The following is a 72,089-nucleotide window of genomic DNA, read 5'->3' on the forward strand; positions in this document are numbered from 1 at the left end:
CCCAAGTCTTGAGAAGTCACTTGTCCCAAGTCTTGAGAAGTCACTCGTCCCAAGTCTTGAGAAGTCACTCGTCCCAAGTCTTGAGAAGTTCTTGTCCCAAGTCTTGAGAAGTCACTTGTCCCAAGTCTTGAGAAGTTCTTGTCCCAAGTCTTGAGAAGTCACTCGTCCCAAGTCTTGAGAAGTTCTTGTCCCAAGTCTTGAGAAGTTCTTGTCCCAAGTCTTGAGAAGTCACTTGTCCCAAGTCTTGAGAAGGTCTTGTCCCAAGTCTTGAGAAGACACTCGTCCCAAGTTTTGAGAAGTTCTTGTCCCAAGTCTTGAGAAGTTCTTTTCCCAAGTCTTGAGAAGTTCTTGTCCCAAGTCTTGACAAGTCACTCGTCCCAAGTCTTGAGAAGTTATTGTCCCAAGTCTTGTCTGCTTGTTTAGGGCTGTGCCTCACCTGTCTTAGCTGAATTCAAATTTTTTCGAAAATTCTTAGTTTTCTTCGCGTTTCACGCCATTTACAGTCGTTTTTAAATTTCGAAAATTTTTGAAAATTCTCAAATTTGAGAAATTTCAATTTTTTCGAAAAATCGAAAAACGTGGCAAATCGTCCAAAAAGCGCACAAAACTAAGAATTTTTGAAAACTTTCAACTTTTAATTTTTTTCCGAATTTTCCGAAAATTTTTGGTTTTGTGCGCATTTCAGAAGGTTTGCAGCGTTTTTTGATTTTTCGAAAAATTTCAAAAAATTTTCCTTCTAAATTTGACCTGTCCCATCCCTATCAAGACTAGACTCCCAAGTCTTGAGAAGTCACTCGTCCCAAGTCTTGAGAAGTTCTTGTCCCAAGTCTTGAGAAGTCACTTGTCCCAAGTCTTGAGAAGTCACTCGTTCCAAGTCTTGAGAAGTCACTCGTCCCAAGTCTTGAGAAGTTCTTGTCCCAAGTCTTGAGAAGGCACCTGTCCCAAGTCTTGAGAAGTTCTTGTCCCAAGTCTTGAGAAATCACTTGTCCTAAGTCTTGAGAAGTCACTCGTCCCAAGTCTTGAGAAGTTATTGTCCCAAGTCTTGTCTGCTTGTTTAGGGCTTTGCCTCACCTGTCTTAGCTGAAATCAATTTTTTTCGAAAATTCTTAGCTTTCTTCGCGTTTCACGCCATTTGCAGTCGTTTTTAATTTTTTTAAAATTTCGAAAATTTTTGAAAATTCTCAAAAAATTTTCAACTTTTAATTTTTTTCCGAATTTTCCGGAAATTTTTGTTTTTGTGCGCATTTCAGAAGGTTTGCAGCGTTTTTTGATTTTTCGAAAAATTTGAAAATTTTTCCTTCTAAATTTGACTTGTCCCATCCCTATCAGGACTAGACTCCCAAGTCTTGAGAAGTCCCAAGTCTTCAGAAGTCCTTGTCCCAAGTGTTGAGAAGTTCTTGTCCCAAGTCTTGAGAAGTCACTTGTCCCAAGTCTTGAGAAGTCACTCGTCCCAAGTCTTGAGAAGTTATTTTCCCAAGACTTGTCTGCTTGTTTAGGGCTGTGCCTCACCTGTCTTAGCTGAATTCAATTTTTTCGAAAATTCTTAGTTTTCTTCGCGTTTCACGCCATTTGCAGTCGTTTTTAATTTTTTTTAAATTTCGAAAAATTTTGAAAATTCTCAAATTTGAGAAATTTCAATTTTTTCGAAAAATTTCGAAAAACGTGGCAAATCGTCCAAAAAGCGCACAAAACTAAGAATTTTTGAAAATTTTCAACTTTTAATTTTTTTCCGAATTTTCCGAAAATTTTTGGTTTTGTGTGCATTTCAGAAGGTTTGCAGCGTTTTTTGATTTTTTGAAGAATTTCAAAAAATTTTCCTTCTAAATTTGACCTGTCCCATCCCTATCAGGACTAGACTCCCAAGTCTTGAGAAGTCACTCGTCCCAAGTCTTGAGAAGTTCTTGTCCCAAGTCTTGAGAAGTCACTTGTCCCAAGTCTTGAGAATTTCTTGTCCCAAGTCTTGAGAAGTCACTTGTCCCAAGTCTTGAGAAGGTCTTGTCCCAAGTCTTGAGATGTCAGTCGTCCCAAGTCTTGAGAAGTCCTTGTCTCAAGTCTTGAGAAGTTCTTGTCCCAATTCTTGAGAAGTCACTTGTCCCAAGTCTTGAGAAGTTCTTGTCCCAAGTCTTGAGAAGCTGACGACAAAACAGCTTGCCATTCCATTATCATCGGACTAGCCCGCAAGGCGCAGGTGTTTGGGAGGTTGCCTACATGTCAGATTTGACTTCTATGAGAACTTGTTATCAGCACGAAGGGAATAACGAGTCACAAACCAAATGTAAATCCAAATTTGAATAGAAATGCTACGTTTACGGAAATATTCTTCGCCAACAACCACTAGGGTCATGAAGTTTGACGTGGATGCTGGAATAAATGTGTGAACTTCTATAAAACATCATTCTGAACTTCGATGTCAAGATTTTGTATTTTAAGTGAGCTGCGGGGCAATAACCCCTGGTATAGGGTGCCACAAAAGACAAGACAAACAGTATGAGCACAAGTGAAATTTATGAATTTAAGATGTGCTGGGAATGTGGGGAAGAACAGAAAGTGAAGAATGCATATAGAATTTTGGTTGGGAAAATATTTAAACGGTGGGGAAACATATCCTAATCACATATAATTAATTACGTTTCAATTTGGAAAATCTCTCGAGTTATAAAAATACAACATGAATATACAATCTGTATAATTACCTCTTTCTGCAGTAATATACAGAAGACTGACGGACAGACAGACAGACAGACATACATAGCGAGACCAACAGAAACACTTCTTCTACTTCGCAAATTAATTTCCATGATTTTTAGTAAATTAAATTAAAATGCGAATGAACCACAAAAGAAGTTTGTCTGCGTTATCAGGGCATCGAGAATTACGAAATGAGAATCTGCTTCCAACCTCAAAGAGAACACGACGCGCCACCATAGGAAACTGTTGGTTAATGAACTGTTTCACCAGATCATGACCGATGTTTCGGATGTTATTACTGCCTCCATCATCAGGGCAATCGCCTCTGAAATATCAGTCAATATCTATCAGACTATATAGTTATCTTCATAAAACTTAAATTGATTATTTATCTCAAGTGCCTAATTCTTATCGTCCATAAAACAGTGCAGCAGCCACTATTCCGTAATGGACCCGATATTGGATCTCACTCAGATGACGTAACATCATTTGTAAACGAGCGAACAAGATGATTGGTTGTTCTGTTGAACATCCTACATTGCTGTAATTGGGAAGCAAATAATTTCGACATCCATGGCATTATTTAAATGCTATGGGGCATATTTCAGGGTAAATGAAGAACCAAACCCATGGGTAAAAGTCGATCCAGTGGGGTAAGTGAGGGCGTGACGGCTGATAAGATTTTTCAAGGTCATTCTAATATTTCGAAACAGAACTCGCGTATCACAAAATAATGTTTCTCATAACAGATTACGAGCATAATTAAATAAAATATTGGGCTATTTTGTATCGTGTCACTAAAAACAGGTAAAAACTGCTTCTAGAACATGAAAACTAAAACGAGTTCTATAGTTATATAAATAAAAGGATACAAAAATTATTAAATCAAAACAATGTTAACTCAGAATCACATTATCAAACCAATTTTGTCACAGAGGTAAAACCTCATTTGTCCAAACCATAAACCAACATGAAGATGGCCGTCTTTTTGGCTGCTACGCCGTGTATTGTGGCAGACACTGGCCGACGTTTCAGATGCGACTGCCTTGAAACAGCTCCGAAATTTCGGTAAACCATCAGAACCTGAAATATCAACAAATAACAACAACAAGAAATTTTGTAGTTAGCTAAACTATATATGTCCTTCGCCCCGAGTTCTTCTTAAAATAATCTGTACTGAAATCATTAAATTACTCCATCGTTCAATATACTAAAACTAGACACCACGTTTCAGTAGCTGGATCTGCTCACATCTTCAGGTAAAAATACATATTTTCTTGGGTCGGGCAGAGGAGCCTAATTTCACTCCCTGGTCCAGGAATTGTAATGACATAATATTCGTTAATCGACCTTAGTACTTCTTAAAACGTAAGCGATTAAAAAATATATCAATTTCAGCTGCTAGTGTTCCATGACATGAGAAGAACCAAAATACTGTAAATCAATCCCAGAAAAAAAATTGTCTGTGGACATCTCTTTGAAGTGTCGATCGATATAGAAGTATTACATATCCCTGAAAGTTAAAGTTATGGTCGGTAAAATCCCGTCCTATTTGGAGTCTTTGAACAATTCCCCTTTCATCAGTGCAAGAAATTCCCTGTCTCATAGAAATCGAATGCTCAAAAATATCACGACAAAAGTTCACACCAGATCAAACCTAATATCATTGAAGTCTCCTTAACCTTATAATCAAAAATATAATTTAAGAATTCAGTCCGTACCGCGAAGAAAACACAACACTTGACCATTCCAAAGGCCAACTGGTTAACGATGTTCAAAGAAATAATTGCTGTTAACGGAGAGATTCATACAAAAACCCATAAATACAAGATCCAACTTTGCTGATTGTTAAAACAAATTACTTACCAGTCTTCAAGGTCAACATTCATGTCAAACATCACAACAAACACAATCTTGGCATCTAATTTTCCCAACAAACTTCTGTATTCCTTAAAAGTAAAAAGTTAGTTTAATAAACAAACTTAAAAATATAAATTATACCAGGGCAAATTACATTTTTCATGTAATTCCATTACGCAAACCTTCATTACAATGTATGAAGATCCTAATTACGTAATTTAATCTTCACAAGAATTTGTCAATTTAACATATAAATAAATATTTTACTCTGGTAATATTTACTATATATTTCCCGATCAGAATCCCTCTTGAGTAGCTAAGAGTCGCTCAGCTGGTGAAACCCCCCCCCGGTCTTTTACATAAACCCGAACGTCCATTACCATGTTCTCAGGAAACCACCACTGGATACTACACTGAGCTAATTTAAATCTTCTGAAATTTTTAACGACATAATCATAGTACTACGTGGGTGAATCATAATTTGCATGAAAATGTAATAATGCCAAGTTATTTGTGAACTGCAGCCCCCTTACGTAAAACGTTCTCCTTAAAATTCAACTGCCAATAAAAAAAAGAATAAGATCGAATACATTTCAGTCTATGTTCCCTTAACTTACAAAGATTACAGCACGTCCAGGATGAAATTTTAAAGAGACAGCTTTATTGTACACTAAATAACCAGCGCAGTCGATTAAACTTAGTTAAATATACAATCAATCAACGACAGTCGTTCCAAACAGGTAGCAATGATAGTACCTTTTTAAAAAAACAGGGTACGACAACTTGGAAATAAATCATTCATAAATAACCTTATCCATAATGCAGTTGATAAAGCGTCGCTAAAAAACGAAAATCAATAAACGAGTCAAGAATATTTAACTAAAATCACGCTCACAGCCACACGCCACTGGAGCGGCCGAACGCCACTTAACTTACAAAGATTACAGCACGTCCAGGATGAAATTTTAAAGAGACAGCTTTATTGTACACTAAATAACCAGCGCAGTCGATTAAACTTAGTTAAATATACAATCAATCAACGACAGTCGTTCCAAACAGGTAGCAATGATAGTACCTTTTTAAAAAAACAGGGTACGACAACTTGGAAATAAATCATTCATAAATAACCTTATCCATAATGCAGTTGATAAAGCGTCGCTAAAAAACGAAAATCAATAAACGAGTCAAGAATATTTAACTAAAATCACGCTCACAGCCACACGCCACTGGAGCGGCCGAACGCCACTGCACTATTAAGGTTCTAGGTTAGCTGGTAAAACAGCTTCCTTCGAAAATTTGATTTATGATATCTCTTATCAAGACGATGCCTTGTGATCAATATGTGAAGCAAAATTGTGGAAAACAGTTAGTAGGCGAGGATTAGTCTAATGAAACAGCTGCTACTACTATCGACTGAAAAAATGCTAATTACTAATTACACAACTCATCCTTAAAACTTCATGTCACGTTCATAAAAAGCAAATGCTAGATTCATTCACAAATAATTTACAATTTAAAGAATAAAACAAAGTCTAACTAACCAACAATTCTGCTTCCTTCAAAGGACTTGGGTTCAATTCTCGACAAAATCTGGCATCCTTTTCTCGTCATCACAGCTTTCAGAACAGCCCTGAAACCGCATGGAGCCATACCCACCATACGTCTTCATATCGCGATATATACTGACAAAACAGCTTTTGTTTTTCATCTGTTGCATATGAAGTTGTCCGGGGAGACCGTATGTCACTTCGTCGAGATTATTTTCCAATTCAGAGGAGAAACAGCTTTAATATTCAGCCCCAAACCTATTTTTCACAAATTTCATACACGTGCTCCTGAAACCTATAAATATTCGATTGCACAAAACGTTATCCTTACAATTCTACATACATAATCAAATAACAATCACACATAACTTACAAGAATTCCAGATAAAGTTCTAGCTATCTTCAATGCTTTCTTGTAAACGTGACTATTTCTATGTTCCTGCAATCCACACTGAACAATATCTGTATGTTGGTACTCTTGTAAATCTAAGCCACATGAATGTATAAACTTGTAGAACCGATGCGAGATGTTCATCCTCGAAAGATAACATCTTTTTATCTATTAAACTTGTTACCAGTTTTTCCCAGCTACCAAATATGACACTACGTCTCATTCAGTTCTTTGATTGGTAACTTAAAATACAAATGAAAAGGGAAACTGACATGCTTTAATTATCCAAGTTCCTCCAATAGTAATACAAGAGCCGAGAGGGTTTACGATGATCCGAGCTGTGCAATAAACAATCATACTGTCGTCTATACAGGGATTTTAATGCTGTTATTATAATCATCACTTTCCAATTTACATTTATTAAAACATCAAATTAAATACAATCGCAGTGCCAACTGTAAATGATGATAGGCTGAGACATCAGGATGAGGTGTGTTGCTTTCCTATTTCCATTAAGGAGTGTGACAACTTAATATATTTCACTAAAATAATTAACACTTAAAGTAATCATGATATGCTTCCATGATAAGAGAAATAATTCAATAAAAATAGCCAAGTGGCTGAGGTAGAGAAATGGTGCTTCGCAGCGGCAAAGATAAGCATGACAGAATGGCTTCAGGTGGCAATAAGAAAACTATACAGACTTTTAGACTTAAATCATTGAAGATTTTGTATCTACAAATGATCCAGTGATCAGGTATTTGGATAAGGAACAGACATCTAAAATCAAGTACACAACTGAAATAATAATAATAATATCAACTGCTTACATGGATATGAAATACATTTTAGTGCAAAACAAATTATGTCCCTTCAATTTATATTTCACAGAATTTATTACAAACTTTTCTTAACTTACTGCAAGCAGGCAACAATTTTTTTAATAGTGGCCAGGCTCATCACTGTGTAATATCAGTCGGACTACATTTTTCAGTCCCAAACTTTAGGGACAAACATAAGCAACCTTAGATTACCCACAAATGCTCAGGTAGAATAGAAGAAATTTAATGAACAAATTAAAGTTATTGTTCTCTGGCCAGAATACATTTGTAATTAATTACTTTTATGGAAATATTATCTAAAATTATACTGCTTCAACTGATTTAATTACTGATTGCTGAATAAGTTATGAAAATAATTATCAATAGTAAAAAGAAAAATTGGAGAAAAAGCATGAAAGTCCATGTTTAAATACGCAACTTCTATTTTTGTATTATTATCATTCTTATGTCCCACTACACACCATGTAGGCACTTGGTGTTAACCTCGACACTAGATAGGGGCAGGTAGTCAGCCCTCAGGAAAAGACAGGAGGAGGAAAAACCCTTTGTCTATGTTGGGGACCAAACCCCCGGCTGTCAAGTCTATAATCACTCACTATACTGACTCAGCTACCCCAGATCCCCTTTCTATCAATGAAGATTATTAATTATAAAAAAGTCTGTAGTGTATCATCCCAGTGAATTATGTTGATTCTGTGTGTGAAAGTGATGGGTAGGAATAAACAACGTCACAGGTAAGGGAACTAAAAAAATGTAGGTACCATAATTTCTTCCTAGCGAGTCTCATTTTACATATGATGGAAGAACAGACACTGAGGGGAGGGGGTACAGTTACTCAAGAATAGTTGTCTCTGGTGTTTTTCACTCTATACATGTGGCAACATTTTCATGCTATCATGAAGAGTAACAAGTTTCCTATGCTCATAACCGGAACGCCTGCAAGTTTCACACAATTAACCAAAGGGGAGTGATGATGCCATTTGTGTAGGCATTGGAAAATGTGCCTGGAATTATAGGGTAGCATGCAGAATTTAAATCCAGTTATATTTTTTTCCTTAAAATCCATCTGCTACGTGTGGAGCTGAATCCTACCTTCAATGTGTCTATTCCTCATATTCACGGCTATTCAGTTCGAACAGCGATTCAAATTCAGAGATTTAAGAATACGCATGTAAAAGTGCCAGTGTAATTACAAACCTTCTTTTTCTTCATCGGACAGCTCACGTTTTAGGTAGTACAAAAGTAAGTCATGGATCCCATACACATAACTATTCAACAAGTCATTCCACTTGGACACTGCAAGCGATTTCTTAATAAACTCACTCGTCATATTTATTTCGTGACCAAAGAGTTCCCAGCACCTGCAATAATTAAATTTATAAAATGAACAAACATAATTAAATCCACATTTACGGATCACTAATTTGTGTCTGTAAGTGTATACTGTATTCAAATCAACCAAAATTCAAATTGATTTAATTATTATAATGCAATTTAAATTGTAGTTAATAAATAAACTACAATACTGTAACAAGAGGCAGCAGCAATTATTCATATATATATTTTAACTCTTAATGACAAGAAATGCAGTAGAACATAGTAAGAAAATCTTATGATCTGTCACACCTGATATACTTAAATATAAAACAGCTTTAAATCAAGTTCAAAATTCAGTCCTGCAAGCAAAGTCTGAAAATTACATGTTAATGACAATAAACAAAATGTATATAAATTAAAGAATAATGACTTAACCTCAATTTTGATATTCACATCCTCAACAAAGAGAGCAAAGTCCTGATATAGTAGCATTTCATTTCATCTGGCAAGTTCTCTATACAAAGTCCAATTGCACCTGCTATGCCATTCTCTTGAGAAATACTACTTTCATTTAAATTTCTGGAACATGAAAATTTGAAATTGTCCCATACATGGGCACCTCTAGTGACAGGATACATATTCAAATGTCTGCTAAATACTACATATCTGTTCCTTCATTTCAGTAAATGCTGATGACAACTGTGAAATTCTAGTCACATTTCTTGGAATACCCCCAAAAGAAGTATAACAGGGTAAGCCTGAGAGACTTCAGAGACCAAGGACTAGTCCTGCTTGCCTAACCCACCCTTCTGGAGTAACAAAGGAACTGACGCCAATGGCACATGGCAGAAGGGTAGAGATCTGACTTGTTGAAACCTCATTCCCTGCAGAATGTCCTGAAGAAGCTGTTGCCACAACCAGATAATAGTAATATAATTTGCTTCAACAAAGAACAGATAACCTTCCTTAATCTGCTTTGAGTACAACTCCTTAATCCTTAGTAGAGTTATTTAGATGGTGAATCCTTTCAAATTTCATTCTGTATCATCTTCAAACAACTACCAGAAATAACACATCATATTTTCTTGTGGAGTAACGTTCTGTAACTTCGATATAATTGTCAATGGTGAAACAAATGAAATATATTGTAACAAATGTATACTTTCACTGGTCTTATTAAAAGAAAAATGGTTTTCAGAGCATGTCATACAGTATTTATAAGGAACATATTCAATTCATAGCATAAAAATGTAAACAAACTGATATTAAAGTAATAATTAGATATGTGCACAGGTCCAATTTGTTTTAACTCAAACCCAAATACTTAAGTAAGATGACAAACTTAAAATTCGTCAATCAAAATAAGAATCAGGCTTGTTTCGTATAACAGGTGTAACACGCACATTACTTTGTGATTATAAAACATATAAGCAAGTGTGACAATTATGATGCTGAAGAGCTCTGTTGACATATAAGATATACAATTTGTGGAAGTAAGGAGAACCTAAGATACTCAGGATAATAATGCAGCTGTTAATATGAAAACAATTTTTTTTGTTGCGAAGTGTTTGGAAAGAAAATCACCCATCTACAATATTTATTTTTTCATAATTACAAAACCAAAACTAATGCAACGTGCATTTGTTTTGAACTCACCTTCAATTAAGTGCATTTTTTCCTCTTCTGTGGCCCTTTCCTCAGAAAGGAGCACTTCCTCTGAAACACAGACCACAATCTTGCATTTTGGAAAACAAAAAGAATTTTCAAAGTAGAAATTAAGATGAGATTGACCGACGTTATTGCCATGACAGTAAATTTCTCTCCAGAGATATCACAACACAACCTATGCCACCATAAATGAGAAACATTTTGATTTACTTTCTTATTTATAGTAAATCTTTCAACTGATTTTTCCTAGCCCTGGTATTAGATCTGAAGATAACAAATTTGCCTCCTGTATGTACGTTAAATGAATTATTTGAAATAAGAGCACTAAGATGTGCAGAGGTGAGATGTACAATAGTTTTACTGGTTATTAATATCTGTTACATGACGTGTATATATGAAATTGTTTTCTTATTGTCATTCAGATTGTTCCATCAGTGGAAGTAAATTTAGAAATCCTTCAGGCATTTCTGTTGCTCAAAGAAACGAACAGAGTCGAACAACAAGGGAATCACTAAATTGGGTAGGAGAAATAACAGACCTGCATATTTTATTGTTTTCTTTTGATGCCAGAATGATAAATGAGAGACAAAATGACACAAGATTATGTTATAGACAGTGCAGGAGCATTTTCACAGTCAGTGTAAATGAAAAATATGTAAGATGTGGTTTTATTCTGCTCTTTTATTCCATTCCATTAAAAGCATGACAAAGTTTAAATATTTGGGAGCAACAATAATAAATCGAAATGATACTCATGAGGAAATGCTTGACAATTTTCAGTTCGAAATATTTTGACTTCCCGTCTGATTTCTGAGAAACTAAAGATCAATATGTACAAAACAATAATTTTGCCTCTTGCTTTGTACGGGTGCAAAACATGGTCTCTCTCTCTCTGAGGGAGGAACATAGATTGCAGGTGTCTGAGAAATTGTAATTATGAAACTAATATAGTGCAAGTCATTTTTGAAAGAAGTCCTATTCTTTTACTTGTGGGACCATATCCATCAAACATTTGCTCCATGGCAGTTCACATTTTACGGTAATGTTTCATGCAGTAATCAAAACCCAGAAACTATTGCCCCCACCAAAGCATTCAATCATGTGAACACTGTGACAAAGAGTGAGAAATGCTTCTTATGCACAACTATGTGAATGTAACACAAACAGCTTTCCTTTAGTTTTATTTTTGGCGATTCTGTTAAATACCTCGTCCATCTACCGGTATCTCTGCATCATTATGTTGTTTCTACATTGTTCATAGATGGCAGGATGAGCACTTCGCAATTGATATACGATCTGTTGTTGGTAATCCGTCTTCTATCGTCAATCATTGACCGGTGTTTGCTATAATCTGCAAAGAAGTTTTAGACGAGAGCGCCTGGCATAAATGTACGTAAGGTAAGTAATTTGTGTTTAGATGCCCTCCTCAATTGGCCTGATTCTTTTAACCTTCCTTGTTTTAGTTCATATGTGCTACAATTAATTGCTTTAAGTAAGGTTATTATAGGTTATAATTTAATTTGAATTTCTACTGCAATTTCTTGTTCATCTGATAAAGATAATTTGGCGAAGTTTGTTTGTTACTGATCGATACGTTTCTTCGGTGCATGTGGATGCCCTCTCCAATTAAACTCTGATTAATCAGAGCCAATTTATAGCAGTTATGTTGGTGCAACTTGGAATCAGAAGACTCAAAATACAAATTGCAGTATTTAACAGTGCTTTAAAAATTTTCACGTTTTTATCTGTGACGATACAAAGGGGAATTCAACCCAACATTCCTGTCCTCAGATTACATTTCAAAGTATCTGTGATAATTATGAAACATGTTCAAATTTTTAAAAACTGGGCTGGCATTTTAAAGCTTTGCTTGTGTCTGTAGAAACTTCTTTTTACTAAATGCTGCTTTATGATGAAGCAAAGGAAATACTCTTAAATCTCCCTTGAGTAAAAATTATGTCTGATAATTACATCTATAACTATAAATAAAAATCATTATACTATATCTGGGTTCAAAATAATCTGTTTAAAAAATATACTGGAAACATATTTGTGCTGAGTCAACTTCATAGCGTTTTGAAAGTCAGCTATATATTACAAATTATATTAAAACATAGTGAAACTATTATAATATGTGTGGTAAACTTATTTAAGTACGCACCTTAAATTCTGAATAAATCAAATGGGGGTGTACATACTCGTATTAATATTGTTTATACTTTTTCAGGTATCTTTTAAATTTATCTTAATATTTAATCTTACATGGTGGTGGCCTGCGTACAATTGCATCAGAAGATGAGATAGTAATCGAGTCTTCTGTTGTTTCAACACGTCGTGGTACTAACTTCGTCTAGCATTAAGCAGCTCAAATTATTGCTATGAATGAAATAAAGTGAGATGGGGCGCAAACCACGTCTCACTATAAAAATTAGCGAGTCACAAAACGTTAAAAAGAACTCAATGAGGATATGGAACAGCACTAATGTGTCTGTTCTTATCTGCACTTTTCATCACAAGAAAGGAAACTGCTCTGAGTTGAGATTTTATGTTCTCATAATACGTACATGAGTTTGCTACCTTCATCATCAGTGTAATAAGTATGTCATCACCCTGATAATGAAGGCAGCATGCTCCTCTGAAACACTGGTCAATATCTACCAGTCTACACATTCGCAACATCTCCAAAGACGGTCAGCCATCTTCTTGCTCTGAATTATTATGGTACTTGAATTAATGTCCCCCCTCGCTTCTCTATGAATTTCAACAAACACACTAAGTGTCCTGGATAATTATGTCCATAATAATATAGATCTGCTCGTGCTCTGTATCACAATTTTCTGTTTTCATACCGTGCAACGCTTAAGTTGTCCTTCAATCCCTTCTGGATCATCAGAAGCAAGTTCTAACAGGCAAGTTGCCTCCTCCACGACTCTCAGTTCTTTCAAAGCCCTTGCAAGCCGGGGCTCTAAGTTCGATGGGGATCGGAATCTCTGGAACTCGAGCTGGACTTCTGCAAAACATAATAATGCATGCCATTATAACAACCTATCAGGGTTCTCAAATTTGTAAACATGGTTATCCTCTCCTCGTGCAGAGAAGTGGCAAAATCTCTTAGGAGCTCTGGTGAAGGGTCTGGCTAAAACAGGTATCTCGAACCTGACCATCAAGAAGAATAATCAGGCTGGCTTGCATTATAAGAGGGGCAGAAAGAGGAAAGGTTTCCTCAAGAAGGTTGACTGAAAAACTCTGTTGCTGACTCAGCCTGGGACCAATGATGGGGGCTCTGCTGTTCAAGTCAGTAAATTGCAGAGGGAAGCCGGAGATATCCAGCTGTCAGCAGCCATGGATCCACCAGCTATGCTCAGGTATGGTGGTCATCAGGACATGGGCGTCACTGTGGAAGTTCAAGGTCAACGGTGTAGAGTGCGGAGATAGAAACTGATGTGTTTCCTGAAGAGAAAGGCATGACACCTACCTATCTTGAGCAGCAGCAGCTAAGGAATGGCTCTGAGGCGTAATTTCACGGATAAATCACTGGGAGAGAGTCAGACTGAGAGTTGTGAAGACTGGATCAATTCCAGAACTCAGAAAAATTTGTGGCATGGATCCCTGGGAAACCAGTGCAGATGGCTACCATGTTTATGAGATTACAACAGCAGAATTCAAGTCTGAGGATTAGGCATATGGTGAGTCTGCAGCCACAGACAAATTCCCCAAAAGGGGGTCCACTCACCTAGCTTTGAGAGTGTACGATGATGGTATTTATGCTGTTCAGACCTGACCTGACCTGACTCAACACCAATCCCAGTGAAGAACAGAGCCAATGGCAAGGGTGTTCTGCATACTTGCTCTGTGACTCAATCAAACTGCTGCTGTCTATGTTGGCAGACATAATTAACTACTGTAGGGAAAGGCAAATGGACTTATTCTAGGATGTAATGGTAAATCACAACAAGTAACATAGAGAAGTTTGGTCACCAATCCTAGAGCACTACTGGAATACCCAGAATCCAAAAATTTACAAATATTAAATCAAGGAGAAAGGTTCACCTTCCTCAGCAATAGAATGCAAGAAATAATAGATTTTAATCCATGTTCTAGGAAACTGCTGAGTGAGATAAATGGATGTTGTCTCAGAACCATCTTTATCATGTCATATGCATATCATCTTTAATCTCAAGGGAGAGCACAACTACAGAAATTCACAGACCACCTGATGGGCCTCCTATTGGGAGGAACTACAGTCGGTTTCTTGGTCACTCTGGTATTCTGGAGGGTACTGCAATAGCTGTGGAGTTTCTTCAGGAAGCCATTCTCTCTTCATATGAAAATAACCATCCCTTATCAGACCACCAAAAGGCAAGACAAAGGTTTCCTGTTGCAGAGGTCTATTTGGCACTAAAAACAAAAGATCTTCTGTTGTGGTATCAATGACACTCCACAAAATGCTCACTAAGCAACGCAGAGACACGTATGGACCTTCTTTGCTTCCTTCCAGTGAAATGCTGGAGACTGATTTCCCTGTCTCTGAAGTGTTAAATGAGGAAAAGACTGCATGGTAATAACATTCCACATGCACAATAAAAGTAAAGCCATCCCATTATGCGCCATGTAGGTCACTTGGGGGGGAGAGGAGGTATAGCTCCTAATTCTTGACCTCAGCACTAGATGAGGGTGAGTGGTCAGCATCACGACCCAGTCACACCACACTCCGAGGAAGGGACCCCAGTACCCATTGGATACGAGTCTGGATGCAGAGGCTAGAGGACAAAATTTCAGTTGTCCAGCCCGTAACTAGTCACAGCTCATTCCATATGAACAATGACAAAGAAAAAGCTATTTAAGGCAATGCCAATTGTGATCTTCTGGGTTGTGATCCCATACAGCAAGTTCTTACCAACATTTTGGAAATGTTCATATAGTCTCCATGATCAGGGTTGATACAAAACTAGTTGTTTGACTCTGCATAGTGTTGCCTAACTGTAGAGGTTAACAATATCAACTTTCAGGTTATATTTAAGACAAGATGCAGCATACCAATTTACTATTAATCTGAATCAAAGCACTGCTCTGAGATATATTAAGTAATTTCTTAGTAGGATTTGAGGTTCTAATGGCAGTGTGAACGAAGATAGTTATCTTCTGGGTTGTAGCACTGTGTAATCAGGTAGACATTTACCAACGTTTCAGAGGTCATACTCCATTCACGGTCCAGCTCCTATAAACAGCACCACTCACCCAACTGGCACATTCATCGCCCTGATGACGGAGGCAGTATGACCTCTGAAACGTTGGTTAACATCGACCAGACTACACAGCGTAACAACCCAGAAGACAGAAATCTTCAGACTCATCGCCCTGATGATGGAGGCAGTATGACCTCTGAAACGTTGGTTAACATCGACCAGACCAATATTTACGGATTAACAACAACGGCTTCATGAATTCATATTTAACAACTTAAACAAATGTTTAACGAGCTAAGAAATGTATGCACAGCGTAACAGTGATGGTCCAATGTCTGTGATGTCAGTTGTCTGGAATCAGTAACAATTGACCCATAACCACTGTGCCCCTGCCAGCAGCTTCCAAAGTCTGATTTCTCACTCAAATGAAAGTAGCATTTTTTAAAAAATGTGCATTTGTCATTTAATAGTACCACAACACCAAAGGAGTTGCACAGAAGTGGCACTTAATCATTGATTGCAAATGACACCGAGTTTATTACTTTCACTTACATCAAAACTTGACGTAGCAACTTCCAGTACAAAATTTACAAGATTTAACAAAATGTAAGCAAGCACGATAAATATGAAGTTGATGCAATGTTGCAATGTGTAGTCTGGTTGAAACTCGCCTACATCGCAGAGGCGCTTAATGCCTCCGAAACGTTGGTAAAATTTCTACCATAACCTAGAGGACAAGTCACCTGATTTCTTGCTGCTTGCACATTACAATCTGCACAAATAGAAAACATTCAAATACAATCTTATTCTTCTTCAGTTGGTGGACCCTGGCTTCCTTACATACAATACAAAATTTCCCTGCCTTCTTTTACTTCCCCTGAGTATTACAATTTTTAATAGTAAATGAGTAGTAATTTTTCTGGAATAAACACAGCATAAAACAAACAACCATTGCAGCAGTGTAGTTACCATGTGCTTTATACACAGGAGGTCCCTGGTTCAAATTTCAGCCTGGAGACCTATTATCCTGAGACTTCCCTCAGTCCCTCCAGGCACATCCTGGGTCAGTACCTTAAATTCCCATCCATTATATATCATCTAATGCCATAAAGTCTTAACTAGTAGCTAATGACAGTGGCGAAAAATAAACCACAAACAAATAAAAATATAATTTTCAAAGCAAGCGACTTCCACAAAATCCGTCGCCAACGGCGTATTTCCCGAAAGGATAAACATAAAGTGGGGATGAAGTTCGAGTTTCTCACAGAGAACAGGTAAGTATCAAAGTCATGGAAGAACATATTTCCTCCAGTATGTTCCTCCAAGACAAAGGTACCCACATGGCATTACAACTAGCAAGATCAACATCGACAGAAAATTGGGATCTCAAGCCAAGTTAATTGTAAGTTTGTCTGAATAAAATAAAACTGGTACTGCTGTTCAGTCTGATATGCATTCACTACAGCGCAGATGCAAATAAGTGCATTACACAATTTAATCAATTTAAAGAGAAAATGACAGCCATCTGAATTGTAAAAAAGGTTGTAACATAAAACTCATTCTATTGTAAACATTAATCAACATTTGAACAGAATAACAACCTCTTTCTTAGAGTTTAAAATGGTAGCGACCTTTCGTTTATGTGACATCGACTCTGCACATGTCCTACCTTCCTTGCTTCCATAAAGAATTTGTACTTCTGAGAACTGCTACTGTTTAGGAATTCCCGGACATCTTCCCGATTCAGAATTGTTACGGGATTGTCAATTTGTATGTTGAATGCTGAAACAATTTTGTCCAGTTCTTCTTTTTTCCTGGAAATTACTTCACCTGCAACAGGAAACAAGTGAGAAATGATATACACAGTAATGTAACCCACTGACCCAAATGTGATCAACTGCTACTCCAAACAAACTATTTCATTGAGACGGTCGGGACCTGGTGCCAATTTAACGTAGATGAAAGGATAGGCAACGTGCCACTTACAGAAATCTTCAATATTTAAAAGCTGTAAATTTTGTAATATAGTAGAGTCAATCAAGACTATTAGTTTGAATGGAGTACAGTACATAAATTTTGTAAATCAACCTTCACCCAAGTTATTAATTCAATACATCAAGTAACGTGAGTTGAAATAAACTGAAACTTCCTATATAATACTGTATATGGAGGAAGACCAACAGGACTCTCAGAAAAGAAGAAGCCTGATATGACACTTTTACGCAATTTCAGTAAAATGGGCCTGAAATCTGCGCATCTTTTTAAACAGCCAAAAATAGAACATATTTGAAACAAATATGACGAAACAGACATTTACACATAATCAGTGTGCATGGTAAAATGCCCTCTTAAAACACATATACAATCAGGAAGGGGACAAGTCATATTTTATTTATAAAAAACTAATTGTTTAAAGATAACAAATTTCTTGTTGAGAGCATCCAATATCTGAGATGAAGGAAAAGCAGAGGGAAAGAAAGCCCAGTACCTTCTTCTGACTTTATTTCGTATGTGCCGCGACCAGTTGCATCGAAGCGTCTCCTTACAATTATATGGTCACCATATTGTTCTCTCTCGTAATTAAGGTGACCAGTATTCTTCAATGTCACTTCGATGGTAGCAGTGACTTTACCCTTCTTTATAAATTCTGGAAGAAACAGGAACAATTCTAAAATTCTGATACACACACTTAATCTTCCTTCCAATATCATATGAAATAAAATTAAAGTTTCGGACCAAATCCACTGTTCATTCAGTATTAGGTTAACTGAGAGGATCCTTCGCAATTCTCATGTTCTCTAATTCAGTCATTTGGGCTTGATGATATTAAACATCACGATCTTACAAAATTTACTTAATGGGTTGGCAATAAATACCATGGTATAATTTTTTTCATCAGTGCAGGAATGGTAAGTCATGGTAGGAGAATATCCAGCGCACAATATGCTGGATCTTCTCTGCCCCCTGAGTTACCAAGCTCACACATGTACACACTATGAATTATTTTATATAATCAGATTAAAGAAATTTAAAAACATAAATAATATGTACTGGGAAATTAGTTTTAAGGGAAGATAAGAGATGACAAATTTCAGTTCATTACCTGTGTAGACTGTACACTCAGACTTTTCAGACTGGACTAAATTCAAGCTAGATAAGCAAAGACTAAACCTATGACCTTAGCAACTTGTTACAATATGTTACCTTTCAAAGAGGTTCCTCTCTTAATAGCTCTTGGGTTACCTCCCAAACCAAGTACAAGAGCATAAACTATTGCATTCTTGCCACTGCCATTCTTCCCAAAAACAAAATTACCTCTTCCGTTCAGACGAACCTCCAAGGATGAGTGGCACATGAAATTTGTTATGTATATTTTTTCAATGATCCCAGATTTTGGTTCCTGTAATGTCAATATTCTTTTAAAATAAAATTGCAGTAAACTCTACAAATGAGGCAAACTTGTCCCTGAGCACCAGAACCATGCTAGTTCAGTTGCAACACATCAATCACATCTATAATAATCAATCTTCAGGGGCTCCTATAATGTACAAAGTTCCACACTTTTCTGTCAATTCATGACACACAAAACTTCAATCTGCAGTACAACAAAAGTGGAACTCCAAGATCCAAATTCTTAAAATGTTCACACATGAATACATGACTTAGAAGAAACCCAGGCACCAAAACAAATATTTAGTAACATGGCAACCTGGTACATATTATAATTTATGCTCTGCGTGTGTAATCATGTGCCTATAAATAAGGACTCATATACAGTATATATTCACGCATGTACGCGCGCACACACCAGTTACATAGAACTCACATTTGAGGGGTGTCCACTAGAACTGGATTCGTCTCCGTCATCATCTCTTCGGAATTTAGAGGTGCTCGGTGCATCGTCTGATTCTCGAACTCGCTCATCTCGACTGCCAGAGTTCTTTTGTTCAAGTGAAGCTCCTTTCACATTCATTTTTAAAGATGACCTACAGAATCAGAAACATGTGAGAACTACATCTTTACTTCTTAGATAATTTCATAAAAATGTAACAAACTTAATTTCACAGACTTCAACACAACTTACATGCATAATACCTGTGTCATATAAACCGTACTTCTTGAATGAATTATCCTAGGAATAAGATAGAACTTTCTTTCTGCTGTTACGTCCTCCCTTACATCCACACTAAGTAACCACATCTAAACAATTACTCACAAAACACACAAAATATGTAGCTTAAACTCAAATTTTAAATATTTCACGATACTGTATCACATCACTACTCGCTTACACAGGCCCACCTGACTCAATTCTCATTCAGCTAGACACTAGATGTACGTAATTTTTAATAGGTCTTATTTCATAAGGAATTCAAGAATAAACAAATATGCAATTTCCACATTTACTTCTAGTCAATCAACAAAATCTGGACATGTGAAGGCCAGAGTGAGCGAGCAATTTCACATGAGATACGGGTCAAATTCCATTTTTAGATCAATGAAATCTAAAATCCTACAATGAGCTGGGTTTATGGCTTGAAATAGAAATCTAAGGAATTCACACTGAATTTCTTGGTAAACATCAATTTGGAAGGCACGTACTTGGAGGAGCTGGTAATTATATAATTCCCCGTGTTACATGAAAACCGAAAGTTTACTGGTGTTCACTCGACTCGCCACCACAGTCAATTTCCATTTATGCCTGTGTCCTGCCAGTGGTCTCCTTACTTCAAACATGAGGTACACATTTCATATACCTCCAATGCGCGCTACATGTCTCCTCCATCAAGCCCTCCTAGATTTTATTATCGTAACAATATTTTTGAATACACTGGATACTACGTGCAGAACGTAAAGCCTTTGTGTTTGCATTTCTGTACAAAAAGTTCTCAAAATCGTTTATATCGAGGGGAAAGTATGGAATTTGACATAAACCGACCAGTCCAAAAAAGGAATATTAATTAACAAGAAACAGAACAAGGGGAAACAAATTACAAAATATTCTATCAACTGGTTTCAAGGCACACATTTCTTTCTACTCGGATCCCAAATACATCCATCCACACTCAATTCGACTCGAATGTAGAGAAGTTTACACAGCCCTGTTTTAGTTGCAAAGAATAACAACATACTAGGTCTCTCTTCACACATGAACATGTTTTGGTCATTTAAAATTACGTAACTTCAGTATCGCAAACCAGACAGCGTCGAATGACAGAATAATTAGTTAATAATTAACCGGAAAGTATTCAGGATGGACGGCCAGTGGCGTAGTTTAAGGTACCATCCAGGCATCTTCCTGGAGATACTGAGGAAAATCATGAAATACCTCCATCAGAAAGCACGGTCTTTGGGCTGAGAACAGAGCCTCACAAATACGAAACCCGAACTGTAATTATGTGACTGCGATGATGTTCTTTGTCACTGAACAAGTAGACCTATTTTCTATACGTGTTTGAGGATTCTTACGTTAGTTAGGGAAAATTGACTGCATAAAAACGTAACAAATGGCTGCTCAGTCAATATGTTCTTGAAGAAAGGTACATTTATCATTAATTATATTACAAAAATAACGTTATATAAATCAATAATGGACTGAATCGTTTCCTTGGCTTTATAAACTCGTCATTAAAGAAAAACTAAGATGATTTTGGTAAGATCTGAGTTCTCCACAGCGACGAGTATGATGATGGGGGCACAAGGATCTGAAACGGTGGTCAATATCTACCAAACTATAAACGGCTTCCGTACAGACTAAACTTTTAGACGACTAATAGTGCCTTCCACTGACGTTAAATTGTTTCGACGGGTAAGATCGAGCGAGTTCACCCGGTGACTGCCACGACTGCACACTGGCCGGCAGAAAAGCAGCTCATTCATTACAATTGCAGTGCCTAATTGGGCACCTCCAAATACAAATTAGAGAAAAATCCGGGACAGCCTTGTGACATATTCTGGCCTCCTGACGATAACTGACAGATACAATGACCTGAATGTTAACGCCATCCGCAAGTTAAATATGAACTCGGACACGCTGTCAAAAATGTATCCCCTTTTAAACCGTTGCTCTAACACTTTTAAGTTTTTCATTCGGGCTACTACGGCAACCGCTGCTCGTTGTTGTCCCCATTTTAAAGAAGAACAATTAGGATTCTCTTAGCTCGAATGTGACTCCGATGCAGTTCGAAGAGCCTCACACAACAGTTAAATGGAGTATTCTAATTGTGACTGCGCGTGGTACGTGCAGCGCGTCCTTCGTTCGCGGATGAAAACGGCACCTGATGTGGAGGGCAGCTGCTAATACTTTAAAGGTTGCTGTGTATGCGAGTGGAAATGTATATGGATTCTGAAAGACTAAATATAATTAATTCATCAACACAAATTACAGGACAGAATTTAGCAATTAGTAAAACTCTTACTGGTGAATACCATAACATAAGTGTAAAAGTTTCAACCTGTAGTTTAATATCACCTTAGCTGTACACACAGCCACGTTGTTCACGATATCGCAGTTTAACAGCTTTCAGTAGAGGGACAAAAATGTTTGGTACTGGTGAACAGTTGTAATTACAACTAATACTTTTGCTGCAATGTCACTGACAATTAAAAAAACTGGCACAAGAACAAATACAAATAAAAGCTTTCTTACTCAGACTAGTGACAGAGTCCTCAAGCAATACGGTACGATCCCTAACTCACAAAGCAAGATGCAATCAAGCCATGGCCAGTGCATGCCTTTCAAATTCCAATGCAATGCCAAATGTAGAATGACTTTCAATAAAAGATAATCATCACAAGGCACAGAAAGTATGATCCCAAAATCCTAACAAGCTGTCTTTTTATACTAAAACACATAAGCTCCATTAGGCCCTCATGCTATTGTCATTAAAGAAAAAAGTAACCATATTTATTCCTCTGTTACTTTAATAATGCTTTGTCATTTCCGAGGAACACTTATCATAAACTGGCAGGAACATTGTAAATTATAAATTGTACAGAATACAGCAATACCCAGAGGAACTGAGGAAAATAATGAAAACTGAAAAGTTAGGGTATCAGATTTGAATCCTGAGACTATGGTGAACTGGAAAGAGAGTAAAACAAAGCAGCTGTGGCATATTTCGTTGGAATGATGAGAAAACCTCAGTCTTGACACCTGTAACCAATTTCAGGATGTAAGCCACATACAGCGGTATAAATTTTTCCTATTAATTATAGTTAATACATTCATTCCTCAATTTTTAAAGGCAGATATTCCCTTTTTTATTGCTACATATATAAAAATTAATTTCATACTCATTTAGAGAAAAATTATTATCGATATGGTAACGTGATACATTCACATACTAAATAAAACCTACAAGTAAATATGTAATACATACACATTTAATAAAATGAACACTGCTAATTTGATACTAATTAAAACAAATTATATAAACAACAAAATTATTATTCTTTAACCCACTGCTCCTCAGACTGTACAAGAAGAAAAACACAGTGAAATGTCACCTGTAATTTTAAACTGGGTTTAAGGCACTACAATCTACTGTTTAAAATGTTTTAAAAATAAATTTAAATGGTGGCATTTGACATCAATATATGACGATTCACTTGTGGGTACAAGTCGATTGCTGAGGTACCAACTGAGAAGCTACAGAATTAAATATGCTATCTTGTTATTTGTTTCATAGAGATCCTTGAAACAGCAAAGAGCATTCTCAGATTTTTTTGTTCAATATTTGGACCAAATACGTATGCTGCAGGACCCTTGTAAGGGGGGGAGACATTTAGACAGGGGTAGGGGTGATTTGACTGAAGAGTATCAATGGGATTAGCAGAGCAAGGTATTGTATCACCTGCCTGGAAAGAGTAGTAAACTATAGCACATCCCACAGTACTGCAGTATGATACAGCTTGCTTTTATGATATATAAAGAGTTCAATTTCTTCCCAATAAAAAATGACAATCTCATAAACTCGTGGGTATTTTAAGTAGAGCTGAAGTCTGAACTTCATTCCCTCAAATATATACACAGTCATAATGATATAAACAGGGGCATTTTAAACTGCCTTTAGACTGTTTAGTCCGATTTTGACATTCTGCAGGAAAACAAAATTCCTTTTAATTATTCCAAATTGTTTGAAAATTTCAAGTGAATCTTAGTTAGAGAATCCTTTCCTTAAAGTGGATGATTAGGTTAAAAATTAATCTTTGACGTACTGTTAAGCCTTAGAAGCATTTTGGACATACACAGTGCTATTTGTCTGAATATATAGACATTATAACAATATCACGACACAACAGGACCATATAGTCCTATTCAACCAACCACACACACACAAATTAATGGGACACTCAACCCTTAAAGCTTAGGAACATTTGTTCACACAGATCAACGCTTATATCGTCCAGTAACCGAGACCTTCAACAAAATGATGGACACCAAGAGAATTCAATGGATGTCATGGTATTGGCCAAATTTTATTTTAGATTTTAATTGAATTATTCTTATTACCAGATGCCATACTGCCACAACAAGCTGGTTCAATTTCACTGTCAAATGAGATTACTTCATCAGAGACACTCTTCAAAATTAGATGTTCTCTATTTCGTTCCTCAAGTTTCAACTAAACGTAACTTCAATACATATGTCAGTTTCTGTAAACATACGACGTAGGTCATTTACAGTATTCAAACTTCCAAAACAACAAAAATCACGCAACTACAAACAATGAATGAAGTATTATTTGTTGTGGCAACATTGCGTGTTTCATCTAGCTTACATTCAGATGTCACTGACAAGACATCATCCCCATGTGATCTTTTGGTAAAAATAACTTTCATAGGGTTGGTAATCTTAATTTCAATTTCGGAGTTGTGTGTGTGTTTGCTTACAGTTCAAAAAAATATATTCTAATTCATATGAAATTTGAAGTGCTTCTTCCTGGAAACCAAGAAGATATTTTAGAAAAGTCAAAAACTCAGTCCTGAATTTGAGTGCTGGTGATGGTGCTTCCTGTTGCTTGGAAACTAGACATGAAAGGACAGTGCCATGACCGAAATTGCTTTTTTCAATAAGCAGACCACAGTAAAAATGGCTGCAACTCCAAAAACAGAGATACGGGTGAGAAATGGCCAATGAATTTTGCTTACAAAACATCTTGTTCCTGCTCATAAGGTTCTTTTACATGCCCTAAAACTATGACATGAGACCGCCGGCTTTACTTCCCCTCTGAAGAAAGTTTTATCATCCTTAAAAGTCCACCGACCTTGGCTGGGTTTGAACCCGTGAACCTTGGGTCCAGTGGCGAAAACGCTAACCACAAGTCCACTGAGGGCAACTTAAAAGTACAATAGTCAAAACAAACAGGTAAGCAGATTAATACGGAGCAATCACATTATTACACATTATCAGACTTTCATCTCATCATGCTGACTTAAGAAGCAAGTAATGAATTCCCTATTTCTACCTGCTGACTCAGACGACTCCACCTTGATGTAGTAGCCTCCACATCTGATTTCACTGTCTGTGACATGATGCCATCATCCACAAAATGACGTCCAATATCCTGGATCTTGGCCAGGCGAGCTTCTGGATGATTTCGAATGTAGTTTTCAAGGTCCTTCAAAAGAATTGCTAAGTCATTTACTTTCACAAAACATAAAAGTAGCTATAGTGACTTCGAAAGCGATCCAGGAATGACACTTTTTAGGATATAAGCCAAAAGACCGATCATTTGCAGGAATTCCATAATCTTCAAACACAACTCCATATAAATTGTTTGTTCTTTAATGTGTTTACTCATCAAGGAGATGTGCAGAAGACTGAAATAAGAATTATAACCTTGCAAGCTACCCTGAAAGACCATTTCCTCAGAACTCACTCTGATCCATAAATTTCAACAAGAGATGTGAAAATGAATATAAGCCAGTTCAGAATGTAACTGCTACATAGCCTGCAGATATGGAGTCTTCTCAAAGGTTTCAAACTCAGTTATTCTGACCGAGGTTTTTTGTGGGTCTCCTTAGTATTTTCACATAAATGCAAGAAAACTGCCCTAAAGTAGACTCTCCCCTCAAAACTACCCTACTCCTATTCATTCAGTTACGAGGGAAAAAATGTGTTAATGCCTGCACTCATCAACTTCACAGTAAATAGTCTACATGCATTATCCTCAGAAGATAAATTTCAGATTCACTGAATATGTAACATTTGAGGTTTCCACAGTGACAAATCCAAAGACAATGATCACTGGTAAACTTATACCAGACCACAGAAGACAGCCATCTTATGTCTGGTCATCTGACTAAGTGATTTCCCTAATCGCTTCTCTAGTTTGTCCAACCAATCCATTTCTTGGGCAAACAAAGCTGATTACGGAAAATTCTCATATTTTATTCAATTACAGAAATTTCAAAAAAACAAAAACAGATGATAGCTGAAAATAAACTATAAACTCTTGCCTGACTTACAACATAACGTAAAGTCACCTGGTAATTAAACAATATCTTACTATTAAATAACACACGTAACATTTATGCACACTGAGCGGAAACACAGTGAGTATGCATATACTGAAAAATGTGAAATGATTCAGCATCTGTGCATCAGTCACCAAGATCCACTTATCATCTGACTTACTCATCACCCAGATGATGGAGGCTGCAAGCATCTCAGCAATATTATGGTAAAATTAGGATGAGCGAAGAAACATAACCAGACTTTTTGGTAAGTTTGTTGAAGGAATCTGACTGATGAAGAAATGTGTGTCTTCCAAAACAATTCATTGAAGATGTCAATGGAAGCCCAGTGACTCAGAAACAAAAAGATCACAACATCAAAATGCTGATACGTTTTTCTAATTTCAACAGAAACATCCATTATAAAACTGTTAATATAAAAGTACACATATATAAACAGTTCCGTCAGTACAAAGTTCCTCTGTTACGGATGATGGCACAGTACAATCTGTTAAATCATTCTCCATAAATTCAAAATCGCAGGTTGTATCATTTAGAGGTTATGAATCTCGATGTAAGGTCATGTGTCGTACTCGCGATTTACATTTCTTAAAAACTTGCAGAACATAAATCAAGTTCTGTATGAAATAAGCAATATTGCTATAGACATCTGCAACATTTCAGAAATATCTTTGACAGAAGAAACAATTAGCAGACCTCAAATAGGTAAGTGGTTTCAAAAGTTCAAAAAAATAAAATGACTTTCATCGAAGATACTGAAATTTTACAGAAACCATCCGACAGTAAAGCAGATAAAAAGTTATACAAATTAGGGAACTTGTTTACAAATAAATCAGACATCTCACCAAATGTAAGTTAATAAGGATGGATCGTCATTCTGATACAAAATCTTAAGAACCGACATACTGCTGCAAAATTTGTGTCTCATCTGCTGACTTACAAGCAGAAGTAGAGTCAAGTCGATATGTCGAAACTCCTGGAAAACTTCAGAAAGAACCTTATTTCCTTTCCAGTGATAAAACAATGGTTCATGGGAACACCAAAACAAATCTTCAAAATTAATCATAAAAAAAGGCCAGACGAGTTCGCTCAAATGCAAGGAGCACGTAGAATGTCCTCCTCTTTTGATGTAAACAGAAATCTGTATTGGGAGTTTATTTCATTTATAAGTTTTTCTAAATAAAATGTTGTGATTGCTTTCTTCACTCTGTTGTTTGTGCAGAAATTTCTGACAACCATTCCGGCTGTTGTGCATTTCTTAACATATTCCTCCGCATCTAGTATTGTGCGACTTTTTGTTCTTCCAAAAACTCAATTTAGAATTCAAAGCGAAAAGGTTCGATGACATCAATGAAATAAAGGGGACAATCAAAGACTAACTAACCAACCAGATGGCTTACCGAACCCGAAGGTTCATCACCGAATTAACCAAAGCCCTCCACCGGACCCTGTCCTGGGCCAACAAAATCCAGTTTCCTTCAACTCCTATCTCCCATAGATCCTGCCTGACATTATCCTCCCATCTACGTCTAGGTCTCCCCAGCGGTCTCTTCCTTTCAGGTTTCCCAACCAGTACCCGGTGCACACCTCTTGTCCCATCCATGCGCGCTACGTGTCCCGCCCATCTCATTCTTCTCGACTTAATCACCCTCACAATACTGGGGGAGCAGTACAGATTTTTAAGCTCGTCATTATGCAGTTTTCTCCACGCCCCATCGTCTTCCCTCTTAGGCCCAAATATCCTCCTCAACACCCGATTCTCAAACGCCTGCAATCTGTGTTCCTCCCTCTGAGTGAGAGACCATGTTTCGCACCCATACAAAACAACAGGCAAGATTATTGTTTTGTATACTTTAATTTTCAGGTTCTTAGAAATCAGACGGGAAGACAAAATATTTTGGACTGAGAAGTAGCAAGCATTTCCGGAATTTAATCCCCTCCTAACTTCCTCACGAGTATCATTTTCATTTGTTATTGTTGTTCCCAAATATTTGAACTCAAAGACTAGGTTTTCAAAATTCCACAGCAGCTTATGAAATTACAGAAGCTCGGTACTTGCTGTAACAGGTTTGAAAGGGTACTTCCAGACAGAACAGCATCGAATAGCCAATAAGTACCGAGATAAAATTTCAGTATGGAAATTTAACTTGTCACATCTCGTGACACTGGCTATTAATGAAACAATAGGAATGTGATTCCTCACAGAAACTGCAGGATACAGAATGCTGGATCTTAAATGTAACAAAGATAATAAATAATAAATATGAGGACAACATGAAAATAAATGGTTACAACATTTAGGAAGAATGCACGAGAACAGAATTCCAAAGCCACTTTATCAACATAAATCGAAGAGTACAACAATCCAGGAATGCCTGAAAAAAAATACAGAATAACTTTAATCCCTGTATATGGGGCAGGCCAAAACTTAATCCATAATGTTGACGTTGATCACGATGAGACGAAACACCTTCGAAAACCAAAGATGATAAATTCAAGTTTTAGATCCTTTACAGCAACACATTCATAAAAACAGGCGAAATCTTTGGCAAGACGAGAGGACAGTGTTACTTTTGACAACTTATTCCAGTCCGAAAAAACAAATAACAGTGTTCAAACATTTACCACAAGAAAAAATCTTAAAGAAATTTCATTTTCAATCATCTGGAATAAATTCAGAGCCATGTGATTATAATAGAATTTGTCAGAATATGTAAAGTCATAAGGGGCGTAATTTAAAGCTGACCAATTCATTAAAGCTTTGTGAAAATAATATTTTTTTTTCAGCCTACTTCCCTTTCTCATCTATCTAAATGCTGCTCTACAAACACAGAAATATGGACAACTGTCCCTCCCCTAAACTCGATCGGAGGTTAATTTTTCAATTGCCCTCGTAAAATGATTTCAGTTTCCAGAGTCAGCATCAGAAGCAGGGGATTTTGAATACAATTGATTTTACTGTTCAAAAATGTGTAGGTGAGAGCCATCTGCAAATAACTGCACGGCTACATAAATAAAACAGAAAAGTAGGCTTTATGAGATGGTTCTTTATAATGAAAATCAAAGGTTCCTCAACAGCTTACTATGCTAATCATTCCACTACCAAAGGGCACAAGTGACTACTTTATTCCAGCAGAGTTATTAGGATGTCTTCCAACGACCCCTCCACACATGTGCAAATGCACAGAGGTTATATCAGTTATGGTTTCAGGTGGAGACAAACACATACGAAAAGTTAGTCGTTTGATAAACAATAGATAAGTACAAGATTTTCATTTGAAAACCAAACACAAGAACACAGGAATACTTAGGAGGAAAGTACTGAAACGTTAGGTGAGAAGTAATTTTTCTGTAGCTTTCAGGTTGCCCATAATGTTACAGATATTGCAACACATCTACATTTCAAAATTTGGAACCTTCAACTATTTCCAATACTGAAAAAAAATTTGAAGAAGTCTTCATACTTCCTGCTGTGAGAACCTCAAATCTTACAGAAAAAAATATGTAACTAAAATCTGGCACAGAAACAAGAAGCATGTTATTTTTATTTCCAATAATTTCTTAAAAACAATGAATAACAGTTCTAAATCAAACTATTTCAGTAAACAAAATGACCACATTAACTTAGATTGTAAGAAACAGCTGATTCCCTCACGCACTGAGTTAGCGATGCACAATCACTTACAACAGCAATTTCTACACTTACCTCTAAATTCACCATATTCTTGTGAAGCTTCTTTAAGGATCTTAAACTTATTGCAGCTTCCATCTGTTACATCACTCCATTTGGCATTTAGATGTGTGAACTTCCTTGCAACATTCTGAACGCAGTTGCCTTCACTGCTCTGCAAAACAGATCACTTCCTGTGAAACACAAAATTAAGGAGAAACAAAAAAGCTGTACATATAACAGAATTATGATGCCAGTTCAATAAGTTCCAATAATAAAGTTACTGCAGCAATCGTGGGCACTGAAATGAGAAACTAGTAATTTCTTATATGAAGAAGCATCACTGGGAAACATGTAATGTGCTGCATATGACACATGCTTCACAAGTATGTCCGCTAGACAGTGCCGAAGTATAACGTGGTTAATTTTTATGTCAGTCGGGAATTTTTGTAGTCAGCTGTCAAAATGTCAACATCAGAACTTACGTAAATAAAGAACAACAAACAGTTGTCTTTATTCAAATGCTTAGCCCTCACACAAACGCTGGTTCTTAATTGTAGTGAAAATAATGTTCATAAATTGAAAAATTGGTATAAATTTACACAGTTCATTGTGTGATACATTCCTAAGAAACATGAATGTTTTGTTATAAAGATTTATAAACTTAATGACATGACTGGCTACACATGTGACAGTGAAAAATCTCACTAGGAGAGTAGCAATAAACTTTAAGAGGAAAATCGTTTCTCTTCTATGGACTTATGAGGTATCAACTGTCAGTCAGAATAATACGATAATGACAGGGGAACTTTGGTAATTAGACACTAAAACTGAAATGGAGGTGTCTCAACAGCAGTGATATCGAAAGGCTAGCAAGATGTGAGCATACTAATCCAAGTACATGAAAACAAATTAATATGTTTTGTTAATGGAAATACATCGCAAACAGCCTGTAGAAAATTTACATAGACTCCACTGTATTTTCTGTTTTTGTCTTATTATTCAGTTATAAAATTCACAGCTACAATAATTAATTTATAAGGGTCTTGGATAGAAATCACCAAAATTCTTCTCTCTGTAATACAGCCTCTTCCTTCAGAAACAGAAACTTGTTCAGCTGATCATAAATTTGATTATTCTTATGAGAGTTGAATACTCATCACTGTGATCACAAAATCCTGTTATTTATTCTGAGTCACTTCAAAGCAGAAGTCATGTATAATGTATGAAGTCCTGAAGATTATATAAATTGTATGAAATGACACGTTCGAAATTGTTCTTACTTTACGTCCTCCACACAAGGGAAAGATGACACACATAAATTCAACACACGCTCAAATAACAAAATATTAACTTGCACGCCGTCGCAATATATGACAGAAAAGATACACAACAGTTACGCCATTATCTCTTACGCAGGGATGGCAACATCTGAAAAGCAGCGAACACATCCCGCCATCGCGGGGAATGAGGGATATTCAATTATCATTCTTTGCGTACTGTAACAGACTCTGCTGCCATCTACCGACCACGGATCTGAAGTAGATCTACGTTGAAGCACAGTCCATTGACCTGCTGTTTGAAATGCTGCCTGCAATACCTCACATATTGTAATATAGCTGTGTGTTGGTTGTCTTAATAACCTTCCACATTAGCCATTAACCCCCAATATTATGATGCTCAAACCTTATTACACAAGTCTTATAGCATCAAATATTCATGGCAAATGGCTAATAACTTACAAAACACAGAAATACACACAGTAAGAAAACAAATTCAATAAGTCAAAAAATCAAAAAATGCTTGAAATTGTCAAAAAAGCGCACAAAACCAAAAAAATCGAAAAAATTCACTTTAAAATTTTTTTCCCTAATTTTCAAATTTTTTTGGTTTTTACGCTTTTCAGACAATTTCCAGCATTTTTTTATTTTTTTTTTAAAAAAATCAAAATTTTCAAAAAATCAAGAAATGTTGGAAATTTTGAAAGAAGCGCACAAAATCAAAAAAAAAAGTTTTTACGCTTTTCAGACAATTTCCAGCATTTTTTGATTTTTTAAAAAAATAAAAAAATCAAGAAATGCTGGAAATTTTGAAAGAAGCGCACAATATCAAAAAAACGTTTTGGTTTTTACGCTTTTCAGACAATTTCCAGCATTTTTTGATTTTTTAAAAAAATCAAAATTTTCAAAAAAACAAGAAATGCTGGAAATTTTTAAAGAAGCGCACAAAATCAAAAAAATTTGGTTTTTACGCTTTTCAGACAATTCCCAGCATTTTTTGATTTTTTTAAAAAAATCAAAATTTTCAAAAAAACAAGAAATGCTGGAAATTTTTAAAGAAGCGCACAAAATCAAAAAAAAATTGGTTTTTACGCTTTTCAGACAATTTCCAGCATTTTTTTAAAAAAATTTAAAATTTCAAAACTAAAGTTGGTACCTTCCTAATTTGACACAGGGATGATTAAAAAATCTACTGTGTGTTCAGTTACAGACAAAAGCAAGAAACCGCTAGGACTCTGTGGACCACAGTTGGTGAATGGGAAAATTATGAAAAAACAACTATGCTGGCAGTTTTAACGAGACAGTAGTAGAGATGAGCAGTGATAAAGGCGGGTTTTCACACTGGTAAGTAAAGCACCTTTCTTTCTGTTTCTTATGCTCAAATGTCCATATGAAGAGGGCTTAAAATGGTAAAATTAATATTTTATGTTGTTAAATTATCTCTGTTTACAACTGATCTATCTTCTGCCTGTGAAAGACTAAACAAATAACTGCTAAACTCTGAGACTACACTGGAAAATTTCCAATTGCAGGCACGTAACAGAGGAAAAGTATGTCGTATCTTTCTACACACGGTTGTGACTGTTTAAGCGGAAGGGAACTTAGCTGCCTTGATACAGTTGAAGCAGCTTCTCTGATCTTATTGACCCTCGTTACAAATTCTGCTGCGCGATCTCCTCCAACATCCTAACAAACGAAACAAAATTCATATTAGGCAATTGCTTGAGATCCCTAACTATCTCTAGATTGCAAAATAAAATAATGAAGATAAATATTTAACCAAGTGGATCGAGAAGATGGCAGTCACTCAACAGGTCAATAAATTATACGCCTTTTACGAGTTCAATCCAATCCAATACAACCTATTGTCTGTGATCCATTTCAAGTAACATCCCATCTATACCTGTTCTCCTAAAAGGGTTCTTCCTTCATGTTTCATGACTAAAATTTGGGTGCTTTCCCTATCTTCCTCATTTGTGCTACATGTCCTAATAAGCTGGTGCTCAAAATTTTAAGTTTGGATTTATTTCATAGTACCCTTGAACCGTGCTCCAAGCCAGTCCATGGGTCCATATTCAACATATTCGGACTAGAGTTGACGAAAAGCCAGAAGATATGGCTTGAAACCCAGGAGTCTTTCATCAACATCAGTCGCCATGAAAGTCTCACTTTATACATATTTGGACTACCCCACCACACCTGGTGGAATACTATGGAACTATGTATATCCTATACAGCAGAATGCTTAAACCTTTCTGATCATTCAATCTATTTTTCCAAAAGACTAAGAGTCGATGAATGTCAGAAACAATCACTTATTCAACAGCTGTAAAAACATGCGTTACACTACCCTCTAAGATGAATCTTAAGAATAATATTTGGAGTCGAAACTGGACAAAAACAGATAATAGAGTATTTAATTATGAGATGCTACACACAGACATTCAGATAAATAAAAAAAAATCTCCAACAGAATTTGCACAATTAGACACTTTGCCGTCATGAACAATCTTCTCCTTAGAGTCTTTCTGGAAATGTTGAAACTGTCCACATACATCGTTCCATTTCTCGTTTATTTTTCTAACTGTACGCTCAGTATCACCACAACCAATTTTCAATCTCTGAAGTTCTGTACATTTCTCATTCAGTCTTGCAATCTCTTTTCCCTTTCTTTTAAAACTCCTCCTGGAAAGCCTACAAAATGGCATACATTGAAGAACGGTGTCATATGTTGAACTCGGCAAACGATTACAGTGCTATAAAGAATAGGTACTACCTTCATCTGAACCTCCTCATTATTTGCTTGTTCCAACCTTCTTTTGGCATCCTTTAACCACATCTGTAATTCAGCCACTAACTTCTTCTACTCTTTTGATTCATTCTCACATTGCCGAGCCCCACTTTCCTTGCCTACAGACAAAAATAAAGAAAAATTAAAGAAAAATTTCATTCTAGCATACAAACAGTTTATAATGTAGGGGACTGATGATTCCTGTCTTTGCCCAATGTTCTCCTACTGATTCACTCCTACAAAAAACACGCCCTGAGATCAAACGTAATGGGTCCGTGTGCATGCGTGTGATTAAGTATGTATGTATATATTTATTTATGTACATACAGTACACAGAGTGTCTCACCTAACTTTGAAACTTCAAATATTTATCTAATTTTAACACGTACAGGAAAAAGTTTCAACTAAAATGTACACAGTGTCTAATGGGGGTATACATTAAGCAATAAAATATTAATTATGGAAGTGCTCTTAAGATGTTATTAAGGTTACATTCCTTTCCTTTAAATAGAAACCTTTTAATTTTTAAGCCAGAATTACAGCCAGATTTGAGATGAATTCATGTTTGATGATGTCACCACTCAAAGTATGAGACAAAGGCATCAATACATGCCTACATTGAAAGTTGGAATGTTCATACAAAAATTTACAGTAATAACTATTCAAAATTGTAACTATTGTTATAAATACACTTTCAGATGCATTAAATTAAAGAGGAATTCACAGACAGCTGAGGTTAGAGGCACATCACACAATACAACTATTTAGAGAGTTACAACTTTAATAAAAGTTTATCAATTATAAAGTTAAAACAATGAAATTCCTAAATTTTTCGATACAAAATAACGACATCCTTTTCAAGAGTCCATGTGGCAGGAGAAGAGGGCAATCACCCTGATTATGTACACAGCAAGGACCAATCAAACAATGGTAAACTTCTACCAGACTACACAGTGCTACAGCCCAGAACACGGACATCTTAATTATTTTGCATCTGTTTGACTGTACTTTAAAATGAGCTCAATTTTTTTTACTTTTTATAGAGCCACAAACTACCTACGTCTGCAACAAATTAATCTTGTTTGGAAGGAAAAATCAATTTCATGCATTCACATTTGTCAGTGCAAGTGAGAGATGAAGAAAACTTTTTCGAAACCTCAAATAGGTTAATAAGATGCTGTACTTCCGAACAATTTATGTATCATATTATTGCAGGTACTGACTTCAACACCAAATCATCAATAAATTAAATTTAAATATGGGTGGAAGAGGACAAAGGAATTTGAGTGGGCATCAAATAAATATCGTATTCAGATTAGTAAAATGCGATTACAGAGAACACATCTGTAATTCCTTTCTAATGCTGCCACTCCTCTTTTTATATTTGACTGTAACTCCTGCTATTAATCAACATGATATAACAACTCATGTTTACTGCAAGGAACATTCTGATTTTGCCAGAACTACTTTTCACAAATGTATCAAAAAAGTAAGTCAGTTTACTACATTTTTCAATGGATATTTCAAAATGGATGGTCCAGAAGCAAGTAAGAGGGAGCCAGGATTCAGTTTGTGCATAATGTGTTTTATATTACTAAGAATATTTTATATTAACAAAAATTAAGCAAATAAAGTATTTTTACCTTTGGCATTTACTTCACAGGACCAAATTAATAAGAACCTGAGTTTTTTCTGTGAGTTTCATAATGATTGAGTCTGAGATGTCCGTATCATTACGATATTTAAAGTAGTAATGAAACTTAGAATCCGACATCAAAGTGAGTCCCAATCACTGCCTTACCTTACGTGTAGGTCCTCGACCAAGTGGCGGCTCTCCTGTACCAGCCTGGTGAATACAACACACCATGATCTCTATGAGACTGGTTTCCTGTCAGCCATCCAATGCTTCTTCTGACGGTCCTGGTTCCTCTAGCAGCAAGTCCGTCATACACTCCCAATCCTTCATCATCTCATTTGATTTCAATGAGGGAATCCACCAGATATGCACCATGCTCATGCAGCTGTGGAAAAATTGGTTACAAAACTTATTATAACAAAGATCACTGACTTCAGAAAAATGTTCATTAGTGTGAATTTGCACTAATAAGAAAAACTGAGAACATCAATACAATAAAAGCAGCGCTCTATCAAAATTCTGTGTATTAAAATGACATTAAAGTCTTTAAAAACCAACCAAATACATCCACTTTCATTTAAAAGAAAGAAAAAACAACATAAAAACAGATTCTTGGTACACATATATGACAAGTAATAAATATCCAAGACCTTGAATCATATAACAAACCAATAAATAGCCACGTAATTAATTTGTTGTTAATGGAGGTCTTCAAGGTTATGATTTTATGAGGATTTGTAGGTGGGAACCAATGAGTCATAGGAACATCCTGTCATCACCATCAGCCTTCGAAGATGGGGGCAGTAGGTTGTTCCAAAACATGGTACTCACCTACAAGTCCACACGGCATCACAAAGACCACCCAGGACATGTTTAATATCATAAGAACCCCAATATTATTCTGTTATTTAACGATTCTTTGAGATGCATCTCGCAAGGTCCCAGTATTTTGTTTTGTCTTATCCAGAATGGTCTTGGAACTGAAACGAAAATGAAAGAAACCTATGGGCAGGCTGAGGACATCATAAATGAACCACATGGATGGAACCAGCTTAATCATGCTGAAACAAATATCAAATAAAATTATTACTTCAGGTGTGATAACTCATGCACGTAACTATGGAAAGAATATTTTTTTCTCTACGTGTCAAAGACTAACAATTCCTTATAGCATTTAAGTGAGTCCCTTGTCACCACTCCATAGTGCAGTCTTTGGTTCGAAATAAAGATGGCCTCTAAATATGAAGACTAGTTGTAAATATGTTGAATAAACAGTCATGGACAGTTAAAAATGTCTGGTCCTCCAGTCTTCAAATAAAAGGCCTGCTGTACTAGTCGGAGCATCAATGACAGTATCTACACAGATAACCTAACCTTAAACCTCTCCAAGATCATACCTGTGGCGAGATAAGACTGAGCGAAAGAAGTAAAACTACAATGAACACATTCGCACGCCTTTCCTCTTACATTACACACAAAAAACTATATTAATGTATACATATGTGAACATGTGTGGAGCAAAACAATGAAATACAGTAGGTTAGACTATTCAGCTTACTTCAAATACGACACCCACCAATGTCTTTCGTACATTGTCATATTTTACAACTAATATATGCACACACCACGCACATCTCTTTTAATTTGTATTATAAAAAGCATATGCACAAGATATTAAATAAAATATAAAACAACCCAATATGTGCACTATTTCTCTTTCACTGTCGGCAGACGCACAGAGCAACAGCGCCAACTGGCGGAAAAGATTTAAGTGAGTAGAACTATATCGATGAACATGGTGCTGCCTTCTAGAAGTGATACGGTAAACTTTTTGTTTATAAATGGTAACGGGAAACTAGCAGCATGCTTTCATCAAATAGAATTAGTATTTGTACGGAAAAAACATTATATTTAGGGTATTTTAATATTTTTCAGAACCCACATGTATTTTATTCTGTTGATAAATTTCTATAGTTTATTGTACTTGTATAGTCCACTATATACTAATGTATTTAGTGTAACCTTTTAATATTTTAATGCTAAACATTTATCTTTTGTTTAAAATGAGCCGTTCTTTAAGCTGTACTCACCCGTGTGAGTACAGCTTAAAGAACGTGCAGTCTCTGAAAAGCCCAGGTGCGGCAGACACCGCGTAAGGGAGAGACCGAGACGCGGTCTTACAGAGACCAGAGTCCTGCAGAAGCCGGTTGGTGCAGAACACCGAGGCAGTCAGCAACCGGGCGATATAGAGGCCGAGTCCGTCAGAGACAGGATGTGGCATTCACCGAGGCTGGCATGCATCTCTTGGGGAGAGTTTTGAAAAAAGTTGAAAATTTTCGAAAAATCAAAAAATGCTGGAAAATGTCTGAAAAAGCTCAAAAAACCAAATTTTTTTGAAAAATTTGAAAACATTTTGAAAGTGGAATTTTTCAAAAATTGTATGGTTTGTGCGCGTTTTGGTTAATTTCCTGCATATTTTGATTTTACTAAAATTTTCAAAATTTTGAATTTTTTTTCTTCAAAATTATCCCCACCTGATGCCTTGCAGAACCGGACTCTGTCGGTCTGCTTCTTATGTACTGTGTCTCTGACGAACGCGGTCGTTCCTTCACACGGCCCCTGACGTGCACTCTCTGAAAAGCCCTGGTGCGGCAATTTATCGTCATTTAGTGTAAAAAACAAAAGACTCCCAGTAACCGAAGGTCCTCGCACGTCTTTGTCCTAAAGAGTTGGGTAGATGTCATGAAATGGAAGTATTCATCCCAGTATTACACTCCAAACACCACAAAAAGTTGAAATTTTGAAACGAATACTTAAAAGAAATTCAGATCAATAAAGTAGTAAATCACCTCAGCAGAAGATGTAATTTGGACCGTTACACTGATGGGGGGGGATATTGGGCATCACATAGTTAGAATGTTCCCAGGCAATGCCCGCTAGATCTTCTGGTAAGGATTAAAGCAAGGGTGAAGACGTTAGGGCGATAATTAGTGACAGTTTGGTAGCAGAAACGACGGAAATTTTGAATTTCTTATTACAAAACACTGAAGATATAATTTGGAAAGTTTAGTAATTAATTTGGTCGCATCGGTTGGAGGGAGAGCAAATTTAGATAAATTAAGATAAATGAGAACCATGCAGTGTACGAAGCCGAAGATCGTCTACATAATATTTAAAAACCCAGTCCGTACCGCGAAGAAAACACTACACTTCACCATTACGAAGATCAACTGGTTAACGCTGTTTAAGGAAATAATCGCTGTTTAATCTGATAATTAATTAACCCTTCGAAGCCGAAGCTCGTCTAAATAGCATTTACGAATCCAGTCCGTACCGCGAAGAAAACACAACTCTTCACCATTACGAAAATCAAGTGGTTAACGCGGGTTAAGAGAATAATCGCTGTTTACTCTAAGAATCATAAATAATGTCGAGACTTCAGGTTATCACGGAGGCGAGAGTGAAGATGTGTGTCTTCTGGGATGTTGTGCGTACATTAAACACCTGTAAAACATCGGTCTTTTCCTACGAGTGCCAGGCTACATGACGCAACATCCCACATGACATGTTAGTGATTTACGGTCATCTGAAGTGCGTCTTCGTATGTAAGGAGCGATCGCTATTCAAATTACTTTGTCACTCTATTAATCACTGCCAGCCTGAGTGTGTGACTTTACATTTGTTTGAATTGTACGATTTCATGTGGACGCCTAGCCGGGAGGTGAAAAAATCTACTTACATAAAAGACTTTATCTGTGACTGCAGAACGAGTACAAATTGTGAAATAGCCGTCTAATCCCAGTACCAGTAACTCCGCGAAATAAATGTAAACTTGAAAATTTGTCAAGAAATTCCCCAATATTTAAGGAACTAGAATGTTCATTACAGTGTCCTCAAAAGCCAACCACCGGCCATAACCTGAAACATATAAATTTGCTCCAAGTCCTAATCCTCTTCGATATACTTTAATATTATCCTCTAATATACTGTTCTGTAATACAAGCTGTTTCTTCCATTACCGCCTTCTACCTAAAATTCTGCATACATTTATCACGAGCAGAATTGCGTGCTGCATGTATTGTTTATCTTGTTCTTCTTAACCAGAACTAATAAAAGTTATAATATTTCCAGTCTCTTCATCCAACTTAGGTCCGAATATTCTCAAAAACCTTCAGTCTGTGCCTTTCCTTCACAGACAGACAAAACAACGGATAAAGTTGCAGTTTAAACTTAAATCTTCACATTTCTGGCTAGAAGGTGATGCAGATTCACTCTTAAGTGGCACTGGGACATATCCCAGTTTTATATCCGTCGTTAAAATCCAAGTTCTTCCACCCGCTGTACCTTTATCTCCTGAGCTTTCTTTTACCAGTGTTAACGTGTTTTTAAAGCAAATATAATTTGGTTTAAACCGCCAGTTAAAACAACTGCGTGCACATCCAACCCTCTACACCCCCTCCCCCACCCCCAACGCGGTCACCAAGACACTCAACGACTGTGGTCTGCATTATGTTGCAAGTCACAGGAGTCTTCATAGACCCTGGTTCGTATCCATGTTGATGTTGACTCTATCCTGTCTTCAGAAATGAATTTGACCTTACAATTTCGATCAATTTTCTTTTGACGTGAAAACGTCTTTAAAATCAATGCCCAAATGAGCGACAGTTTCTGTCGAAGTAATTTCAAACTTCATTAACTCGGCTGAAAATAGACATAGCGCCGCCATCTTAGTCTCGCTTTAAAGAGGAAGGATGAAGGTGTGTGCCAGTACCGCTCCGACATTCGTGGCGGCCGGACATCGCGAACTGCGCACGCGCAAAATGAACCCACGATTTTCGACTTTCCGGATTCGACACGTGTCCATAAACGGGATCATATCTCAGACACTAATTATCCGATCCGAGTGAACCAAGTGTTGTTTGAAGAGGGGTGTATATGTTACAACTCATCCCGGGCTCCAAGTGTGTATCTCAAAAACGCACAAAGATACGAGGCTGTGATTTTGAAAAAGTTTGAAAATTTCCCGATTTTCTTAAAATGTCGCGATATATGAGGGTAAAGTACAACCAGAATTACAAAACTCGGTCACGAATGCGTAGAGCACAAAATTCTAAAGAGAATGACACGGAAAATGTCGGGCCCGGACCCCAAACCAACGCGCAGTACTGCCGCGAATATAGGCAACGTAAGCGCGCTCGGACAACTCAGGCGGCATCTGACGAGCCTGGGTCAAGTATGGATGTGGATTTCGTTGCTGATGAGATGGAGAGTGCAGACCGATCGGACCCACTTGGGGCCCAAAATTGGACTTGTACCGGGGCCGACAACTACTTTAAATTTTGTTTAATTTCAATATACTATACACGATTGACGTTTTCACGAAAATAACTGCGGCAGTGTCCGACACTGCCTATCAATTTTTTTCGTTTTCAATTTAAAATGAGAGCTGAATAAGCTGGAGATTTCCAGTTGCATAACAAACGTTGTGAAGGAAAATAATCAATTAGGTTAGTAGAATCATAACATTTTAGTTTAACAACCTGAGTATGGTTATGATAATAAATAATTTAATCTTTGTTCTTCCAGTGCACTGGCTTTAAAATGCCAATTGAGCACATAATTCATGAAGTTTATTATGCAGAAGATATATCTAATAATATACAAGCAATTAATTGGTTTATTAAATCTGCGTGCTAATATTTTATTATTTTTTTTTATTATTATTATTTATTTGACTGCAAATGGGTTTTTACCCGGTGGCAGTGGTCCTACAATAAGACACAACAAAACATAAGACAACAAAAACAATAAGAAACAACAGAACAATGAGACAGAACAAAACAATAAGACACAAAAAAACATAAGACAACAAAAACAATAACAACAGAACAATGAAACAGAACAAAACAATAATACAAAAAACATAAGACAACACAAACAATAACAATAAGAAACAACAGAACAATGAGACACAACAAAACAGTAAGACAAAAAGACATAAGACACAACAAAAACAATAAGACAACAAAACAATGAGACACAAAAAACATAAGGCACAACAAGAACAATAAGACACAACAAAGCAATGAGACACAACAATACAGTAAGACAAAAAGACATGACACAACAAAAACAATGAGACACAAAAAACATAAGGCACAACAAGAACAATAAGACACAACAAAACAACACACCACACTCAAAATAAAACAACTCATAATATTACAAAACCGTATAACCTAAAGTACATAACTTAAAAATTAATACCAACTAGACATAAGTCAGTAACAGTAATGAATCACACGTTTCATCAGGACCTTCTCTTCACTTCACTACACTTATGAAGCCTTCCCATCCTCACCCCAATTTACCCCCCTTCACTGCACCCACCCATCTATTCCCTTTACTTCACCTCATTTATCACTTTCCTAACCTTCTTCCTAAACGTACTTGGTTTACAGGAGAGAGTCCCTAAAACCTCAGCAGGTAGCTGGTTCCAGAGTTGGATGGTCCTATTTACAAAGGAATATTTTCCGATATCTGTTCTTTGTTTTCTGCTCCTAACTTTCCGAATATGATCGACTCTGCTCAGGTAGTATGGCCTTTGCAATCTGTCACCTATAGCTTTCCATGCCCGATCTCCCGTGTACGCCTTGAAGAGAGCACATATTCGTGCTATCTTTCTACGCTGTGCCAGGGTTTCCCAGTTCGAATCGCTCCTGTGATATGCAAATTTACATGCTTTCCTTTGCACCCGTTCTAACGCATTTATCTGCCCCTCCCTGTAAGGATCCCAGCACGCCGCCCCATATTCCAGAATCGGACGCACTAGTGATGTGTAGGCTAGACTTTTAGTGTTACTATTCCCCTTTTTGAGAACACGCATTGTAAAATGAAGTGCCTTCCAGGCTTTCTTCACCGTATAATTTACTTGATCAGCCCAGCTTAAATCGCTGCTTAAGAGAATTCCCAAGTATTTACAACTGCTCACTTCCGGAATTATTTGGTCCCGTAACAAATAGTTTGGTGGTTCCTTCACCCGACTTCTCGTGAAACTAACTGCCTTACTTTTACTTGGGTTAATTTTCATAGCATTTTCAACCGCCCACTCCCCCAGACTGTTCAGACCCATCTGCATCTTTTCTATGTCTTTACTATTTATAATTTTCCTATATATTATACAGTCATCTGCAAAAAGTCTAATAGTCGATTCAATGTTCCTCCAAATATCATTTACGTACGCGAGGAATAGAAGTGGACCCAATACACTCCCTTGCGGTACTCCTGATGTTACTCTGACTTCCTCTGATAATTGCCCTCCTACTCTAACTCTCTGCGTTCGGCCTAAAAGAAATTCTCTTATCCATGCGACTATCCTCGAGTCCACGCCCGATGCCGCGATTTTCATAAGCAGCCGATCGTGAGGAACTAAATCGAAGGCCTTCGAAAAATCGATTATAATCGCGTCTAACCTTCCTCCGTTATCCAGTGTGTCTGCAATGTCCTGACAAACCGTGATTACTTGACTTTCGCATGAATATCCCGGCCTGAACCCATGTTGACCCTCGAATAACCAATTCTTTTCCTCCCAGTTTTTCCTCAGGTAAGATGCTATAACGTGTTCCATTTGTTTGCAGACCACCGATGTTAAACTGACCGGTCTGTAATTTGTGACCAATGATCGATCACCTCCTTTGTAAATAGGAACCACTATGGCTTTTTTCCAGTCCCTTGGTATAGTGGCATTATTAATTGTTACGTCCAATAATCGCGCCAGGTATGGAATCATGGCTTCCCCACCCAGTTTTAGAATTTCCCCAGAAATGCTGTCAGGCCCTATTGATTTGCTTTTTTCCATCCCTGCTAGCCTTTTTCTAATGATTTTAGTACTAATGGCGAAGGGTTCGCCTGAGTTAGCGCATTGTATCTGCGGGATGCTACGCTCGCAGCTTGTTCGTCCTACTAAAAAAATACGCAAAAGATTTTCATAAAAATGTGTGAGTGTGTGTGAGGGGGGGAGGGGGGGGCTAAGCGAGTTTTATTTTGGCTTTCCTACTTTCGTATTGGTCAAATACGACAACTCTGCATGAAGCTTAAATCGAACTTAATCGATTTTCTCCTAAACCGGTCGTCGATTGGTAACTTATAAACCCTTAAAAAAGTTTCATATCAAAGTCTGCAAATTCCACACAAAAAGATTTGTTCTGTGGTGAGCCGGCAGATTTAACAAAAACCAAAAGAAAATTTCGCATCGATATGCGTGAGAGAAAGGCCGATGGTCGCATCAGCGCGTTTTAAAACAGCAAACAAGCACTGAGGGCCTTCAGAATTCGTAAGTAACATTTGAAATTATGGGTTTATATTCGTATGAAGAGAATGTATTAAGTTACGAGGAAAATACAGTTATTATCATTGATTAATTGGAAATAATTAATTACAATGCATAAAATTGTGTCCGTCTTTTCACATTTGCTGGATCATGGAATTGACTGCAGAAAGCGACTAGCGTCGGAAAGCAAGAGCTCGAGACACTTGTTAGGTCAACGACGTGACCCCGAGGATTGTGTCACAAGAAAGGAATGACGAAGTTACGCAACGATCTCGTAACTGCCCAGCGCTCATGGCCAAAGCGGACATGCGGGGGGGGGGGGGGGGGGGGGGGGGGGGCAAACTGAGCGCTAAATAATTCGCTACAATGAATTCGTAATCTGATCTTCATTTGTCCGCATTTGGCTTTCCTCTTCCGTCCGTTAATTGAAATTATTTATCCCACGTGCATAAAACACAAGTACAGGTTTACGTCGGGGATGCGTTCCTGGACGAATCGGTGTAAATTGGAACGATTTTATAATGTAAATCAATGGGAAGTCAATGACACGCGTTCCCAGCACCAAAACATTGACGAGTAAAATAATGGCATTGCATTTAAAGCTCTGAAATAACGTAAATAAAATAAAGGTAATTTAAAAAATATGGCGTGATGAAGGGGCGTGAGTTCTCTGACGAAGTCCCTGGTTCAGGATCGTCATGTTTTTTTAAAAAAGGCGTGTAGTGTGGACTGTCGTGATTTCTTCTTTCATTCTTTCTTTCTTTCTTTCTTTCTTTCTTTCAAAATTTCATGGATGCCACAACACTCCTCTTCGCCCTAGCACAAGAGAAAAAGTTTGCATTTCACAAACAACTTTTACCGATTCATCGATCTCATTGGAGCAAATTCGCGTTAACGAAACTTACGTAAATGCATTTTTTTTATTCAAAATCAGCGATATAAGAATTACGAGATATATTGTAAAACGTTATAAATAATAGTAAAATATATTCTTTTCACTTTTTAGCTTTCTGGTTTCAAAACCGGCGTTATTCTGAATCGGCGCAAATCGAGGGCTACGTGTACGTCCGCCTAATTTGAAGAGAAACGTGACTTTTCCCAAGTCCGTTTGAAACTCGTACAGACACCGCGAAACGCACTTTGTCATAATCCAAAGAATTTATCTGGATTCCCGTTTGCATCCAAAGCACTTTCTGTTAGCGAACATTATCACCGCACTAGTGGCGATGCCGGAAGGGGCGAGGGGGGGGAGACAACAGGATTTTTGTCGCATTCCGTAAAACATTGTTAATCGCCAATCTGACTGCAGCCAACCTGTTTTACTTCCAGAAAGGCCGACTTTAGAAGCTCCAGTTACGTTTCCCAAGACTCAAGTACGATGCCTGGAGTCACTCAGAATCACGTCGTAAACGATGCGTCGCCACGCCAAGCGATGAAAGTCCAGACAGCGCGAAGTTCGTGAAGACCAATTTTATGTCAACGTAAAAACTTTGAAGCCGAAACTACAAGCCAAAATGTATTTCACCTGACCACTCTTAATGTAGGCTCCAATACCAAATTTAGTCTATATCAGTTATGCGGTTTGGGAAATGAAAAACGTGTGGGCCAGATCTAAACCTTACTTTGTGTTTGCGTATTTGGATGGACCCTGCAACATCGGCTATCCTTACTGAAAGATCTCCACGATCAAGAATGCATGGCACCGATCTACACGACATTCATTTTAACCGTGGCCTACTCTGCGCACGGCGTTCTTTGTGCAGTTACTTTATACCTCGACGTATGATTTTGGTCGAGACTGCAAAATTAAGCCATATTAAATTCTGTGTTCAAGGAAAGAAACTGTTAACACTTCCATGTAATTCTACACAACTAGAAAACAGACGCTCGCAGTTTTCGCAATTGAGCAAGGACAAACGATGGTTTAAACTGTACATGTTCTTCGTTACACTCTTTAATAAAATTATTCCCAAATGATGTGTTCGGTTTTCTCGTCATTCTGCACGGACAATTTTCTAGTCCTGATTAAATCCGCGATCGCTTCGAGTTCATTTCAAATAAACATCAATTCATTTGATTCGCCGCTTCATAATCTAGCAGTTGGTACAGCGACGTTAGTTTTTCCGGTCACTTGAATTTCCTGAAAACGCCGAGGAAATTTTGGACAGGCTTTGGCCGGATTCCAATCGTTCAAAGGCTTCTGTCCTGACCTCAAAATCCCGGATGTGGCGGAAGAGAATTCGATACCCACATGAAGTGGGCGAGACCCATTGGAGCGTGTTTCGGCTTCAGCGTCAAATTTCGCTTCAGTGGGCTTCCTTGCCGGCAAAGTGGAAATGGATGCGGGGTGCATGTCGTCTAGTCCAAGCCCAGTTCTCAGTTGTCCTTGAGAGTAATAAAACCGAAACTGTGTGTCGTTAAAAGGTCAACGAAGGTCACGGAACATAAAAATGTTTTCCAGCACAATTTGAGGCTGAGGCCTGCATCACTCACGTGCACTCTGACGTCGAAGGAATCAAACGTTGCGAGAAACAAGCAAGGAGACATGAAACATTCAGTGTTGCCACGCTCTGCGCGACAAACTTTGGTTTCCAGTGAATGCTAATTGTTTTTTTTTAACATGTATTTCCATGCAAACAATCCGAGGACTCGTGAAATGCCGTCATTTGCAGACTTCGCTGTCCGTACAAATCCAAACCTTCCTTGAACACCAGAAAAGGTTACCAGGTGCGAAGTTGCAACAACGTAGTTTCGGCCTCTAAACGGGTGTTTTTCAGGAGACCTCCTTTGCGCTGATTGGTCCACTCACAAAGAGCGATATATGCCCGTATTGCCCGTGCACATGTCCAACGCTTTGTTTCTCTCGCCTTCACAAAGAATTGCGATCAGTCGTATTCTGGGACTCTCTTTCAAAATGCCTACCCCCGATAACGGAGACCTTCAGCCAGAATTATCCAGATGGATCTCCTTTGTCCTGACCCTCAGCCAAACAAAAATCCCGTTTTTACGCACAAATTTCGCGAGCCTTCCTGACGCCACGTTCCAAAGAAACACGACGCCTGAATTTCTACATACTCGCGAACTTTGTCATTTTAAGAGCTGAGAAACGCGAGAATTTTCCAGCAAGGAAATGGAGATCAGAGATTGAGGGCGTCGTTTATTCTAGACGCCTAGGCATTGGTAAATGATCTGTGTCGTCATAAAGGATCGAATTCGCGCAGTCATTACTGTTTTGATGTCCATTACCTCGAACGCGCATGCGCACATCCAGCACATATCTCGTGTTCGTAACAACACCAGAATATTGAGTGCGAACGTGCCGCAAATTAACCCTGATAAATCCCCGTGATATCGGAACCACAGCAGTGATTTACCTGCCAGAGGGGAACAATTTATCAGAGAGATGTCAGGCGGAGACTGGAGGGTCACAGATTGGCAAAGTAGAGAGCGAATTCACTTCTGCGTTCGCTAACGCAGTTCATCAACGACTTAAGTAGCGCTATTTGAAACCACGAATTTTCTCAGACACGTCTGTTCAGAACACAAAATTACGCGTACACAAAATCTGTACTGCATAATGAGATTAACGGCTTCATTCGGAAAAACTTCCGGTCTCCGTTACATTAATCAACAAGTCAGGAAATTCAGGAGGTATATTAACAGCAAAGTTGCATTATCTGAATCTCGCGTTCGATCTCCAACTGAGTCCGTGTTGAGCCAAATAAGATCCGTGGCTGAAACTCAGCGACTCTCAAAGTTTTATTACAGATATCCGGTTTTAAGAGCAGAACATTTAAGGGATAACATAATGAACCATGTTTATATGAATAAATGGTAAACTTTTGGAGATAAAACTCTTCTAAGTACGTGTTTATTTTTTTTTGGGGGGGGGGGGAGGTTACGTCTGCTTGTCTACAGCCAGTTTCAAATCACGATGCCAATTAACAACAAATATCGGAAACACAAAAAAGAAGACCTGACTTCTAGCCTCGCCAGTGAAAACGCGAATGAATGATACTGACGATGCTTTCTGCTCGTTAACAAAAGCTTGCTGGATCGCGCGTGCTTTACGGCCTTCGAGTAAGACGATCGACGATTTCGGAACCCATTTCCAGTTGCTTCGGCATGAGTAACAGAAGAGAATTCTGCACTTGAGCAAACTGCAGGTGAACAGTTTAAAACAGAATTTTTGCAAATGCGACACGTGCGTGTATATTCTAAGAAGCCCGTAAAATCCCATCAGACATGCAAGGATCTTAGTTTGCGAGTGTTAAATAATGTCTTGACGTTCCACATGGAACGAGACAAATTAGTTTAATCGACAGTCAGGGAATGCGCTTCTGAAACCTTATCTTCCGGCATCTCATGGACCATAATTTATCTGTCGTCTTCTTCGGAACTTCGTCTCTTAAACTGGCTTGGGCCTGTGAGGAATAAATCAGCAGGAGGTCGGAGACTACTACAAAATAACGAGGTCCCTAATTTTATTAAGATGACGAAATAAATGATAATTAGACGGAGAATTAGTTAGAAACCATGAGAAAATCCTATTCGTAAAACCAGAAGGGGACAGACCAACTGGAACACTCTGACGCTGACGTCAGATCACATGAAAATGATATTAAAGAAGCTGGATGGGAATTCTCAGCGTACTTTTGTGAGCGAAGTCACAGGCCTTGAACTACCTTAGTGACCACAAGAAGGACTTTTCTCGTTTTGTCCTCAGTCCACATCCTCGATTTAATAACAATAAAAAAAGGGCACTATTTGGAGAGAAATACGAATTTCATGAAACTGGACAGAGCTACAAATGAATCCAAGTTCGCGTCAGTAAGGACATTGGTACGCGGCCATTAACGCACACGGGGGCAGGATCGTGTTTTGTTTTATGATTTGAAGTTCTCCTTCGTAACACAGGCACAAGATAAAATGGACGAGGTTTCGTAATTTCGTCCCAGTAGCAATAATTTCAGAATCAATTACTTTGATGAGTAGCATTTATGTATCTACTTATTGTAAGATTTGGGCAAATAAACTCGGCTCATTTCAATGAATGTCCTTCGTTTTTCATATGAGGGTCACTGGCATCCGCTAGCAGGAATCACATTTCTCTTAAGCTCGAAGCTTCAGTCGAGCTCCCACGTTTACGAATTACGACCGTCTTAAAAGGCTCTGAATTCTTATCGCTTCAAACGCCTGCGCCTGCGGAAAACTACGTGAAGTGCTGCGTGTTGCCTGTACTTCAAGTGCAGGAGCAGTGGATGTTCTCATACATTCAAATGCAATCTCCTTATGTCTGTGGGTTACGGCGTATTCGAGTTAGGCACTGATTTGCGACTCGGAAAAGAGCAAATTCTATTTTTCGCACTCACGTCGTTCGAACGGGTACGAATTATTCCCAAGCGTCGCGAACAGACGCTCAACCGGCCTCAGCGCCTGGGGCACGCTCTAGCGGGTTTGCTGTGACATCGGCGAATTACCTCGGCGTCTGAGGAAATTGAAGTTTTAGCGCCGGGGAGGGGAGGGGGTGGATGTACGCCGCTCGTCTCGAAGCTGACGTTTCTCTGGCGTCTAAGCAAATAACTGAGTACGAAAATTGGAAATTTCTTTTTCGCGTTGCATAAAGTAAGAATCAGCAATGGACGAGGAGGATGGACCAGTTCAAGCACTGAGGATCAACACAATTTAAGTTAATTCCACATTAATTTACTCTAACACTGATGCATTGTTTATTCATTACGTGGCTCTGATAGGGCAGATTCCCTTTTATAGGCGTAATGAGAATCCAGTGAATCGACTTATCGATATTGATTCATTCGATGAGAGGAGGATGGACCAGTTCAAGCACCGAGGATCAACACACATTCAGAACCGGGGGATGCCACAGCAATCTCATTCTGTGTCTCGCATACGAGAGCAATGCCATTTTCAGTGAGACTTTCAGTTAGGACCCAAATGGAACAGACGATGAGAGATGGAATTCTCGAATATTCCAAGTCATGCCACTTAAATCCACTCACGATTATGACGATATTCAGGGAAAGGCTCCCCGCATCTTCGTAGACGAACGCTGTGTGAACCGGGCTACGAACCCAGACCAATCACGCTACGCTCCGATGGCCGAGCTGCTGCATCGACTCCGTGGATGTTTTTCGGCTTATCCGGTGCTCTTTTCACGTTGTTTTGAATCCCGATTCCAGGAAATACGTACACGGCTCTCCTATTTGAGCAGCACGTCTCAAGAAGTCCTTAGGGTTGTACAAAGCTTTGTCATTTCTCATCGAGAAGCCAGACGGACGATGCAAATAAGATTAATCAAGCCAGTGGCGCTAGTAATTTCCTCGCCTGAGCGAACGCGAGATGCAGGAAGGCTTGTTGGTGAAGGCCATTAACCTGGATAGAGATTCTTCGATAGGACGCAAACTTAGGGATCTGGCCCCGTACCTAGCCCGGAATAATATTCTGAAGAGTCTGTGTAATAAGAATTATCCGTACTGAACTTGAAAACCGAGTCATTGTCTCCACTCACGCATCTCACCAACTTTTATCGCGCTAAGAAAGGTCGAAACGCTGTGGTTACGCAAAATCCACTGCCACCAAACCCACAGAAATGGCCGGAGCTGCTCCCCAAGACTGAAAAGTGGTTTAATGGAACAGTATCTCAAGCTACGGGCCACAGGCCCAAAGAGCGAATGTGCGATCTACCACGGCCAGATCTTTGCTAAATTCTGATCTGAATCAGTGGATGAGTGCCCTCCTATCGATTTAAAATCAAGGCCAACGAAAGAAATCCGAAGAGACAAACCTAACTAAACGACTTCGTTTGGGCAAGGCATGACCTCGACACAGCTGCAGAGTTTGGAAAATCTTCTTACTATAAAAATTTGTGATTTTCGTTGTCTTCAGGAAATGACGTCTTCAAACAATGTCAACAGATATTTGTTTATACTCTGCATTGTTGTGTTGGTATAGAAACACAACAATGCCGAGTAAACAAATAACGCTTCACAACAAAGAAATCAAAAAATACCAAGCCAGTCGCATTATCACTGCTCTACAAGCAGCACATCGTCTCCGAACAGCGACAGAAAACTATTTAAGAAATGGAGAAAAGTGAGAGAAGGTAATCTGATACTGATAAGAATACTCATTCAAGTCAAACTGCTTACGAAAACTGACGTCTCTGTGTTTAAATTATATTTAGGCGATAAATACAATGAAAGGAAGGGGTTAAAAGACTTGAGTAAGACACAAAACTAACCACCCCTTTGGGGGGGGGGGGTTAGTTTAGTTTTTTACTCAAGATTTTAACAAATTAATATACAAAAACCTCAGAATTTTAAATTTTAAAAAGAAATGCAAAACTTGCTTTACGTATAGATTACAGATATACATAAAGCTTAAAAAATTTCAGCAGAGATGAAAGCATCTACGGAATAGTAAGAGTGAGTGAAGAGGTAATATTTCAATGCAGGCTTGAATACCTTTATATAATAACTAAGACTTTTAACTGTTGGTGGAAGATTATTAAATAACTTGATACCTGTATGGTAGACTCCTTTTTGATATTTAGTAAGGTTAGGATTTGGCACATAGAGATCATGTTTCCATCTTGTATTTAAATTATGTACATCTGTATTTATTTTAAATTTATCTAAGTTTTCCACCACACATGACAGACAGCAGAGTATAAATTCACTTGCAAGTGGAAGTATATTAAATTTACGAAATAATTTTCTACAAGATACCCTGCTGTTGACACCGGCCATTATTCTAATTAATTTGTTTTGCATGTAAAAAGTTGTCAGTGGAACCATAGTTCCGGATAATTTGACGTAATTACGTCACACCTGCTTTACATTCGAGTAAAGTTTGATTAAGACATTGCTTATTTAAATTGAATTAGTTACGCTTAAGATGGGTCTGTGGTAGATGAATGTAATGTAATGTAATGTAAGGTAACTATGTAGGTAACCATTGTTGTTTATTTGTTGATAAACAGATGACGTTTCCCAGGTAACATATCAATGAAGTTTGACGTTTTCCAGGTAACATATCAATGAAGTTTGACGTTTCCCAGGTAACATATCAATGAAGTTTGACGTTTCCCAGGTAACATAACAATGGTTATGTTACCTAAGAAACTAATTGCTACGTGATCTGTTTACTCGTCATTGTTGTGTTACATTACCGCCGTCAACAATCCGCTTTCGTTATTGCTGAAAGAACTGAGCTGTGAATCGGCTGTAGAATAAGTGCGTCGTAGAATAGATAATTTTGTGCTGGTAAAAACGTTTTAGAATATCACAGGTACTTATCTTATGTAAGAATTATTACATTACATTACATTATAGAGACGTATTTACGTCAGATTCTCCGGAACCGTGGTTCATCTGTCAACATTTCATATCTTATATTTCTGAATCTGTAGTATTACAGAATCTGAAAATCGTGTACAATGAACACAGAAAAATACGACCTTGAACACATCCGTATGTGTTTTGTATTGTTCACTGAGGTGAACTCTAGAAACTGTGATGGTAAATAACTGTTGGGTGTGTTATAGCTTCATTGCTTAATTTAATTAATAGTAATATAAAAGTGATTTATATATTTTCAATTGTGTGTCTTTTAGATCCCGGTGACAGAAGGTGACGTCTTCAAACAATGTCAACAGATATTTGTTTATACTCTGCATTGTTGTGTTGGTATAGAAACACAACAATGCCAAGTAAACAAATAACGTAATAAATAAACAAATACAAAGCCAGTCGCATTATCACTGCTCTACAAGCAGCACATCGTCTCCGAACAGCGACAGAAAACTATTTAAGAAATGAAGAAAAGTGAGAGAAGACGTACTAACACCAACAAGGTAATCTGATACTGATAAGAATACTCATTCGAGTCAAACTGCTTACGAAAACTGACGCCTCTGTGTTTAAATTATATTTAGGCGATAAATACAATGAAAGGAAGGGGTTAAAAGACTTGAGTAAGACACAAAACTAACCACCCCTTTGGGGGGGGGGTTAGTTTAGTTTTTTACTCAAGATTTTAACAAATTAATATACAAAAACCTCAGAATTTTAAATTTTAAAAAGAAATGCAAAACTTGCTTTACGTATAGATTACAGATATACATAAAGCTTAAAAAATTTCAGCAGAGATGAAAGCATCTACGGAATAGTAAGAGTGAGTGAAGAGGTAATATTTCAATGCAGGCTTGAATACCTTTATATAATAACTAAGACTTTTAACTGTTGGTGGAAGATTATTAAATAACTTGATACCTGTATGGTAGACTCCTTTTTGATATTTAGTAAGGTTAGGATTTGGCACATAGAGATCATGTTTCCATCTTGTATTTAAATTATGTACATCTGTATTTATTTTAAATTTATCTAAGTTTTCCACCACACATGACAGACAGCAGAGTATAAATTCACTTGCAAGTGGAAGTATATTAAATTTACGAAATAATTTTCTACAAGATACCCTGCTGTTGACACCGGCCATTATTCTAATTAATTTGTTTTGCATGTAAAAAGTTGTCAGTGGAACCATAGTTCCGGATAATTTGACGTAATTACGTCACACCTGCTTTACATTCGAGTAAAGTTTGATTAAGACATTGCTTATTTAAATTGAATTAGTTACGCTTAAGATGGGTCTGTGGTAGATGAATGTAATGTAATGTAATGTAAGGTAACTATGTAGGTAACCATTGTTGTTTATTTGTTGATAAACAGATGACGTTTCCCAGGTAACATATCAATGAAGTTTGACGTTTTCCAGGTAACATATCAATGAAGTTTGACGTTTCCCAGGTAACATATCAATGAAGTTTGACGTTTCCCAGGTAACATAACAATGGTTATGTTACCTAAGAAACTAATTGCTACGTGATCTGTTTACTCGTCATTGTTGTGTTACATTACCGCCGTCAACAATCCGCTTTCGTTATTGCTGAAAGAACTGAGCTGTGAATCGGCTGTAGAATAAGTGCGTCGTAGAATAGATAATTTTGTGCTGGTAAAAACGTTTTAGAATATCACAGGTACTTATCTTATGTAAGAATTATTACATTACATTACATTATAGAGACGTATTTACGTCAGATTCTCCGGAACCGTGGTTCATCTGTCAACATTTCATATCTTATATTTCTGAATCTGTAGTATTACAGAATCTGAAAATCGTGTACAATGAACACAGAAAAATACGACCTTGAACACATCCGTATGTGTTTTGTATTGTTCACTGAGGTGAACTCTAGAAACTGTGATGGTAAATAACTGTTGGGTGTGTTATAGCTTCATTGCTTAATTTAATTAATAGTAATATAAAAGTGATTTATATATTTTCAATTGTGTGTCTTTTAGATCCCGGTGACAGAAGGTGACGTCTTCAAACAATGTCAACAGATATTTGTTTATACTCTGCATTGTTGTGTTGGTATAGAAACACAACAATGCCAAGTAAACAAATAACGTAATAAATAAACAAATACAAAGCCAGTCGCATTATCACTGCTCTACAAGCAGCACATCGTCTCCGAACAGCGACAGAAAACTATTTAAGAAATGAAGAAAAGTGAGAGAAGGTAATCTGATACTGATAAGAATACTCATTCAAGTCAAACTGCTTACGAAAACTGACGCCTCTGTGTTTAAATTATATTTAGGCGATAAATACAATGAAAGGAAGGGGTTAAAAGACTTGAGTAAGACACAAAACTAACCACCCCTTTGGGGGGGGGTTAGTTTAGTTTTTTACTCAAGATTTTAACAAATTAATATACAAAAACCTCAGAATTTTAAATTTTAAAAAGAAATGCAAAACTTGCTTTACGTATAGATTACAGATATACATAAAGCTTAAAAAATTTCAGCAGAGATGAAAGCATCTACGGAATAGTAAGAGTGAGTGAAGAGGTAATATTTCAATGCAGGCTTGAATACCTTTATATAATAACTAAGACTTTTAACTGTTGGTGGAAGATTATTAAATAACTTGATACCTGTATGGTAGACTCCTTTTTGATATTTAGTAAGGTTAGGATTTGGCACATAGAGATCATGTTTCCATCTTGTATTTAAATTATGTACATCTGTATTTATTTTAAATTTATCTAAGTTTTCCACCACACATGACAGACAGCACAGTATAAATTCACTTGCAAGTGGAAGTATATTAAATTTACGAAATAATTTTCTACAAGATACCCTGCTTTTGACACCGGCCATTATTCTAATTAATTTGTTTTGCATGTAAAAAGTTGTCAGTGGAACCATGGTTCCGGATAATTTGACGTAATTACGTCACACCTGCTTTACATTCGAGTAAAGTTTGATTAAGACATTGCTTATTTAAATTGAATTAGTTACGCTTAAGATGGGTCTGTGGTAGATGAATGTAATGTAATGTAATGTAAGGTAACTATGTAGGTAACCATTGTTGTTTATTTGTTGATAAACAGATGACGTTTCCCAGGTAACATATCAATGAAGTTTGACGTTTCCCAGGTAACATATCAATGAAGTTTGACGTTTCCCAGGTAACATAACAATGGTTATGTTACCTAAGAAACTAATTGCTACGTGATCTGTTTACTCGTCATTGTTGTGTTACATTACCGCCGTCAACAATCCGCTTTCGTTACTGCTGAAAGAACTGAGCTGTGAATCGGCTGTAGAATAAGTGCGTCGTAGAATAGATAATTTTGTGCTGGTAAAAACGTTTTAGAATATCACAGGTACTTATCTTATGTAAGAATTATTACATTACATTACATTATAGAGACGTATTTACGTCAGATTCTCCGGAACCGTGGTTCATCTGTCAACATTTCATATCTTATATTTCTGAATCTGTAGTATTACAGAATCTGAAAATCGTGTACAATGAACACAGAAAAATACGACCTTGAACACATCCGTATGTGTTTTGTATTGTTCACTGAGGTGAACTCTAGAAACTGTGATGGTAAATAACTGTTGGGTGTGTTATAGCTTCATTGCTTAATTTAATTAATAGTAATATAAAAGTGATTTATATATTTTCAATTGTGTGTCTTTTAGATCCCGGTGACAGAAGGTGACGTCTTCAAACAATGTCAACAGATATTTGTTTATACTCTGCATTGTTGTGTTGGTATAGAAACACAACAATGCCAAGTAAACAAATAACGTAATAAATAAACAAATACAAAGCCAGTCGCATTATCACTGCTCTACAAGCAGCACATCGTCTCCGAACAGCGACAGAAAACTATTTAAGAAATGAAGAAAAGTGAGAGAAGACGTACTAACACCAACAAGGTAATCTGATACTGATAAGAATACTCATTCGAGTCAAACTGCTTACGAAAACTGACGCCTCTGTGTTTAAATTATATTTAGGCGATAAATACAATGAAAGGAAGGGGTTAAAAGACTTGAGTAAGACACAAAACTAACCACCCCTTTGGGGGGGGGGTTAGTTTAGTTTTTTACTCAAGATTTTAACAAATTAATATACAAAAACCTCAGAATTTTAAATTTTAAAAAGAAATGCAAAACTTGCTTTACGTATAGATTACAGATATACATAAAGCTTAAAAAATTTCAGCAGAGATGAAAGCATCTACGGAATAGTAAGAGTGAGTGAAGAGGTAATATTTCAATGCAGGCTTGAATACCTTTATATAATAACTAAGACTTTTAACTGTTGGTGGAAGATTATTAAATAACTTGATACCTGTATGGTAGACTCCTTTTTGATATTTAGTAAGGTTAGGATTTGGCACATAGAGATCATGTTTCCATCTTGTATTTAAATTATGTACATCTGTATTTATTTTAAATTTATCTAAGTTTTCCACCACACATGACAGACAGCAGAGTATAAATTCACTTGCAAGTGGAAGTATATTAAATTTACGAAATAATTTTCTACAAGATACCCTGCTTTTGACACCGGCCATTATTCTAATTAATTTGTTTTGCATGTAAAAAGTTGTCAGTGGAACCATGGTTCCGGATAATTTGACGTAATTACGTCACACCTGCTTTACATTCGAGTAAAGTTTGATTAAGACATTGCTTATTTAAATTGAATTAGTTACGCTTAAGATGGGTCTGTGGTAGATGAATGTAATGTAATGTAATGTAAGGTAACTATGTAGGTAACCATTGTTGTTTATTTGTTGATAAACAGATGACGTTTCCCAGGTAACATATCAATGAAGTTTGACGTTTCCCAGGTAACATATCAATGAAGTTTGACGTTTCCCAGGTAATATAACAATGAAGTTATGTTATCTAAGAAACTAATTGTTACGTGATCTCTTTACTCGGCATTGTTGTGTTACATTACCGCCGTCAACAATCCGCTTTCGTTATTGCGGAAAGCGCTGAGCTGTGAATCGGCTGTAGAATAAGTGCGTCGTAGAATAGATAATTTTGTGCTGGTAAAAACGTTTTAGAATATCACAGGTACTTATCTTATGTAAGAATTATTACATTACATTACATTATAGAGACGTATTTACGTCAGATTCTCCGGAACCGTAGTTCCTCTTTCAACATTTCATATCTTACATTTATGAATCTGTAGTATTACGGAATCTGAAAATCGTGTACAATGAACACAGAAAAATACAAACTCAAATTTTAGAACCTTGAACACATTCGTACGTGTTTTGTATTGTTCACTGAGGTGAACTCTAGAAACTCTAATGGTAAATAACTGATGGATGTGTTATAGCTTCATTGCTTAATTTAATTAACAGTAATATAAAGTGATTTATATATTTTCAATTGTGTCTGTCTTTTAGATACCGGTGACAGAAGGTGACAGAAGGTGACGTCTTCAAACAATGTCAACAGATATTTGTTTATACTCTGCATTGTTGTATTGGTATAGAAACACAACAATGCCGAGTAAACAAATACCAAGCCAGTCGCATTATCACTGCTCCAGAAGCAGCACATCGTCTCCGAACAGCGACAGAAAACTATTTAAGAAATGGAGAAAAGTGAGAGAAGGTAATCTGATACTGATAATAATACTCATTCGAGTCATACTGCGCATTCAGGGGTTAAAACACTTGAATGAGACACTAATCTAACCCTTCCGAATGGGTGTTAGTTTAGTGTCTTACTCAATGGAGAACTTCATACTTATGATTCAATTTAACATTTTAGAGTGATTAATTCAAGGAGTATGAGATGGTTGAGACATGTACCGCACAAAATTTAACAGATTCAATTGACTTTAGGTAGGTGGATGATCTGAACACGACAATGAACCTTAAGAGTTCCATAATATAAAGCAATAATTTTGACGTAAATACGTCTACACGGAAGGGTCATTCGGCGAAAAAGTGTAACGGAGATGTGTAAGATCCGTATCCGTAACGTCGTGTTTTTTTATTTCAGTCGTAGCAGACATGTAATCCAGGGCGAGCCTCAGCTACTGGGCGGGCGACAGGTGGCGGATAGTGAATGTCCATCAGATATGAGGGTTAGCTGCGAATAAGGGGCAGTCCCGGACCGAGGCGGCAAGACCGGAGAGCGTGGGAGCGTAGCTGGTGGCAGGCTACACCCAGTGAAGGTCCTGCGACCTGGCGAATAAGTGCTGCCCCCACTGCCTTGTGGGTAGGGGAGGAATCCCCAAAGGCTAAGGGAAGGAAAACCCTGACAGAAAACCAAGGGTAGAAGGGGCTGCATAGGGATAGAGAAACCAATCATTCTAAGGGAAAGAACCCGGAATAAAAACTTCTGGAGGACGGGGGGGGGGGGGGGGGGGGGGGTTGCACATCGGACTACCAACCCAATTCTGGAAGAAGCTCACACACTGAAAGGGCCGTAGTGCTAGAGAAGAAGAGGTTGGAGCAGAAGCGCACATGTAATGAAGAAATTCGAAACATTCATTTTGTTTGTATGTATTCTTCCTTTGTGTGTGTCTGCGTGCGCGCGCGAGCGTTTGGGTGTGTGTATGTGGCGTGGGGCGTGGGGCGTGTGGGGCCTGGTGTCCTGTCGTGTTGTATCGTGTGGGTTGGTGTGTTGTGTGGTGTGTTCTGCAGTCGTGTCGCGTCGTGTCGTGTCGTGTGCTGTCGTGTCGTGTGGTGTACTGTGGTGTGGGCCGACACCACACGACACGACTGCACACGACACGACGCCACACGACACGACGCCACACGACACGACATGACACGACACGACACGACACTACACGACACGACACGATACGACACGACACGACGCCACACGACACGACGCCACACGACACGACGCCACACGACACGACACGACACGACACACCACGCGACACGTCAGCACACCACACGACACGACACTACACGACTGCAGAACACACCACACAACACACCAAACCACACGATACAACACGACAGGACACCAGGCCCCACACGCCCCACGCCCCACGCCACATACACACACCCAAACGCTCGCGCGCGCACGCAGACACACACAAAGGAAGAATACATACAAACAAAATGAATGTTTCGAATTTCTTCATTACATGTCCTTCTTCTTCTTCTTTACCACTACGGCCCTTTCAGTGTGTCAGCTTCTTCCAGAATTGGGTTCTTAGCCCGATGTCCAACCCCCATAGTCCTCCAGAAGTTTTTACTCAGGATTCTTTCCCTTAGAAGGATTGGTTTCTCTATTCCTATGCAGCCCCTTCAACCCTTGGTTTTCTGTCAGGGTTTTCCTTCCCTGTTTTAAAGAAGTAATTGTTTTGTTTGTTTGTTTGTTCCGAAATGTAAATCGATCAATCGATAAGGAACATGAATGATATTTTATTATCTTAATTATAATAAATTTTAAATAAAATTATATTGTGATCAGACGGATTAAGATAAATAATTGATATAATTGTTTTATTTCCATTGTCATAAATATTGTACAGATTTCTTCCAATTTTGGGCTGTGGTCTCCAGAAACCAAGTTTTATTGCTGGAGAGTGGCCATGTTTGAAGAATATTCAGATTTCATATTTGTTAGAATGTGGAACAGGAAATCTACCTTTTAGTTTTTAGTTTTCATTTTTATGTTTGATTAGTGGAGTTAGGCTTTGAAATTTTCTATTATGATATATATTTAAAAAATGCTTTTTCATAGGTTAAAAAGCATACATAGAGATTATGTGAATTTAAAGTTAAATTTGATAAATTATGCATGGAAATAGTTAAATAAATGGAATGATTGTTAATTTATAAATAATGATAGTTCATCATATAATTGGAGTATTAAAACATCAGTAGGTCTCACAAGTTCTCTGCAGAATATATTTGTTTTAATTTGGAATGAACATTCTTCTCCATAATTGCAAAATCTGCGAGGTGGCAATTCAGCCCTACTGGCTCTCGTGACTGGACCAAATTATCCCAGGCCGGGAGGTGGTACGGTTGTGGGATGGTAATAGCGGTTAAGCCAAAAAACTTAATAAATGAACCCCCGATTAAACAACAAGGGATATTTAATAAAAATATATATAAATTCAAAAGGAGAACAAACTCCCAAGGCTCAGGCTCCGGTAGGGGGTTACAACCCAAAAAATATCAGACCTATCTGTCTCCAAGCTCTCCCTCTTTGAGTCGTTCTCTGCCCGGCGGACACACACACACAGACTGTCTGCCCTGCTGTCTCATCTGGGTCTCGAAGCCGCCGACTCCAAAGAACTTCGAGAGAGCAGATAGGCTACTCGAGCCATGAGACATGGCTCATCCTCCCCCCCCCCCCCAAAAAAAAAGATCCCAGGGCCGGGGTTGTCGTAGTACAGGTGCCGGTAGCTCCGATCACAGGTGACTTCCGGTCTGCTCTAAAGCAGCTCCCAGTCTTCATGCGCGATCCCATTACAGCATCATACGGGTGAGTTTCCTCTCTGGCCCGATCCACCCCTCCTTAAACAACCTGGCCACCCCGGGCTCCCCCAGGGTGTCCATATTGATACCGAGCTTAGCTGTGGGACACAAAACACCAGAACTCCCAACCTCAAGTCATTTCTCAACACTTAGCCTCTAAGTAGTTGGATTACAGGAGTTCGTCACCACTCCCAGCACGTCGGAGCCCCAGCCCTGGCTTTCAGCTTCGTTGTGGGCACCGAAAGTGCATACGCAGAGTCACGACCGAGTAGACACCCCCCCCCAAAAAAAAAAAAAGTGATAGTGGAACCACGGTTCCGGAGAATTTGACGTAAATACGTCTTTACGGAAAGGAAGTTTATATACTGGCTTTCTGCTAAATATTTCCTTCATACATGCTTTACAATTGAGATAAGTTTGATTAAGACTTTGCTTATTTAACCTGAATTAGTTACGCTTAAGATGGGTCTGTGGTAGCTGAAATATCTTTTTTTTATTTTTACTATAAAAATTTGTGATTTCGTCGTCGTCAATAAATTACGTCATCAATCAACAATGTCAACAGATATTTTTTTATACTCTGCATTGTTGTGTTGGTATAGAAACACAACAATGCCGAGTAAACAAATAACGCTTCACAACAAAGAAATCAAAAAATATCAAGCCAGTCGCATTATCACTGCTCCAGAAGCAGCAGACCGCATTCTTGAATATTGACTGACAGTTGGCTTAAAACATCAAGAAAAGTGAAAGAAGACGTCATCAAGTATTTGAAGTACCGACTCCAACAACTTCAACAAGGTAAACTGATACTCATTCGATATATTACGATTACGAAAACTATTATGATCGATTTTAAGACGAAGATTTGCAAGGGTGGGGATGGACGTAGAAAGTTGACTGAACAAGAACAGCGACGTAAAGACGTAGAATATTAGATTAGAGAACGCGCTCCGAAAGGAGCGCGTTGCTCTGGTCTACTATAAATATACCACCATCAGCGTACGTGATCTCGGATCTAAATGGGAAATTGGAAGGTGTTTTTAACAAGCAATCACTGAAACCAAACTTGCAGGCTGACTGATGACACGACATTGCCATTTCCTGATTTGGCTGATCATATGACGAGAATACAAAACGTCAAACTTATTTGCAACGAGAATACGTAATTTAATTGACAGTGCGTCGTTAGAAAGCCATCTGTTGCCAATAAAAAATTTATAACCTTCCATTATTGCGTCCGAGACCTACACATTCATCCGAAACATGCCTTGCACCTTTAATTGGTTTGTAATTTGTATGCGCGCGCATGCGTGGCTGTGAGTTGGTGGCGCATGCGCGTGAGAGTGGATGACGGCTCAGTTCAACATTTGTTGTAATGTTACGATCATCAACTACGAAGACCGTTCTTTGTCTTTCCTATCAACAATTCTGATTTTAATAGGAAGGCAGGAGACGCAAATGCTTCGTGTATTTCACGCATAAGTGGACTGAGGAACGCAGGAGGAGGGCAGGCACGACAGCCAACGTGTGAAAATGAAAACGCAAATCAAGTGTTACCAACGTAGTTCAGTGAAACTCACCAAGTGCAATGTGTCAACCAAAGGCCGATTGCGAATTGAATCTGAGATGTTTTAACCAATATTTGTGTCTGTACGCAACTACGATAATCGACGAACTTAATTACCTCCGTCGCCGTGGCCAATTCGGCCGTTGCACGTCCTCAGGACAGAGAACGTGCAAACCGACTTAGCTACACTATAATTACTGTTCTGTACATGAATTTTAAGGGAGGCGACAAGAGAGTTTGCCTTGCCCACTAATTAGTCACAGTCCAAGAAAACAATAATTAATAACACGAGTAACGATAAAGCAAACGATGATTAGTTAACCCAGGAAAGTAATTAGGGCACATAAATCAAATTAATTAAACTCAAGTAAAACTCAAAATACAACCAGACACGTTCCGGCCAATTAGTTGAATGCAGTGGCCAGACGTTACTCGCAGAAGATAAGAATTACGAACATCTGGGCGACAAGGTGTCTTTTTACATCTCGTCTCCACAAGAACTGGCGGGCTCTTAACCCTTTTTTTATGCACATTGCCCGAATGGTACGATTCTGACAGGCGTCATCGTGGTTTACGCTAGGCACTACACCTTATATGGCCACGCGAGCTCATCCGAGATGAACCTTGGTATTTCCTGTCGCAATAAAAATGACGACGCGTGGCTACGGCGGTAACCCAATGCGTCCTTCCGGTGGCAAATACCGGGGGGCTGTGTAAAATACGACACCCACCTAACTAATTAGTAATTAGATGGCTTACGGAACCCAAGGTTCATCACCGAACTAACCAAAGCCCTCCACCGGACCCTGTCTCCTTCAACTCCTATCTCCCATAGATCCCGCCTGAGATTATCCTCCCATCTACGTCTAGGTCTCCCCAGAGGTCTCTTCCCCTCAGGCTTCCCAAATAGTGGACCCAACCAACCAGATGGCTTACGGAACCCGAAAGTTCATCACCGAACGAACCAAAGCCCTCCACCGGACCCTGTCCTGGGCCAACAAAATCCAGTTTCCTTCAACTCCTATCTCCCATAGATCCCGCCTGAGATTATCCTCCTATCTACGTCTAGGTCTCCCCAGGGGTCTCTTCCCCTCAGGCTTCCCAAATAGTGGACCCAACCAACCAGATGGCTTACCGAACCCGAAGGTTCATCACCGAATTAACCAAAGCCCTCCACCGGACCCTGTCCTGGGCCAACAAAATCCAGTCTCCTTCAACTCCTATCTGCCATAGATCCCGCCTGAGATTATCCTCCCATCTACGTCTAGGTCTCCCCAGTGATCTCTTCCCCTCAGGCTTCCCAACCAGTACCCGGTGCACACCTCTTGTCCCATCCATGCGCGCTAAATGCCCAGCCCATCTCATTCTTCTCGACTTAATCACCCTGACAATATTGAGGGAGGAGTACAGATTTTTAAGCTCGTCATTATGCAGTTTTCTCCACGCCCCATCGTCTTCCCTCCTAGGCCCAAAATCCTCCTCAACACCCGATTCTCAAACACCTGTAATCTGTGTTCCTCCCTCAGAGTGAGAGACCATGTTTCGCACCCATACAAAACAACAGGCAGAATTATTGACCTGACCTAACCTGCGGATTCGAAATAAAATGCAACTGTAGTGCCTGAGGCCCATGATCGTCAAAGGAGGGGGCGTGGCTGGTTCTACTTCACGGCTCATGCACCGATGGCGCCCAACCCAGATCAAGATCAACAAAACTCGCGCCAGTCGCTTACACTTACCGAGAACACGAGAGGAGCTGGGAAGCTTTTAGTTGTGACTGTACTTCTTCTTGGTGGGTAATTTCTCTCAGAATACGGGAAGATTTGATAATTAATGTGAGCATTATGTCGCTGGTTCATCAGCTTTCTGAACCGTCACCATCCACGAATCCCTTGATTTCAGACTGAAGCTTGCAAAGTCTTTCAAGTACCTCATATTTCCACAGGAAAGTGGAAGGCTATGATTCAGTTAGGAGAGAAGCATTCTCAAATATTCTCATTGAGTTTGGCAGAGCCATGAAGTGATTCAGGTTCATTAAAATGTGTTTAAATGAACCCCATAGAAAAGTCCGTACGGGTAAACATGTCTGACAGTTTCCTATTCAAGACGCTCTAAAAGAAGGCGATGCTTTATCTCCATTGCTTTTTAACCTTGAGTCAGAACATGCAATTAGCAATGTCCAAGTGAACCAGGCGAGACCAAAATTCAATGGGTCTGCGCTGATGACGTAAATCTGCTGGGAGTGCCTGAATAAAACACAGAAGCTCTAATTGACGCTGGTAAAGAGGGGCGAGGGGGTGTAGAAGTGGACGCCGCAGAAGGTAATAATTTTGCTTCTTAATTTGTGTTACGTCGAGTAAAAAGTGGACGTGGTCGTGACACTTGCACAGAAACATCGGAATATCGACTCTACGGACCAAGAACCTAGCTGAGTGCGATCCATGTGGGAGGAGGAGTGCTAACCACTGCACCTTGAGATTTCTTTGCAGCGCGGCGTTCAGGATGTCGCAGTCTTAATAAGGACGACGCTGTGTGTCCCTGAAAACTGAAGGAGCATTAATTACCTCGTTCCTTTCAAAGTTAATGACTGCCTCTCCCGTCTATTATGGAGTCAGTCGCTACTGCAGGACAGTAAAATGGCTTCTCATTCGACATCAACTGCAAGAACGCGGCAGTGACACTAATAGAAATTCGAAGAAGTCAACCATCACGCGAGAAAAGGAGCGAAAACACGATATTTTCTTAAAGACGTTTTTCGTATTCGAATTGTAAAGACGTGCGTTTCTCCAAAGTAAATCGCATTCTGACGGAGCGAAAACACTTTTGTGCGCTGTATTTATCAAAATATTTGGAGCATCGTATTTTTAGGTTATGCAACAAATAATATCAAAAGGTTTTTTCGAAATTTGTTCACCTGGAGTTTCGAAAGTCATTCGGTAGAGAGGAAGTCAGAGCTGGTTTACTGTTGAAAGAGAACCGCATTTAAACGGCGCTGGATCGACTGACGACGTCTCCCCAACACACTTCCCTCTTCGGTGCCTCAACTTCCCGTCAGGCGCCACAGGAAGTTGAGTAAGACTCCAGACACGGAACGGATCAAATAAGATGGATTTCCGAAGAGCACGTACACATGTCAACGGAGCCATTTGCGATGTTGGTAAGGCAGATGTTAGCAGTTATCGACCGCTTGTCACTCAGCTCGTCATCAGAGAACTTCTCGAAGCTCGATTCTTTCACAGGCCACTGCAACATTTCACCCCGGGGAGTTCGGACCAGCGTCATTTAAATTCAAGCATAATTCGCGTAACGACGCTGAGTTTGACCTCGGGAATTGAAAACGGCCAGACATGGGAACAAGTCCTAATCGTGTAACAGACTTCGCGTTTCGCCAACTGCGGAAGAAGCCGTTTCCGAGGAAGCAGTGGGACGCGGTCAGCACGCCGCACAAAATTATATTGAATCAGCGCAAAAACGCCCACCGGAGATGTCGGAAGTTTCGCAGAAATTCTATCAATAACCAGAGAAATAAACTGTCATAAAGAAACTCCCCGACGCTTGCACAAGCGATGAACGGTGATTCACTGTGGAGATGTTAACCGCGTGTTCTTCGCCAATATTTACGTTCATCTTCACCATAATATAACTAACTCCCGCAGGTCCAACGCCGACAACACCAAAGCCCGCGATCAGACACGATCCTGAGCCAACTCCGTCCATTTGCCATCCTCACGGCCGACTCCCTAAGATTCATCTTGATTTTATCCTTCCATCTTCTTCTTGGACTGCCCAGTGGTCATTTTCCAGAAGAATTCCCTACCACCCCTTAGCCTCTCCCCATGCGTGCTATATGTCCAGCCCATCGGAGCTTTGTTACATTTAACTATCCTCACTGTGCTATGTTTACAATTCGTTATGTTAATATTCTAAATTCCCTATTTATGTCATCTCTCTCAGGTCCAAATATCCTCCTGAGCGCCTTTATTTTCAAACAAATGTAATCTACGTTCTTCCTTGAAAGTAAGAGACCGTGTTTCACAACCATACCAGACAACAGGCAAAATTATTGCGTTATATATCCTGATCTTTGGCGTTTTTGATAGAAAACGAGATAACAGTTTTTGACGCGTTCCATACACAAATAATCCGGTTGCCTCAGACGTCACTTAAGACGTCGAATCCTCCGGCACGGCTCCGGGCACTTTCACGACGATCATCAATGTCACGTGTCCCGCTGAACAATTTCCCCGTCGCCCTGATGACGGAGTCATCGAGGACCTACGAAATGTCGGTAAACTTCTACGAGACAGCCATCTTGCGGCTAAATCCAACTTTCCGATCTGTCAAGGCATAAATGAACTAACATCAGGTTTCCGAACAAATCCGCCACAGAAATTCCTTTGTGACGGAATGCACTCTTCCGGTCTCTGATGTTACTCGCCGACACGGAGGAAAACTGTTCGCTTTCCGATACACGTGAACGGAATCGAAAAAGTTTAACGAATTTCCGTAACTTCGTAAATAAAAGGTGAGACAGCAAAGCAAAAATGCCTGCAAGACCGGCACAAGCGACGGCCTCACATCGATCAATCTTCGGGTTCTCCCGAACACCGATCGATCTGCTCTGCCTCGACGTTTCTTTGTCACGCCCCACTTCTGAAGCGTCTTTCCGCCCCGTAGCTTTACCTCATGCCGTGTGCTTCCTCAGGCGCACAAAAACTCCAAACGCGTAACAGCATTATAACTTCTAGAACAGGATCCACCGACCATGGCCGCTGACCTTACAGGGAGAGCCCTCTCAATGAAGGAAGGAAGGAGTTTCCGTCGGTCAGTGCAGAAGCCCGATAATTGCTGTCTTGTGACTGCGCTGGGTTGACAACACGCCACCTGCTCGTTCCAAAACATTACGCAGTCAGAGCCGAGAAATTGTCACAGTAAAAATTCTGCCCCTTGGTTGAAAACATTGCTAATACCAAATTTAAAACCAAACTCCGTTCTGGCCATTGACATCGCCTCGTATCACAACACTCAGACAGACAAACCACCGACGTCTCACTCAAAGACGGACGAAATTGAAGCCTGGCTATTGAAAATCTTCGTCGTATTTTGTGACAACTGTACGATTTAATCAAATTAATTAAGCCAAAGAACGAACAATATGTGATTGGTCAGATTTTAGCAGACAAAGAACGTCCTGTGCTGAGACTTCCCGATTTAAACCCCACTGAACTTATTTCGGCAAATGTAAGACAATGGGTTGCAAGCAAGAACACGACATTTAAAATTAAGGACGTCGAGCGTCTGTGTCGCCAGAGAGTCGAAGAAATTGGGCAAGAGGAATGGGAGAATGTATGTCGGCATGTGGAAAGACTAGAACAGATTTATTATGAGCAAGAAGGCGTAATCGAAGATAATGGAGTGGACAACCGCAGCGGTAGTTGATGAATCGAGTGATATGTGAGGAGTGGAAGAATTGGAAGAGGACAGAAGATAAAATTATCTAATACTCTCCGCGGTGTTAATTTTCTAGTGATGTGTAGTTTAATGAAATCGACTTTCCCGTGCTACATAACGTGGTGATATTTTATTTGGAGTGCACTGTACGCGACCTGCTCCCATCAATTCCGTCAAACGTCTGGTAACTGACTCGCTCCGAGGTTCCAATTCACAAAGTTCAACGGTCAAAGACGCTGGAACGCAAAACGATTAAATGCGTGAAGGTTAAGACGCTTAGGTTCGAGGCTTTCACGGCGGTGACTCTGAAGATGACGCCGTGCAGTCTCGTAGAATTTTACCGACGTTTCGGACGTCCTTGCTGCCTCCGTCATCAGGGCCGTCGTCTTTTAGTGTGCTCCTAGCAACAATTCTGATGTGAACTAAAGGACCTTCAAGCTCCACCGAGCAGAGTCCTTCCTCAAGACGCAACTGTCCCTCCGGGATTCACGAAACCCGGATTTATGATCCACTTAATATGACATCCATCATCAGCTCCGAGGTCCTCCACGTGGCTTCTTCCACTCGCGTTCCCCAAACAAAATTTTGTACTCGTCACCTCCCCAATCCCTGCTTCTTTATTTGTTGCCCGCGGAGACATTTGAAATAATAAAACGTCTTTTAACCAGCTGATTTTCGTAATGGTGAGGTGTAGTGTTTTCTTCGCGGTACGGTCTGGATTCGTAAATATTATGAAGACGAGCTTCGGCTTCAAAGGGTTAACCAGCTGATTTTCGTAATGGTGAGGTGTAGTGTTTTCTTCGCGGTACGGACTGAATTCATAAATAATATTCAGACGATCTTCGGCTTCAAAGGGTTAATTAATTAGAGTTGCTGGCCTTGAGATGCCGGCTTACTAAGACAGCGTCACAAACGCGCAGCTTAGCAAATAACTCGCGCAGAAAGCCGTGGACGAGGCGAAGCGGAGATGTCGAGAGGTATTTATCTCAATACAAACTACTAGAACCTAAATAAACACACGCTGGAACATTTAATCAGAACCTGTGATTTAGAACATCTGAGAAATATCTCTAATATTGAGCATTGAAGTCTCGTAGAAGTTCAGCGAAGTTTCAAAGGTATTTATTTCCACCATCATCGAGGCAATGGCCCGATGATAGCCGTAATAACGTAGGCAGTAGTACGCGACTCTGAAACGTCGGTCGGTCAAGTCTATAAGAGTACGGGGCGCAGTACACCAGAAGGCCGTAATAATCTTATTTGCCACCGTGAGAACCTTAAGTAGCACTGTAAATTTTAACTGATCATTCCATCTCAGCTTCTCATGAAATTCCAAATGCTATTCGCTTATCAGACATAATTTCCGCTTAATCTACTTCATTAAAAGAGCCTTATCAGGTGGAACATCACCAAGTATTGTAAGATGTAAAAATCAATGAAAATGAGATGGGCGGAGCATGTAACACACATGGGGAAATGAGCACAATTCAAACAAAGTCATGGTCAGAGAGTTGAAGGGTCCCTTAGGAGACTTCGAATAATATTAAAACGAATCCTACGGAACGTAGCGGCGTACTGGTTAGTATTCTATCAAATTTGAGATGTCCCAGGTTCAAATCTCAGTCCGATAAACGCTTCCTTAATCTTCTTGTCATTCGACGTTATTCTGAGCTAAAACAAAAAAAAAATGCTCGAAAAGAAATATGGTGGGGAGCTGCTGATTGGATTCATACAGCTCAGGAAGCTGCCCGTGGTTCTTGTGAACACGAAGATTCCATAAACGGCGGGGACTTTACTCCTTTGAGCGACGAGGTAGCTACGAAGTTGAGTCATGCGTAAACGACATAAAACGATGACACGACCGTCAGCTGACCTCCGGACACTCGAGATGTCACTTAACTGTACCTGTGTGTGTGTGTGTGTTCGTGCGCACGCGCGTGCTATTACTTCAACAGTTCTCCGTTTCAGACTTTGTACATAGAAACAACGTGTATATAGTTTCTGTTACAGTCATGTAAGATTAAAGAAAGCAAGCGATGATATGATAACCAGCGAAAACACAGGAACACGAAAGAACGTAGAAGGTAGGGGCCTAACTCAAAGTACTATATCGGCGCCTGCGTGGAGGTACTGAGTAAAATATGACAAATTTCAGCCAGGACGGTATGGCCACTTGGAAAATATTCTCTTTGATTATAGCATAATATTTAAAAAATCTGAAAGGAAAAAGGACGCGAGGGAGAGGATTAATTGACTTGCGTCAAAGTTCAAATATGGCGCTCTTTTAAACTTAAAACAAAACGCGATTACAGTGCGCTGAAGGAATGAATTATGTAATCCATAAAATAAAGTCCTTGAGAATAGAGCTGGTTTTTATATGTTTTATATCATTCATTCTGTTAGTTCATTAGCATATGAGAGAGGAACGTTTTGGTAAAACAATACAAATCCATTTAAATATTCTTCACTTAAAAGTCCCATTTAAAATAAACATCACATATGAGAAAGCAATTTGTTCCTGCCAAGCAAATATCCCAGACAGTAAGCTTAATTGATAAAGTCCGAAATGAGCTGGTCTTAGACAGGATAGGCGAAGGAAAAATCTTACGAGAAGAGGAGAGAGGACGGTGGGACACATTCTGAGGCACCCAGGATTGGTTAATTTGGTAATGGAAGGAACAGTTGAAGGGAGGAATTGTAGGGGGAGACAAAGATTGGAACATGTGACGCAATTTTTTGAAGCTGTGAGCTGTAAATGAAGAGACTGGCGCAAGATAGGCGAAAACGTAGGACCGCATCAAAGCAATCGAAAGACTGACGACAAACAAACAAACAAGCTTAATTATCAAAAAATTAATGATTCGTCGCTCGTATTCCTCACATGGATATTAATAATAAATATCTTTCAAGATGGTCTGTAATTTATTCTAGTTTTATTTCAATACTTCTCGGTCTCGATCTCAATGACGTAATTAACCAGGACCTCGAAGAGAATGTAGAGGGACATATTTGATACTGGTACTTGTGGCCTGCAAAGCCATGACGACACTATCCCTTTAACACTTTAACACAGTGATAAACGGGAGACAGAATAAAACTGGGAGAAGTTGAAGACACATTTGACACGGCAAGATAGATCAATTTACGGCTATGAAGGTTTCCAGGCAGTACCCGCTCGTCCTTCTACTAAAGGTAAGTACAAGTAAAAGACGAAAACTGTATCAAGAAGAGATTTTTAGCGGGTTCAAACTTTATTCGTACACCATTTTGAACTCTGATATCAACTTTGGGAAAAAAACTTTTGAAGTTAACATGGAAAGCAATTTTAGGGCGGAATTATTATGTTAATATTGCGAGGACTGCATTATAGGCACGAAATTTTACATAAAAAACTATGGAAAACCTTGATCGAGTTGTTCGGTCGCAGAAACTTCCTACCTTAGCGATGGCTTTCATCATGATACCTGTGCGTTGTTGCCTTTTTGAATTAAAAATCCAGACACTACCTCAAACAAAACACAACACGCCACAATTACAAATGTAACAGGTCAATGATGTCTATGGAAAAAAATCGATGTTTATTCTGAGAATCATATGGAATCCATTATACTCTGTGGACAATATGAAGTTTATTTCAATGTGGTACATACATATATTTCACTGTGATTTAAACCAGGGGTGGCCAACCCAAATGATCTTTCGGGCCACTTTTGAAATGCATCATAACTCCGCGGGCCACATATAAAATTATATATCCCCATATTATTATTAATATTAATATTAATATTATTTTAAAATCAAAGTTAATTTTTTCTCATAATTTCGACAGATAATTTTTGAATATATGTATGCACAAATAATGTATTTTTTTAATTCATTAGTTTTCACTACTTTGGCCATTAAAAAATAAATATATTTTGTAAAAGTGTGATGAATCTCGCGGGCCGGAAAAATGTTCAAGGCGGGCCGCGGGTTGGTACCCCTGATTTAAACAGTTAAGAGAAAATTAAATACACTTTTAAAGGTGATTGTGGCAAACTACACGCGGTATCTTGATAAACTATTTTACAAAAATGAAATAAGATGTAGAAATCATAGAAATATGACAGCCGAACAAAATACACAATGAACAGTGTCGGGTTACATGTCTTCAGTGACGTTCACGTTCACAGTGTCAGGAATACGAAATGTAACACACACAAAAATGAACGACACGTTTTAAACACAAAAAAAAACATAAGCCCAGTGTGACAGAGAATGTGTAGGTCTTCAATCATTTGCAAGACAGTCCTTGCTCCTTCCTCCCTCTATTTTTCACCCCCCCTCCCCCGCCACATACTGTGGTAACGTCCATCATCTGTCTTCAATATCAGACTTTCATCAGAAAAAACGGCCCCTTCCCTAGACATTCATTGGTCGAGCATTCATTGGAACAAAGTCAAGTCAAGTCTGCCCAGAATCAAATTACTGATAACGCTTGTAGGAGACTTTGTTCTTTGCGTTCTCTT

At 38.5% G+C, this 72,089-nt stretch overlaps 2 protein-coding genes, 1 long non-coding RNA gene and 1 pseudogene across 35 annotated transcripts in view; 1 reads left to right on the top strand and 3 right to left on the bottom strand.

Moving 5' to 3' along the window:
- Window positions 1-2,403: 2,403 nt before the first annotated feature.
- LOC147870837 (structural maintenance of chromosomes protein 6-like) lies at window positions 2,404-33,841 on the bottom strand. Of its 12 annotated transcripts, none has more exons than XR_015533116.1 (10): window positions 29,688-31,467; window positions 24,970-25,122; window positions 19,326-19,485; window positions 18,704-18,899; window positions 17,988-18,146; window positions 17,169-17,329; window positions 11,520-13,323; window positions 10,302-10,361; window positions 8,526-8,689; window positions 2,404-3,771 (listed from the first exon to the last, which is right to left on the bottom strand). XR_015533116.1 is itself a non-coding variant. In XM_087341819.1 (7 exons), the coding sequence occupies exons 3-7, from the start codon at window positions 19,470-19,472 to the stop codon at window positions 13,279-13,281; spliced, it is 708 nt and encodes a 235-aa protein (XP_087197945.1). In that variant the 5' UTR covers window positions 19,473-19,485; window positions 24,970-25,122; window positions 29,688-31,467; the 3' UTR covers window positions 10,975-13,278. The 12 variants fall into 12 exon arrangements, 2 of the variants coding, with proteins under 2 accessions (XP_087197945.1, XP_087197946.1); XR_015533119.1 differs by lacking the exon at window positions 2,404-3,771 and adding an exon at window positions 33,708-33,841 and having other exon boundaries at window positions 6,846-8,689; window positions 29,688-29,826; XR_015533120.1 differs by lacking the exon at window positions 2,404-3,771 and adding an exon at window positions 33,708-33,841 and having other exon boundaries at window positions 6,846-8,689; window positions 29,688-29,845.
- A 1,682-nt stretch (window positions 33,842-35,523) lies between these two features.
- The window catches only part of LOC147870838 (uncharacterized), a 144,517-nt gene continuing 107,951 nt past the window's right edge, over window positions 35,524-72,089 (bottom strand). For 6 of the 18 annotated variants that reach the window (XR_015533129.1, XR_015533130.1, XR_015533128.1 and 3 more), the window contains 2 exons: window positions 36,190-36,338; window positions 35,605-35,743 (listed from right to left, as the gene is read on the bottom strand). Coding sequence is in view for 7 of the 18 variants with exons in the window: in XM_087341822.1 (XP_087197948.1) it covers window positions 66,832-67,014 (183 nt within the window). In the remaining 11 variants the exon portion in view is untranslated. Of the gene's footprint in view, window positions 35,744-36,189; window positions 36,420-36,916; window positions 37,443-62,809; window positions 67,015-72,089 lie in introns of those variants that run through there. The other 12 variants (XR_015533124.1, XM_087341829.1, XM_087341824.1 and 9 more) reach the window with 8 other exon arrangements.
- Window positions 50,597-58,468, top strand: LOC147870839 (uncharacterized). Of its 5 annotated transcripts, none has more exons than XR_015533137.1 (6): window positions 50,597-50,810; window positions 52,323-52,562; window positions 54,073-54,293; window positions 55,771-56,010; window positions 57,507-57,717; window positions 58,111-58,468. It is a non-coding gene; the product is annotated as an uncharacterized LOC147870839 (long non-coding RNA). The 5 variants fall into 5 exon arrangements; XR_015533138.1 differs by lacking the exon at window positions 50,597-50,810 and adding an exon at window positions 51,839-51,997; XR_015533139.1 differs by lacking the exons at window positions 50,597-50,810; window positions 52,323-52,562 and adding an exon at window positions 53,614-53,747.
- Window positions 60,501-60,756, bottom strand: LOC147870840 (signal recognition particle RNA; annotated as a pseudogene).

Source organism: Zootermopsis nevadensis, unplaced genomic scaffold, assembly GCF_977971745.1.
Source record: "Zootermopsis nevadensis isolate Lab colony 2312 unplaced genomic scaffold, Znev_1.0 Znev_ptg000093l, whole genome shotgun sequence".
Lineage (NCBI taxonomy): Eukaryota > Metazoa > Arthropoda > Insecta > Blattodea > Termopsidae > Zootermopsis > Zootermopsis nevadensis.

Bases quoted from the DNA above. Each gene is read 5' to 3' on its own strand.
- LOC147870837 (XM_087341819.1), bottom strand. From the start codon at position 19,472: ATGAATGTGAAAGGAGCTTCACTTGAACAAAAGAACTCTGGCAGTCGA. The intron at 18,900-19,325 runs GTGAGTTCTATG...TTGACATTACAG, and splicing joins CTAGTGGACACCCCTCAAAT to GAACCAAAATCTGGGATCAT. The intron at 13,324-17,168 runs GTAGGACATGTG...TATGTTTTGCAG, and splicing joins TCTTTATGGAAGCAAGGAAG to AAGTCCAGCTCGAGTTCCAG.